The sequence below is a fragment of the Manis javanica genome, chromosome X (assembly GCF_040802235.1).
Source record: "Manis javanica isolate MJ-LG chromosome X, MJ_LKY, whole genome shotgun sequence".
Taxonomy (NCBI): domain Eukaryota; kingdom Metazoa; phylum Chordata; class Mammalia; order Pholidota; family Manidae; genus Manis; species Manis javanica.
This window is the reverse complement of record NC_133174.1, coordinates 94,804,598-94,876,686: the sequence shown is the minus strand read 5'-3', so window position 1 is coordinate 94,876,686 and position 72,089 is coordinate 94,804,598.

The window sequence follows — 72,089 nt, the reverse complement described above, 5'->3', positions numbered from 1 at the left end:
CAGAAAAGCATTCCCTTCTTGTTCATTTAAGGAAAGCTACTCAGGAACTCTCTTTAAACATTTTCCAATAGGTTACTGGATCCACGCTTTATGTCATTGATTTAAACTTCTCTTAGAGGTTTTAAAATAGAAGTCAAACTAATAGATGGGCCCTGGTGTATCCCATGCTCACTTCCCACTGAGTTGGCAACAAATCAATCCAGTTAGCCAAGTCACCATAAAAAGAGAGAGAAAGATTGCAACACATACTGTAAACCAAGTGCATAATTCCATAGGTACATACAATCAATTTCTGGTCTTGGTAACCTGAGGAAGAGTCTAGAACAGACAACTCTCTCAACTGGATATTAGTCGTAGTTCACACTCAGCCTCAAGTCTATATGCTCTATCCTGATTTTAAACTCAGGAATGTTTGATTCACTGTTATTGACAGTTTAGGGCAACTGCTTAGCACCTTTTCTGCTTCATCTGTTCCAAAATCTCAGGAAGTTCGGGTGTGCTTCTGAATAAATTCTGTTCCATGCTGACTTCAAAAATCCACCTCTAGCCTCTTCTATTTATGTCTCTTTCTAGTCCTGGTTGCTGAGAGCTGTGCCACTCTCCCATCTGCTCTTCCCTGGTGGCAGCTCTCACAGCAGTCTATGCCCAATGTGATGCTGCAAATAAGAATCTCTGTTCAGCAAGACAGACGTTGCTACAACACTGTTCCCAACTTTTCCCTTCCTTATCTAGCCATATTTCACTCTGTTTACCAGCTGAGTTACCAGACATGATGTGCTATTTTGTCCAGTTGAGGACGACTTTGGTTCGCTCTTGAAGGATTCCTGTACCAGAGATTCTGAAACAATGTGTGGATGAATTTGACTGTGATTGCCAGGTAAAAGTCATCCTGCTGCCTCCTCTCCCTGGCAACCTGTGAGCTGCTCTCTGTGCTTCTAGGAAGAGATGGAGATTTGAAGCTCAGAACCAGGCTCAATCAGCTGATTTGAAATGGACTCAGTGAGTACAAAGCTGTAACACCCTATCAATTAGCAAAATAGGGGTACAGGGGTCAAAGGTAAAGTTCTAGGTGTTTGTGCAGAGAACTGGGCATTCAGAGACTGACTGTCTATAGTATTTTTATATCTTTGACTGGATGCTGTGTAAAGAACAATGAGCAAGAAAATAGCATTATTAGAGTAAATGCCTTAGATATTTCCTGGGTGGTATCAACACCAAAGGCTTAAAAGTCCTGTCAATTCTTCATCTGTTACTACAAACTTCCTGGTTCAAAAAAAAAATCACATGCAAGACTGGCCTTATGTTGTCTCCCCACCTCTACCATTCTCTCTGGAACCAGGGCAGAGGAGGGATTGGGATTCCCAATTTGCTCCATTCCTCAAAAGTGATGGAAACAGACACCAGCTGCTGCACTACTACAGCAATAAATTGAAATTGTATGAGAAGGCTTGGTCTGCTTGAAACCCACAATAAGATAAGACTTCAGAAACCTATCAGATGAGAATTGTGATTATTTGGCCTGCTTGAGAAGACAGTAACTGGGAAATGGGCCTCTCAGGCATCTGTATGCATCCTGTAGCTTTGTCCAGGGTGCCCTGGCCCAGTTCAAAAGGGATTCTTCCTCTGAAACTCCCTTGGTAAGCCATAGTCAACTACCTTACCTAGAACACTTTGAAAAGGAAGTCTAACCATGACCTTCAGACTCCTGCACCTCCATTCTCCTTTTTGTGGCCACTTCATTAATCCAACCACCTGGGCACAACCCATCTGCCTCAGTTCCTTGCTCCACTCTATCCTGGTTACTAGCATGCATTATTGTGACACTTTGTTCTAGATTTTAATAGGAACATCTGCACGTGAGCACACATGCGCGTGTGTGCGCGCGCGCGCACACACACACACACACACACACACACACACACACACACACACACACAAATTCTCTTGTACCACTCCTATTTGTGAAAAATATTCAGATCAGAAGTCAACTTTTAGCAGAGACAGTGGTATAGAATCAGAGCAGCCAAGCACAAAGAACTTCACCTGGCTAGAAGAACCAAGGCCTAGAGTCTAGACCCTCTTCACTTTCCTTCTCTGCTCCCCAGTTTCTTCATTGTAAAAGCCAGAGGTTTGGCTTACATTTGGAAAAGCTAGTTCATCACTTAAGTTCACCAGGTGGCCTTTGGCTGAGAATTTCTAAATTTTTTGTTTGTTATTTGATGGCCTACAGAGCTACAATGAGCCTAATGTGGTTTGCAGGCACTGGGAAGGCCACTTCTCCCTCCTTCTGGGGAAAAAAATAGATTTTCCCCTATTTGCTTGCTTTATCAATAGGATTTCCAGCTATTTTGCTGCTTCTGATCAGCTTCCCTTAAAATGTGCATCACTCCAGAAGGAGTGACATATGAAGCTGCCATCAGCCAAGAATCAGCAAGCTTATTGGAGGGAAGGGGAAATGGAAAGGGGAAGGTGGCCTTCTCACGTTGGGATGCCACCAAATATGGCAGACCCTAGCCAGAGGACTCATGGGCAGCAAGGAACTGGCAAGGGTTTGGGGCATGGCACAGAAAGAAGATAGGGTTTCCATCATCCGTTTGCTACCTTCTCCAACACTCTGCTACCAGGGAGTAGAGTGTGCGCATTTCTTATGTCTTCTAAAAAGGATCTTATTCTCTCCTTCCTCATGTCAGCACACTTGTATGCTGATGGAACAATCTGAACAATGCTTGACAAGACAATATTGGATCAAACAGCAATCAGTCCTGCTTAGATAATTAAACCAGGACTAGAATTAGATGAGGACAGTGAAGATGCCCTGATAGAGGTACAGCAAGCCAGACTCTTCACCATCACTGGAACCTAAACTTTCTTCAACTTCCTAAGTTTATAGGTGTGTAAATTAAACCCAGCACATTTTATGAGTAACTACTAAGTGTCAAGCTCTTTTCTCAGTGCTAGAAGGGAAACCAAGTAGCAAAAGCCTGAGCTCTGCCTTCAGTAACTTGTGGTGGAGGTGAGGTGATTAGCTATACTTGTATCAAACACTGGCGACTTGTTTTAAATGCACGAGTTGAGCAAGAATAAAGATGCATAGATCTAGAGAATGTCCTGGGATGCTGCAGTAAGCCGAAATCATGCAGTTGTCACATCCCACATTTGAGCTGCTGAGAGGAAGCAGGGCAGATGAGGAGGTCCTCCTGATAGGGCACAGTCAGAAACCTGAAAATGGAATCAGAATCCAGGGTAAAGCAATTCTGGAAGATGGGAAAATCATAGCTAAAAACTTACAGCCAGTGAAGGAGCCTGGTTCAAAGAGAGAATGGCAGAAATGGTGACAGGAACCTGAAAATCAAGGCAGATCAAACCAAGCAAGGATGGGATGGCAAAGACACAGCAGCAGACAGGATACAAGAGAAAGTCGAAGATCAGTGTCAAGACTACTGACAAAGTCATGCAAGGGACTAAGGAACCAAAAGGACAATTCTGACTGCTTAGCTGCTTTTCCAATTTGCTTGATGTTTCTATTCCCCAGAGATCTATTAAGACAGGGCTTCTCAACATTGGCTGACCCCTGGAATCAGCTTGCACCAAAGCCCAAGCCCCAACCCAGACTAACCAAATCAGAATCCCTAGGTGGAGCCCAGGCAGCAGTACTTTCAATAGCTACCTGGGTGATTGCAATGGTTAGTAATACAGCAGAGGGTTGAGCACCACTGCCTTAAAGTGCCACAGCTTTACAATAACCTCAGTCAGAGTCCTCTGAAAGAATGTGAAGGAATGCTGATCAGAGACTTCAAGGGTAAGTGTATTTAGTCAGGGTTCTCCAGGAAAACAGAATCAATATGAGATTGGATAGATAGATAGGTAGACAGACAGATGTTTAAAGGCAGATTTATTATGAGAAATTAACTAATAGTTTACAGAGGCATAGAAGTTCCACAATGTGCTCTCAGAAATACCAGGAAAGCCAGTGGTATAATCCAGCCTGAATACATAGGCCTAAGAATCAGGAAAGGTGATGGTGTAAATTCCAGTCCAAGCGCAGAAGATGAAATGAAATGTCCCAGCTCAAGAATGAGGCAGAAGAAGAGGGGCTAATTCCTCTTTTCTCTACTTTTGGTTCTATTCAGGCCTTAAACAAATTGGACGGTGCTCATCCACTTTGAGGAGGGCAATCTGCTTTACTGAGTTCACCAATTCAAGTGTGAATCTCATCTATAAACACCCTCATAAACGCACAGAGAAATAATGCTTAATTTGGGCACCCTGTGGCCAGTCAAGCTGACACATAAAATTAATCATAACAACAATCAATATTTAGGCTACAGATGGAAGGAAGTAGATCTTCTACAGTGGAGGAACAAGGAATGTGAAAGCAGCAAAGGATATGGTGAGATTCTATATCTCAGCATACAGGAGAAGGACTGTCTAATACGATCTACTTGCAGTGGAGGGAAAGCTACTGCAAGTCTATAAAAATGTGCAAAGGAGAGGAAAGGGAACCTGTTGAGGTCCTTCAAATTCAAGTTAATCAAGTGGACCTTTTATACCATGTTAGAACTAGTTCAAACAAGGAATTTATATTCTCAAAGGCTGTTCATTTCTGTGTTCTTTGCCCCATCCCACCATTTTCTGTTAAAGGTTCCTTTTGAAGAAGTACAAACTTGTTTCTGATTAAGGTAAAAGGCATTTTCTCCCAATTGGAGAAGATAGATAGGTAATGCTGATACTCTGTTCTCAAAGCTCATAGGCCCTGGCCTTCTCCAGGGATCAGGAAATGATGGGTTTCTTGATCAATACTGATCAGATGGGCCACATACTACATATTTACTGATGCCTCCCTGCTCACCTGCTAGGTAAACATTGATCCTAAACTATGACTAAAGATTTGCAGCAAAAAATGCCTCCACCTCTCTCCCATTATGTTTCTCTCAGCAAATGATCTATTTCCTGGCCCAGAGAAAGCAAAAACCAATGGGTATAAACTGCCCCAATTTCCTGAGCCCCTCTCCCCACACTTTTCTGTGTCTCTATCAATGTCTACTTTCTTATCTCCTATAGGGGAGCAGGGGCCCTCCTCCTAGCTCAGGACAAACCTCCACCTGGGCTTTTAATCCCATCCGCCATCTCCCTAGGAATCACGCTCCAATGTTTACTCTTTATGTCTCCCATATCTTTAACATTTGATTGGCTTGTTCCCCTTTGCAAATAAAAATTTGAAAAATCTGACACACTGTAAACAAATTCCTACCTCCCTTGGTATTTAATTCCTTATTGACACTATCCACGATTCTCCTTATATAACCAAGCTTTAGAAGCAAGTAATCTCTACCTGATATCTCCACTTCTTCACCACCAACTCTCTTCAACCTATAACCTGGCTTTTGCTCTCACTGATTTCCTCAGTGAAGTCACCAATGTCCTCCTTATTTCCCAAATACATAGACCATTCTCAGTTCTTACCGTAACTCTGAGCAGTATATCATGCTGGACAGCTCCCTCCATCTTCACGTTTCCTCTTCCTTTGGCTTCTGTGATGCCACTCTCCCTTTTCTTTCTCCTCCCTCTCTTGCTGCTCATTTTCAGTATTCTTTCCTCGTTTCCTCACTTTACCCACATTTAAATACAGGTAATGCTCAGGATTCCACTCAAGACTCTCTTGTCTTATTCTGGGAGAGATCATAGACTCCTGAAGCGTCTACTAACACCTATATGCTTATGATTCCCAGATGTAAAACCCAAGCCCAGGTACTTCCTGAAAGTAAGTAAATATTTATGCATGAAAATACTTGCTAGATAGTACCACTTGTAATATTCCACATTGAAAGGCAATGTAGCCTACTGGTTTACAGTCTGGACTCTGATTCAAATTCTAGCTCTGACATTTATAACCATGAGCAAGCAGTTTGCCCTCTTAATGCCTCAGTTTTCTCACCTGTAAAATGGGAATGATAATAGTACCTACCTGTAAGAATTCAATGAGATATTGAACATATCATGCTCATCACAAAGCCTGACACATAGTATTCAATAAATGCCAATTATTGTTGCTACTTATCATTATTACTGCCAATTCAACATGACTAAAACTGAAAATTTAATTTCCATTCCCTCAGCTTGTTCCCCCTTCTTAATTTCCTAAAATAGCTGCACCACCATCTTCCCAGTCCAAATACAGAAACCCAAGACTCATGCTTGTCTCTCTCCTCCCCTTCCCTTCTTTCTGTTCTCCTCTCCTCTCACTTCTCCCTCTTCCTCTTCCTACCTCTTCCCCTTCCCTGTGTTCCACTCCCACCATCTCCCCTCATTAAAAGTGACCAAATCCTGGTGCTCCTCCATCCTGAATGCCAATCATCTCTGCTCTCTCTTCTCTATTCCCTTACCCATTCCTGCTCCTTGGTTATTATAGTCTTCATTTCTTGCTCACATTTTCCTAATGACTCCTGACTGGTCTACCTCTTCCTGCCTCACCTACTGCCATCCTCCACTATGCTTCAAGTAATCTTTGCCAACACAGATCTGATCACTTTACTTCTCTGCTCAAGATCCTCCAATGGGGCTTCATCAGCGACCGCACAAAATTTAACTCCTATGTGTAGAATACCAGACCTTTTGTAAACTGGTCCCAACCTAACTGGCCTTTGCCATATCTCCCACCACTTTCCATCTCACCCATCTCACCCACCTACCTACTGTATACTCCAGCAGTTCTAAGTCATTAGTTTTCAGTTCTTGGAACATTCCCCTTTCTCATATATCCATTTAGAGAACTCCTTTTAATTCTAGAGGTTTAGTTCATATACTTCTTTCTGTCCCTATGGACTGTATAATAATGTGATGGAGATAGACATCAAATAAATTAAATAGATAAATGAAAGAGTTTCAAAAGTAAATTTTCTTTATTTAAAAGAAAATAAAACATGATGTGAGAAAGAGAGTAATTGACTGCACAGTAGTTAGAGTAGACCTCTCTTAAGAGGCGGCATGTGAGCTGACACCCAAATGATTTGAATGAGACAGGCATGAAAAAATGTGGGGAGAACAGTACAAGAACTTGAAAGAGAGAATATTTTTATTTATTGAAAATAGCCAGCAAGGACAGAAAAGAATAAGCAAGGTGGATAGTGCTGAACATAGGCCAAATCTTGGGAGATCTTTTAGTAAGAAGTAGTTACTTTATTTATTAGTAAAATTAAATTTTAATTTAATATAAAAACTAAAAAAAGATGTATTTTTAGTAAAATAATAGTTTATATTTTATTGTATATGTGATGAAAAGCCACTGAAGAGAGACACAATGTGATTTACATTTTTAAAAGATCATTCCAGAGGATGAACTGTAAAGAAGGCAAGAGCACAAGCAAGGAGGCCAGGCAGGGGATCATTACAGTGTCCGGGTGAAAGACAATGGAAGGCAGGGCTAGGGTAGTGGCAGTCCCGGTGGAAAAGGGAGAGAATTTATGACATATTTTAGAAGTAGACAAGTCTGGACAGTTTTCAAGGGTGAGAGAGAGAAATCAAGGATGATGTGTTTTCTGGCCTGATGAACTGGGTAGGTAGTGGTGTCCATGACTAAGACGGATACCACTGGAGAAGGAATACATTTGAGATGAGAGAATGGGAACTAAGGTTTTTACACCTCTGAAGGTACTCTAGTCAAATCATTTTAGACTTTGGAATTCCAGTCTACACCACACTTTAAGCCAAGCCTTTCTGCTATATTCTGTGTCAAACCCATTTGTCTCTGGCACCATCTGCAGGTCATCTAAATGCTCCAGAAACAGCTTCTTTGGTGCTACTTTCATTGCCATTAAGATAAAGTGACTACTTCTTTCCACCACTGAAATGTTCCTCTTACTGACATTCTACATTCAAGATGTAGCTTGAAAACGTGACAGTTAGGTAAAACTTTATGGCAACAGTCTCCAAGAACCTCTTCAAATTAGACTGGTTATTTACCTGAATGCCTCTGTAATTCCGCATCATTCATGACGTTGTCTATCCATTTTCTAGACTCCTGCTTAATTGCCAAAGTAATTCATCAGGTGGTCTACAAAATTGTAGGTCTACAAAGTACAGATCTGTCTGTACTCCTTGCCTCTAGGGCCAAGGAACCTATCTAGTACCTTGTGAACTGGAAAAGTTATGGTGTAAAAGCATATCCTTATTAATTAAGCTTTTCCACTGCAAAAACACCATCACTGAATTTGGTCCTCCTTCCAGAGGTTTCCTGGATGAAGGAGGTGCTGTCCAGATCTCAGAAGAACATCTATCCTAAAAGAGTAGCAATACCTCCTCAACCAGTTAGATAACAGATAGCTGATGCAAAAATAATAAAAACATGGCTGAGTATGCTGATACCGTGTGATGTGCTTAAAATGCTTAGAGTCTCAGGAAATCCCCCTGGGATGAGTATTATTTCCATTTTAGAGTTGAGGAAACTGAGAGATTTTACAGAACTAAAGAGACTTAGCCAAGGTCACATAGCTATAAGGACTTAGCCACGCAAGGTCACATAGCTCTAAAGACTAGTACCCATCTTCTGATTCAAAATCCATGCCTTTAGCTACTGTATTCTGTGGAGGTAGTTATTAATAGAAATAGCTACCATTTATTGTGCGCATACTATGTGCCAAACACTATGTCCTAAGTACTCTACATGCATTGTCTCCCTTAATGCTCACAAGAGATACATAAGATATGTACATACTACTTTTATCCTGCTCTTCAAATAGTCTAGAACCCTTGAAGATCATAAAAGGCTGACCTAACTCACAGCCTTCAGACTCCCCACAAAAAGTAGCACTCGATTGCACACTTTTGTTGATTCAATCCACCACTCTACAGAAAATTTTTCCTGTTGCACCTGGCCTCAGTCCAACTCCTGGCTACGTATCATAGCCCCTGCCCTTGCCACTTCCCCAAATTCCCAAATTTCTTACTTTCCTGACTAAGGCTTCACATCCTCCTGCCCTATTTAGCCCACTTGCATATCTGACCAAAAACATCAGTTGGCATGAACTCACATGCCCTAGACCAAAAGGCAGCACTCTCTAGGCCCTTCCCCTGGAGGTTGTTTAAATTTAATTAAAAATGAATAAAATTTTAAATATATTTTCTCAGTCATATACTCTTAATTACTAATAGTCTTTAAAATATGGTAATAAGGGTCTAAAACTGAAATATATGAGTATAATAGCTACTAAGAAAGGAAGAAGATTCTAGAAGACTGGAGGACTGATTACTTAGGTCACAATAGGGAGAAGAACAGGAAAGAGGAGGAGGAGAAGAAACAACTACCACAACCATGAGGATAATGATGACTAACATAAGCTTCTTAGGAAACTGCCCTAGATAAGGGTTAAGGAGAAACACGTTTGCATAAAAAGGAAAAGGATGAATAAAGGAAACAAGAGGGAAACCAGGACATTGTGATGTCACAGAAGTCAATGAAAGGGCTATTTCAAGGATGGGCAAAGAGGAGAGCTTGAACAGTGCTAAATGCTACAGAAAAATCTAGTCAAATAAAAATTGAGAAAAAGCCATTGGAATGAACACCTGGTAATATACAGAAGAGACATTTTACTTGCATATTCATTCATTCATTCACAAGTCATTCAACAAACATTTGTGAGGGCCTACCATGGACCAGACACTGTGCCAGGTCCTGGGTAGTACATTTATAAGTAGAATTACATACTTATTGTCTTCATAGCAACTGGGGGAGACAGATAAATTTATAATCAAACAATTAAATGAATATCGAATGTAATTGTTATGAATTATTATGAAGGTAAAAAACAGTATGCAGGGGTAGAAATTGATGAAGGGATCCCATGAAATAGCATGCTCAAAGAAGACCTCTCTGGGTTGGTGAGTAACATTAAGCAAAGAAGTGAGATTAAAGAGTGCAAGAGTGACTGTGTCATAAGGGCGTAGAGGTAGATAGTATGACCAGCATTTTCAGAAGTTGGCAGTGAAAAGAAGCAAAGAGATAAAATAGTAGCTCTGAATGATTGAGGGACTTTTATTTCACCCTAGAGAAGATATGAGTAAAAGGTAATGAAGAGAGAAAGACTGATGATATTAGAGAAAGCAGAAATTGATGGAGTATAGCCCCACTTTAAGAAGGAAAAGGAAAATTCAAAACTCAAACAGAGGGACTAGCCTTATAAAGAAGAGGAACACTTCTTTGGCTGAGACAGGAGGGAAAATGACAAGAAAGTGAAGATACAGAGAAATTCTGAGCAGGTGAATAAAGCATAAAATAAAAAATATATATATGGAAAGCAGGAAATATTTCATGTTCCATAATGGATGGTCTTCATCTTCCCATGAGATACCAAGGCAGATCATCTGCTGAGAGTGTAGGGGAGTAGGATTTAGAGTTTGTACACAGAAAATATCTGGAACATCCACTGTGGTAACTGTGGTAGGATGTCCACAAAGATGAACAGAATAATCCCGGACAGGTCAGTATAGTAGGCAGTAGATAAGGCACAAGGTGTAAGAGCAGATACCATTATTCTATAGGCCACCTGGAGAACAAATGTCTTTGCCTTTCTTCCACAAGTGTCAGCATCCTGGCAGTGAGAAAGCAGACAACAGGATGACCCATGGTGGAGGACAGGCCTGGTGAGTACTTGGCAAAGTCAAAGAGTACAGAATTCAGGGATATTGGAGCAACATCAGCAACGTGGCTGGCTTGGGGTCTCTAGTAAGCAAGAAGGTAAGGATAGGCAGGAAGGACACTGTGAACTAGGAAGGGTTGAGTATCTATAGTTGTAATATGGGGGTGGAGGGAAGGTTCAGTGTGAAATATGAAAGTAGGAGAGTTCAAGGATCCAAGGTTATGGAGAGAAGGGGTGGGTGGCTCTGAATCTGAGATCACAGACATGAAATGATTCAAAGTTCAGAAAAGTCCAAAGTGTGGTTGTGGTTAGCTGAAGTGGAATAAATAGGAATTGTATAGTTGGTGAGAAAGTCAAGATGTCATACTGGCCGTCTACCTAGATGACAGGAAATAAGATTGTTGGGAGACTTGTGAGGTGGGTAGAGAAATCAAGGAATATATGAAAGAAAGTCACAGAGATGAGCGGACAGGAAAATTAGAGACAGCTTCTCATAGAGCACCTACTCCTATGGTTCCCAAATATCACCATATCACTAATCCTTCTATACCCAGGATATAAGGATTATTTCTCACATTGTAGATGAGGAAACTGAGGTCCAGAATATTTAAATAGCATTCCAAGTTCACAGAGCAACATCTGTGTCAGAAACTGGAGTCTGGCATGAAAATATGGACTTCATGTGTTTTGTAAATCATTTAGATGCCATTAGCTTCCTTATCATTTTTGCCTACAATGACCCTGGCTCCTGAGGTTCAACCTATCCATGTCTGCCTCTGCTTTGGTAGAAAGGAGGTAAACATGTGTGACTGACTTCTGCATGAGTGGATGAACTATTTTGTTCTTGTTTTCAAGGATGCTCTGAGGCAACTGTTCCTAGAAAGATAATAGAGAAGAGGTGCAACTTCATACTTATTACTGTATTATGGATACAAGTCATGAGTAAGGCTAAGTTCATTGGGATTTACCAGGCTTCTTTAAAGCATTGAAAACATGCTGATACATCCATATAGGGATATTGGAGCAACATCAGCAATGCTTTTATCTACTACCTTTTTAGCAATGAAGTAGCCATAGACATATTTTATCTAGTGCTTTGTTTAAATAGGTGTCACCAACACAGAGGAGAGAGATTATGTAACTGAAAGCAGAAGGAAGAAACTGACAGCAATTTTATAAGTGATAACAAGATCTGTGAAAGGAACATCCTTTAAGAGGTGCCATTGCCTAAGGATAACACAAGCACAGCCTCAAAACACATCATTCCATCTGTCTGGTAGCAATATTCCGTGGGAAGAAGAGTTTCTAAATGCCACCCAAATTTATCTCTGAGTTAGTTTTCTGGAGGGACACCAAAGCTGACTATGTGATGGCCCATGAACCCACCTTAAGAAAGCATTCATTTCTGTAACATGAATCCTGCAGGACTCCTAAGTTCCTCAGTTACTTTTTATCTAAAATTTGGCTCAAGAATTTTAAAAGAGTACTTAGTGCAATCAAGTTAGTTATTTGATGTGATAAGATCAAAGAACAAATACCTTTTCAATTAATGACTTGGATGATGATGGGATCCATAAACCATGGAACTTAGGTCAGATTTGTTCCCCTCCTGTTTTTGTATGGCCTGAGAACTCAGAATGGTTTTTACATTTTTGAATGATTGGAAAAAATAAAAAGAAGAAGAATATTTAAAATAGAAAATTATATGAAATTCAAATTTTCATGTCCATATATAAAGTTCTATTAGAACACATTCATGTTCATTCATTTACAGATTGTCTATGGCTACTTCTTTGCTACAAAGGCAGAGTTGAGTAGTTGTGACAGAGACCATATGGTCCACAAAGTTGAAAATACTTACCACCTGGCTCTTTACAGAAAATGTTTGTAGACTTCTGCATTATTTCATTCCATGCTCATCACAAAATATATATTACTTGGGTAATATATTCATTCCCATTTTACAGAAGATAAAGGTAAGGCTTACAACAGCCAAGAAGTAGCAGAACCTGGATTCAAACAACACAATCACAAAAATATCAATAACCATGATAGATAATAATTTCAAATATATCACTGAGTGCTCACCAAGTGCCAGAATCAGTACAAAGGATTTTCCATGATTTAATCCTTTAATCAAATATTCTCCACCACAGTCCTCTATGAAAGATACTACTATTATGATCTCCATTTCATGGATGAGGTAACAGGCTCAGAGAGTTTAAGTGATTTGGCCAGAGTCTCATTTTAAAAGAATCAGGATTCACAGCCAGCTCTGAAGAATCTAAACACTAGGGTGCATCTAACCAGAAAACAGGAAGTTTACTTAAGTCCTGATCAGGTCTGAGTTTAAATGGAAAGACACTGAAGACTCTCTCTCTTCTTTCTCCTGCAGCAGAGTTGGTGTTCAGGTTTGACCATGTTGAATGACAATCTGTATGGAGATGTTAGAAATTTGAATCTGGGGCTCAGAGGATAGGCCTGAACTGAGATTAGATTTAGGAGCCATGCCAGTGGATGAGCTCAGCCCCTGAGACTATGCAGAGTGAAAAGAGAACAGGATCAAGTATGGGAACTTGAAGAGAAACCAACATTAAGAAAGAGACAAAGGAATGAATGGCTGAAAAGAGGTGAGGGGAATCATGAGAGAATGGCTCACAAGAGCTAAGGAAGGACAAATTCTGCACAGGGAAAAACACTGCAAGGGGGACCAAGGATATATATAAGCACAGAAAACAGTCCATCTAACTTAGCAACATGTAATTCATCAGTAACCGGAGGAAAGTGCCAAGGTAGTCAAGTGATGAGGGTGAAAACAGACTACAACAGGTTGAGCAGGTGAAACAGAAGTGAGGAAGCAAAAGAGGAATGTAGAAAATTCTTTCAAGAAACATGGCTATGTAAGAGGAGAACAATAAGGCATTAACCAGTAGTGGACCACAGGTCAAAAAAAGTAATTTCTTAAAGATGGGAGAGATGTGAGCATATTTATATGCAAAAAGGTTAACACCCCAAAGCCAGGAAAAAAATAATCTTAAAATCTCACACAATTCTAAATCAGTAAATCTAAATTCAGGTTAAAACTAATTCCACATGGTTCCTTTAGTGCAAATTACATGTCAGTGTGGTATTACCTTTCCAGATGCTCTATGGTCTTCCTCCCTTACTTGCAGTCACAACCATTCCAGGTGACTCATGTTTTTGGAAGCCTGACCACCAGGTAAATGCGGTGTTGCTATTTCAAGACCCCCACTTGCTTTGAGTTTAGTCTTCTGTCACCTGAAGCATCTAGAAAGGCAAGAACTCTGAGGGTTTTTCGTTTCCTTTTTTTCCTTTTTTTAAAAACTGCATCTATTGCAGAAAACAACATCTAAAGAGTGGGTGATGACAAAAACAGCTGAGAAAACTCTAATGCTAAGATTATAGGTGATGCAAAGTAAAAGGAAAGTTCACTGCTTATTAATGACTTGAAAAAAAATGTCAGTGATATTAAAATTCAGAAGCAATGAAGGAGCAACAAGGAAAAGAAACAGAAAGAAAAGCCAAAATTACAAGAAAAGGAAAAAAGAGAAGGGGAAAGTGAGTCAAAGAGGGGCAGCACACACAAGCAGCAAGGGCTATGCAGAACAGGGGTGGGCACTGTGGGCAGCAGGCATGGGGTGGACACTCGTGTGCCCGCTTTCTGCGCACATGCACAATAGTTTCTCTAGAGTATGTCTCCAGTAGTCAAACTGCTGGATCAGAGCATATGCAGAAGTTCAACTTTGAGTTTTGAAAGTGGTGATCCACCATATCCTATGGTAACAAAAAGTAATCAGTGGTTGCCAAAGACTGAGGGGTGGGAGATGCGACCATCTGCAAAGAGGTAGTGATTACATAGCACATGCATTTGTCAAAAGTAATTAACCTAATGTTATTGTATGTATGCTCTACTTCAATAAAATTGGTCCCATTTTTTATGTACTCTTACTTAGTAGATTTTTATAATATGCTTTGAAAGGACAAGTACCCCACTCCCACTCCTGGTCTCTTGTTCTTTGGGAGTGTAATGGCTATTACTAGCACTTGGCTTTTCCATGTAAGTTTTAGGAACAGCTTACCAAGTTCCATGGAAAACCCTATTGAGAATTTGAATAGAATTATGTTGAATCTGTAGATGAATTTTGGGAGAATTCAGTAATTGCTGGCATTGAGTCTTCTTTTCCATGGTATATCACTCCATTTTTACAATGCTCCCTATCAAGGTCTTGCAACCTTTTTTAAAAAAAAATTTCAACTGCCTTAAATTTGTGGTTGCTAGTGAATGTTTTCTTTTTTATTATGCCTTCTAAGATTTCTAATAATTGTTCTTGATGAACAGAAATTCAGTTTATTTCTGTACGTGGATTTTTAATCCATCAATCTTGCTAAATTCCTATTGCTTCAAATAATTTACCCTTAGATACTTTAACCTCTTTAAAGTTGAAAATCATATAAGCTACAAATAATGATAGTTTAGTTCCTTTCCAGTTATTATATCTTCTATTTCTTTCCCTCATCTTTATACAATAGACAGAACTTCTAGCATACTGCTGAATAGAAGTGATGAGTCAGCATCCTCATTTTCTTTTTCAACTAAATGGGTTACTTTAAATATTCCTCCATTGGAAATGATATTTGTGTAGGGTTTTTACAGATTCCCTGCATCATGTTACAGAAGTTCCCTTTTATTTCTAGTTTGCAAAGCTTTTTCTTTTGATCCATGGACTGGATTGTGTCTAATGCCTTTTCACATCTACTGAGATCATCATCTATTGTTTCCTGGTAATGCCGTGAGTTACATTAATTGATTTTCTAATGTTAAATTGACCTTATATTTCTAGGATAACCCTTGCTTTGTTCTGATATATCATCTTTCTTATACTTTGTTGGATTTAATTTCATAATATTTTGTATAAGATTTCTATATCTGTGTTCATGAGTGACTTTGACCTGCTAATTTTACTTTATTTCATTATCCTTACCTAATTTTGTTATTGATATCTCACTGGCTCCATAGAAAAAGTTGAGGTATATAGTCCCTGTTTTACTTTCTCTAGAATAATTTGTATAATTTTGAAATTACCTCTTCATTAAGTGTTTGGCTGAATGCTAAACAGTCTCATCCTGGTGTTCACATTATGGGATGACTTTAAATACTGATTTTATTTCTTTAATAGTTACATGACTCAGTGATTATGATCCACCATCACAACGAGGTTGTGGTCTCTGGATTCCTAGCTTTACGCAGGAATTTCCTATAAAAGCCCTCTCTGTCTTGGCTCTAGGCTTCACCTAGTGTTCCCAACTCACAGTGCAGCTTTTAAGAAGAGAACTCAACACCTCTAAAATTCAAGAAAAGCCCTCAGGGGAAAGGCTAGTCTGAGGGCTAGCTTTCCTCTCAGGTTTCTCCTGTTTTCAACTACTTTTTGGCCTCTGTAGAATCCTTCCTTTTCTGCCAACTAAGTGAAGTCTGCCATATGCTGGAAATGGAAGTTTCTGCAGACTTCTCAGAGACTAAATACATATATCCTGTGAAATTTCAAAGTGGGGCTCTGCTATAGGGCGTTTCCTAAATGCATTTGATCACAGAAACCTTTTCTCTCAAAGAATCTTGAGGAATAAATGTTCCGTAGATCACAACTTGGCTTACCCTGTGATCAGTGATCTGTAAGTGCTCTTACAACTCTAGCATGCTACAGTTCTGTCCTTTTGTACCTTTAGAGAAAAACCACAGGCTTCCATGAGAATAAAATTATTGTTATTCACCCTGAGGCAGTTAGATAAGTGTTGTCCAGGACAGCTCTGAAATTGTAAGCACTCAGGGCAGCAAAATCCAAAACATGCCAAAGTTCATACATGAGATATGCTTGAGCCTCTGGCAGTTAGAAAGCACAGCAGACCAATGGAACCATTTATATACAAGGGTAATTCTTAAAATCAAATTTCAGATTTCCAGCTAACCATGGATAGCTAAACCCACGTTTTTCTCCACTTTCTACTGAACCCCCACTAAAATAACAATAAGTGAATAAAATGGCATAAACCCGTAAGTACAAAAGAATGAGAGGGTAGAAACCAGCAGACAAGAGAAGTAAACATCTTAGAAAAGTAGAAAGCTGGTGACTTAAGTATTAGTTTACATAGCAGGTAAGATAAATTTGCAATTGAAACCTGCAGTAGGAGTAGTCATCAAGAGGCAAGCCTATTTGGGCCTCAGAAATCCTGGAAAGACTCAAGAATTAAAGATACAAGATTACTGAAGGAAAGGGTGCAGAGTTGGGCTGGTAACAGACAACTACTTCCTACTCCTCCCAGATTGATTTCTGGTAAGGTTAAACCAGACAGGATCTGGGCTTGGGGACACCAGGAACCGTTGAAGATGCAAATAATCATATTGAAATGAAAGGCATGAATGAATGAATGTCTACATGTTGAATAGTGAAACCCTCAGCTCTTTACCCCCATTCATCTCCCAAAATACCAGCAGACATGATTATACTGTCCAGGCAGGAAATTGAAGGATATCTCTCTCCACAGATACTGAGCAGCCCAGGAGAAAAGATCTATATATATTCATAGGAGACCCCCAATTAAGATGTTGTATCTTCACATAATTACCCAGTGTTATTTTTACTACTTGACAAGTCCTGCCCACAGATGTATATCCATTTATGTTCTCTTATATTTAATAATGCCTAAACATAAAAGCACAGGTAGGAATCATCAAACATTTTAGGAAAGCCACTAAACCTAAAAGAGTTTTTTAAAAAGAGGCACTAGAAACAATGCAGGAAGTAGCAGATAAAGACTATGATAAATATCCCAAACAGAGAAAAGATATTTCATCCATGAAGCAAGAACAGTATGCAATAAAAAGGAATAACCAGAGAAGAGCTGTTAGAAATTTTAAAATGTGAAATAAAATATACATGTTAAAGATAAAATGAAGGACAGTGTATAAAAAGGGACAAAGAACTGTAGAATAGAGAGGAATAGAGAGGAAAAAAACATTAACTTTAGGAGAAACTAGATAAAAAGCATATGAGAACTCTCTGTAAAACTAAAATTATTTCAAAGTAAAGTGTTTTTTTTTCATTGTAACTCCCCCTTTTTTTTTTTGAGGGCATCTCTCATATTTATTGATCAAACGGTTGTTAACAACAATAAAATTCAGTATAGGAGGGTCAATGCTCAATGTACAATCATTAATCCATCTCAAGCCTAATTCTCGTCAGTCTCCAATCTTCTGAAGCATAACGAACAAGTTCTTACATGGTGAATGAATTCTTACATAGTGAATAAATTCTTACATGGTGAACAGTACAAGGGCATTCATCACAGAAACTTTCGGTTTTGATCACGCATTATGACCCATAAACAATCAGGTCAAATATGAATATTCATTTGATTTTTGTACTTGATTTATATGTTGATCCCACATTTCTCCCTCTATTATTATTATTATATTTATTTTTAATAAAATGCTGAAGTGGTAGGTCGATACAAGATAAAGGTAGAAAACATGGTTTAGTGCTGTAAGAGGGCAAATGTAGATGATCAGATGATCAGGTGTGTGCCTATGGACTAAGTATTAATCCAGGCTAGACAAGGGCAGCAAGACATCCACGGATGCAGAAGATTTCTCTCAAAGCAGGGGGGGTGAGGTTCTGAGCCTCACCTCTGTTGATCCCCAAATTCTCACCTGATGGCCCCCATGCGACTGTGCCTGTCTTAGGTTGTTCCTCCCTTGAGGAATCTTACCCGTCTCTGGCTAACCAGCCATCTTCCAGGGCCATACAGGGAAATGTAAAGTTGGTAAGTGAGAGAGAAGCCATATTGTTTGAAAAGGTTAGCTTTTTACTTCTTTGCAGATTTATGCCCTGTGGCTTCTATGCCCAGCACTTGTCTCGAGGTATCTTTACCACCTGGAGGAATTATGATACTCTGTAAATTCGATATGAGGCACGAATTCTATTTAAGGGTTGTAATTAGGAAGGAAGAAGAAAAGCTATAGAGGTAGCATATGGAAGGAAACATGGGAGGATTGATTATTTCTTTGACATATCTTCTTGTAGAGTACCTTAAGTATGTATAGGTTTTAAACTACTAACTAATTTGCACACACATATTAACATAATAGGAATACGGTGACATAAACAAAGCAAATCTATAATTACCATCCATCTCCAGTGAAGCCAAGAAAACCATTTAGGCACCCTAGGCATTTGTGAAAATTTATCTATGATATGATGGATATTGTCCAACTGTACATGAACAATCAGACAAATTAAAGCAGCCCATTTCTGGGATCTGTTCACATCCCATATGTTCTTTTAACCGTAGATAGTCTATAGTCATGAGATTTTGGAGTGCTACAACTTGCACCCCTCCCAACTCCTGGTTGAGTTCCAACAGTACAGATCCGGTCAAATTCGTTGTCTCACTGTATGCACATGCCAGCCTAGACATCTCCCTCCTCATTCCTATGGCAAGTCCAGGAGACGGTGGGCTGGATGCAGCCACAACCGCAGCATCGTCCAGATCCCTGTGGAGGCTTTTTGATGATCATCCCCCTGGCACAAGTCCTCCAGAGAGTGCTGATGCCGGAAGCTCCTCCTCATATCGTATCTTAGTTCATTTTCTGGGTATCCAAGCTAGGACTTGGTCTTCTGCATAGAAACAAACAGACCCTTTGCCCACACTTTGACTTGCCCTCTATACCACTGTGTAGAACCCATTGGAGGTCAGCACACAGGAACAGCTTTTTTTTTTTATTTTTTTATTAAGAGAAAGGAATATTATCAGAAAAGAGTACCTCCATAGCTGATCATCTGACACCCTTTAAGTGATCAACATTAAGGATATTTAAAGCATGTGTTGATCTTTGATTTACCAATAGTTTTATCCTATCAAGGAGTAATCCCCCTTTTCTTTCTTTCTTTCTTTCTTTCTTTCTTTTTTTTTTTAATTTTTAATCTACACTTACATGAAGAATACTATGTTTACTATGCTCTCTCCTATATCAGGTCCCCCCTAACAACCACATTACGGTTACTGTCCATCAGCTTAGCAAAATGTTGTAGAGTCACTACTTGTACTCTCTGTGTTGTGCAGCCCACCCTCCCCTTTCTCCCTCCCCCCCATGCATGCTAATCTTAATACCCACCTTCTTCTTCCCCCCCCTTATCCCTCCCTGCCAACCCATCCCCCCCAGTTCCTTTCCCTTTGGTACCTGTTAGTCCATTTTTGGGTTCTGTAATTCCGCTGCTGTTTTGTTCCTTCAGTTTTTCCTTTGTTCCTATACTCCTCAGATGAGTGAAATCATTTGGTATTTCTCTTTCTCCACTTGGCTTATTTCACTGAGCATAATACTCTCCAGCTCCATCCATGTTGCTGCAAATGGTTGGATTTTTCCATTTCTTATGGCTGAGTAGTATTCCATTGTGTATATGTACCACATCTTCTTTATCCATTCATCTACCGATGGACATTTAGGTTGCTTCCAATTCTTGGCTATTGTAAATAGTGCTGCGATAAACATAGGGATGCATCTGTCTTTCTCAAACTTGATTGCTGCGTTCTTAGGGTAAATTCCTAGGAGTGGAATTCCTGGGTCAAATGGTAGGTCTGTTTTGAGCATTTTGATGCACCTCCATACTGCTTTCCACAATGGTTGAACTAATTTACATTCCCACCAGCAGTGTGGGAGGGTTCCCCTTTCTCCACAGCCTCGCCAACATTTGTTGTTTGTCTTTTGGATAGTAGCCATCCTTACCTGTATGAGGTGATACCTCATTGTGGTTTTAATTTGCATTTCTCTGATAATTAGCGATGTGGAGCATCTTTTCATGTGTCTGTTGGCCATCTGTATTTCTTTTTTAGAGAACTGTCTGTTCAGTTCCTCTGCCCATTTTTTAATTGGATTATTTGTTTTTTGTTTGTTGAGGTGTGTGAGCTCTTTATACATTCTGGACATCAAGCCTTTATTGGATCTGTCATTTTCAAATATATTCTCCCATACTGTAGGGTTCCTTTTTGTTCTATTGATGGTGTCTTTCGCTGTACAGAAGCTTTTCAGCTTAATGTAGTCCCACTTGCTCATTTTTGCTGTTGTTTTCCTTGCCCGGGGACATATGTTCAAGAAGAGGTCCCTCATGTTTATGTCTAAGAGGTTTTTGCCTATGTTTTTTTCCAAGAGTTTAATGGTTTCATGACTTACATTCAGGTCTTTGATCCATTTTGAGTTTACCTTTGTATATGGGGTTAGACAATGGTCCAGTTTCATTCTCCTACATGTAGCTGTCCAGTTTTGCCAGCACCATCTGTTGAAGAGACTGTCATTTTGCCATTGTATGTCCATGGCTCCTTTATCAAATATTAATTGACCATATATGTTTGGGTTAATTTCTGGAGTCTCTAATCTGTTCCACTGGTCTGTGGCTCTGTTCTTGTGCCAGTACCAAATTGTCTTGATTACTATGGCTTTGTAGTAGAGCTTAAAGTTGGGGAGTGAGATCCCCCCTACTTTATTCTTCTTTTTCAGGATTGCTTTGGCTATTCGGGGTCTTTGTTGTTTCCATATGAATTTTTGAATTATTTGTTCCAATTCATTGAAGAATGTTGCTGCTAATTTGAGAGGGATTGCATCAAATCTGTATATTGCTTTGGGCAGGATGGCCATTATGATGATATTAATTCTTCCTAGCCATGAGCATGGGATGAGTTTCCATTTATTAGTGTCCCCTTTAATTTCTCTTAAGAGTGACTTGTAGTTTTCAGAGTATAAGTCTTTCACTTCTTTGGTTAGGTGTATTCCTAGGTATTTTATTATTTTTGATGCAATGGTGAATGGAATTGTTTTCCTGATTTCTCTTTCTATTGATTCATTGTTAGTGTATAGGAAAGCTACAGATTTCTGTGTGTTAATTTTGTATACTGCAACTTTGCTGTATTCTGATATCAGTTCTAGTAGTTTCGGAGTGGAGTCTTTAGGGTTTTTTATGTACAGTATGATATCATCTGCAAATAGTGACAGTTTAACTTCTTCTTTACCAATCTGGATTCCTTGTATTTCTTTGTTTTGTCTGATTGCCATGGCTAGGACCTCCAGTACTATGTTAAATAACAGTGGGTAGAGTGGGCATCCCTGTCTGGTTCCCGATCTCAGAGGAAATGCTTTCAGCTTCTCGCTGTTCAGTATAATGCTGGCTGCGGGTTTATCACATATGGCCTTTATTATGTTGAGGTACTTCCCCTCTATTCCCATTTTGCTGAGAGTTTTTATCATGAATGGATGTTGAATTTTGTCAAATGCTTTTTCAGCATCTATGGAGATGATCATGTGGTTTTTGTCTTTCTTTTTGTTGATGTGGTGGATGATGTTGATGGATTTTTGAATGTTGTACCATCCTTGCATCCCTGGGATGAACCCCACTTGGTCATGGTGTATGATCCTTTTGATAAACTGTTGAATTCTGTTTGCTAATATTTTATTGAGTATTTTTGCATCTACATTCATCAGGGATATTGGTCTGTAATTTTCTTTTTTGGTGGGTTCTTTGCCTGGTTTTGGTATTAGGGTGATGTTGGCTTCATAGAATGAGTTTGGGAGTATTCCCTCTTCTTCTATTTTGTGGAACACTTTAAGGAGAATGGGTATTATGTTTTCTCTGTGTGTCTGATAAAATTCCGAGGTAAATCCGTCCGGCCCCCGGGTTTTTGTTCTTGGGTAGTTTTTTGATTACTGTTTCAATTTCTTTGCTCGTAATTGGTTTGTTTAACTTTTGTGTTTCTTCCTTGGTCAGTCTTGGGAGGTTGTATTTTTCTAGGAAGTTGTCCATTTCTTCTAGGTTTTCCAGCTTTTTGGCATATAGGTTTTCATAGTAGTCTTTAATAATTCTTTGTATTTCTGTGGAGTCTGTCGTGATTTTTCCATTCTCATTTCTGATTATGTTGATTTGTGTTGTTTCTCTTTTTCTCTTAATAAGTTGGGATAGAGGCTTATCTATTTTGTTTATTTTCTCGAAGAATCAGCTCTTAGTTTCGTTGATTTTTGCTATTGTTTTATTCTTCTCAATTTTGTTTATTTCTTCTCTGATCTTTATTATGTCCCTCCTTCTGCTGACTTTAGGCCTCATTTGTTCTTCTTTTTCCAGTTTTGATAATTGTGATGTTAGACTATTCATTTGGGATTGTTCTTCCTTCTTCAAGTGTGCCTGGATTGCTATATACTTTCCTCTTAAGACTGCTTTCACTGCGTCCCACAGAAGTTGGGGCTTAGTGTTGTTGTTGTCATTTGTTTCTATATATTCCTTGATCTCTATTTTGATTTGTTCATTGATCCATTGATTATTTAGTAGCATGTTGTTAAGCCTCCATGTGTTTGTGACCCTTTTTGTTTTCTTTGTAGAATTTATTTCTACTTTTATACCTTTGTGGTCTGAAAAATTGGTTGGTAGAATTTCAATATTTTGGAATTTACTGAGGCTCTTTTTGTGAGCTAGTATGTGGTCTATTCTGGAGAATGTTCCATGTGCACTTGAGAAGAATGTATATCCTGTTGCTTTTGGATGTAGAGTTCTATAGATGTCTATTAGGTTCATCTGTTCTAGTGTGTTGTTCAGTGCCTGTGTGTCCTTACTTATTTTCTGCCCGGTGGATCTATCCTTTGGGGTGAGTGGTGTGTTGAAGTCTCCTAAGATGTATGCATTGCAGTCTATTTCCCTCTTTAGTTCTGTTACTATTTGCTTCACATATGCTGGTGATCCTGTATTGGGTGCATATATATTTAGAATGGTTATATCCTCTTGTTGGACTGAGCCCTTTATCATTATGTAGTATCCTTCTTTATCTCTTGTTACTTTCTGTGTTTTGAAGTCTATTTTGTCTGATATTAGTACTGCAACCCCTGCTTTCTTCTCACTGTTGTTTGCCTGAAATATGTTTTTCCAGCCCTTGACTTTTAGTCTGTGCTTATCTTTGGGTTTAAGGTGAGTTTCTTGTAAGCAGCATATAGATGGGTCTTGGTTTTTTATCCATTCTATTACTCTATGTCTTTTGATTGGTGCATTAAGTCCATTTACATTTAGGGTGACTATTGAGAGATATGTACTTATTGCCATTGCAGACTTTAGATTCGTGGTTACCAAAGGTTCAAGGTTAGCTTCTTTATTATCTTACTCCCTAACTTAGCTCGCTTATTGAGCTGTTATATACACTGTCTGGAGATTCTTTTCTTCTCTCCCTTCTTATTCCTCCTCCTCCATTCTTCATATGTTGGGTGTTTTGTTCTGTGCTCTTTTTAGGAGTGCTCCCATCTAGAGCAGTCTCTGTAGGATGCCCTGTAGAGGTGGTTTGTGGGAAGCAAATTCCCTCAGCTTTTGCTTGTCTGGGAATTGTTTAATCCCGCCATCATATTTAAATGATAGTCGTGCTGGATACAGTATCCTTGGTTCAAGGCCCTTCTGTTTCTTTGCATTAAGTATATCATGCCATTCTCTTCTGGCCTGTAGGGTTTCTGTCGAGAAGTCTGATGTTAGGTTGATGGGTTTTCCTTTATAGGTGACCTTTTTCTCTCTAGCTGCCTTTAAAACTCTTTCCTTGTCCTTGATCCTTGCCATTTTAATTACTATGTGTCTTGGTGTTGTCCTCCTTGGATCCATTCTGTTGGGCGTTCTGTGTAATTCCATGGTCTGTTCGATTATTTCCTCCCCCAGTTTGGGGAAGTTTTCAGCAATTATTTCTTCAAAGAGACTTTCTATCCCTTTTCCTCTTTCTTCTTCTTCTGGTATCCCTATAATACGAATATTATTCCTTTTGGCTTGGTCACATAATTCTCTTAGTGTTGTTTCATTTCTGGAGATCCTTTTATCTCTCTCTATGTCAGCTTCTATACGTTCCTGTTCTCTGGCTTCTATTCCTTCAATGGCCTCTTGCATCTTATCCATTCTGCTTATAAATCCTTCCAGGGATTGTTTCACTTCTGTGATCTCCTTCCTGACATCTGTGATCTCCTTCCAGACTTCATCCCACTGCTCTTGCATTTTTCTCTGCATCTCATCCCATTGCTCTTGCATTTTTCTCTGCATCTCTGTCAGCATGTTCATGATTTTTATTTTGAATTCTTTTTCAGGGGGACTGGTTAGGTCTATCTCCTTCTCAGGTGTTGTCTCTGTGATCTTTGTCTGCATGTAGTTTTGCCTTTTCATGGTGATAGAGATAGTTTGCAGAGCTGGTACAAGTGACAGCTGGGAGAGCTTTCCTTCTTGTTGGTTTGTGGCCTTCCTCTCCTGGGAGAATAGCGACCTCTAGTGGCTTGTGCTGGGCAGCTGTGTGCAGACAGGGCTTCTGCTTCCTGCCCAGTTGCTATGGGGTTTATCTCCGCTGTTGCTGTGGGCGTGGCCTGGCTGGGGCTGCTCCTCCAAATGTTGGAGCCCCGTTGGAGGGGGAGCGGCTTGGAGGCTATTTATCTCCGTAAGGGGCCTCTGTGCTTCCTGCTGCCCAGGGGGTTAGAGTACCCAGAGATCCCCAGATTCCCTGCCTCTGGTCTAAGTGACCTGTCCTGCCCCTTTAAGACTTCCAAAAAGCACTCTCCAAACCAAAACAACAACAGCAACAATGAGAGAGGGAAGAGAAAAAAAAAAAAAAAAAGGAAAAACGGGAGTTTTTTTTTTTGTACTCAGGTGCCGGTCCCAGGCACCCGCTCACTGGTCCTGCTGCCCTGTCTCCCTAGCACCAGGGTCCCTGTCCCTTCAAGGCTTCCAAAAAGCACCCACCCACCAGTCCCGCAGGGAAAAACGCACGATATTCTTTGTCCTCAGGCGCCGGTCCCAGGCACCTGCTCACCAGTCCTGCCGCCCTGCCTCCTTAGCACCGGTGTCCCTGTCCCTTTAAGGCTTCCAAAAAGCACTCGCCGAAAAGAGAGAAAAAAAGGGGAAAAACGCGCGATTTCCTCCGTCCTCAGGTGCCGGTCTCAGGCACCTGCCCACTGGTCCCTGAGGGAAAAACATGGGTATTCTTTGTCCTCAGGCGCCAGTCCCAGGCACCCGCTCACCAGTCCCGCCGCCCTGCCTCCCTAGCACCGGGGTCCCTGTCCCTTTAAGGCTTCCAAAAAGCACTCGCCAAAAAGAGAAAAAAAAAAGGGGAAAAACGCTCAATTTCCTCCGTCCTCAGGCACCGGTCCCAGGCACCCGCTCACCGGTCCCGCCACCCTGCCTCCCTAGCAACGGGGGCCCTGTCTGTTTAAGGATTCCAAAAAGCACTTGCCAAAAAAAAACCCACTGCGGTTTCTTTCCACCTGCCGGGAGCCGGGGGGAGGGGCGCTCGGGTCCCGCCGGGCCGGGGCTTGTATCTTACCCCCTTCGCAAGGTGCTGGGTTCTTGCAGGTGTGGATGTGGTCTGGATGTTGTCCTGTGTCCTGTGGTCTCTATTTTAGGAAGATTTTTCTTTGTTATATTTTCATAGCTCTATGTGTTTTTGGGAGGAGATTTCCACTGCTCTACTCATGCCGCCATCCTCAAAAGTAAAGTGTTTTAAAAGAACAATTATTAAGAAAAAATGCTTCAAATGCTCTCTATTACGTAAATTGTGCTGTCCAATATAGTAGCCACTAGGTCATGTGGCTCTTGAGCACTTGAAATGTGGCTAGTCTAAAGTGAAATATGCTACAACTGTAAACTACACATTGGATTTTACAGACAATATGATAAACAAGAATATAAAATATATCACTTATTTTTACACTGATTGCATGTTGAAATAATTATAATTTGGAAATACTGGGTTAAATAATTAAAATTGGAAAATATAAAGAAAATTAAGCTCTGCCTCTATTGACCTGAAGCTGCCCCTACTTACAGAAACCCACCTACACAGAGACAGTCAGCAGCAGCCAGTAAAGAGAGGTATATCCAGTTTCCAACTAGGGGCAGGGACAGAGACAGAGGGAAGCTATGTGGCCTGGGCTAGCAGGTGGGGCAGGGTAAATGGACACATGCTATCCTTGGTGTGGGTAAAATTGCAATGTTTCCAGAATCTCTCACCTGGCTTTAGTGCATCTCCATAGAATAAGTGTTTCCAGGGGGTGGGGAGGAGACCATCTCCATATAAATAGGTAGTTACAAGGGCAAGCAAGAGCTTATCTGGACGGCAGGGGTGCAGGGGTCTTATTCTACAAGCCTGGTTGCAACAGACACGGGGGAACAGAACTAGACGACTGTAAGAAATAAACTTCATTTCTCCCTTTGACTGATTTTGGTTTCAAAGGTATTTGCCCGGGATTTCCCCCACCAAGTTACACTTGGCTACCTACTATATGTGTCTTGTTTTCACACTCCTTTTTCTGATGTCTTTTCATCATGTCAGCATAAAACCTTTACAGTATTGTTGAAAAGGCCCCCCTTTTGGTAATCATATTCACAGGGAGCAACCTCTCCCATGCTTGTCTCACCTCAACCCAGTTCTACTTCTGATAGGGTGAAGTCCAGTATCTTACACTGAATGCGATGGGGTTCTGCATCTCATTTTGTACATCAGGGAAGCCTTTCTAATAGATTCATATTCTAAAGATTAGTACACTGCATGTTAAGAGGCCAACAACCGAACAGAAAAAAATACTCCAAGAATGCAACAGTTCAGTGGAAAGGAAATTCAAATGGGTCTTAAACATATAGAAAAATGTGCCACCTCACTAACAATAAAATAATTACAAAATAAAACAACTCAAATACGCTTTTTTATCTACAGATTCACAAAAAATATCTGATAACTCACTATGGGTGAGGTTATAGGAAAAGGTATTCTCATAAGATGCTGGTGGAGTGTAATTGGTATGCTTCTATGGAATACATTTTGAAAACATATAGGACAAATTTATTACAAATGCACTTATCCTTTGATCAGCTATTCTATTTTTTAAGAATTTATCATATAGATATACTTGCAAACACATGAATGCAAAGGATTAGGAAAAAAACACAATTCTACCAACAGGGATTTAGTTAGAAAAGAATAGCTCACACTTATTAAACAGAATACTATATAGCAGTAAAAAGGAATGACAAAGCCTTCTCTATATAGATATTGAAATATTTCCAAGACATCTTGTGAAGTGAAAAAAGCTAAGTGCAGAATGATGTGTATACTCTACTATCTGTGTAAAGAAAAGTAGAGATAATCACATATTTATATTTGCTTATGTATGCAAAATAAAACTGGAATACTTAAGAAACTAGTAACAGTGTTGTGAAGGGTCTTTATAAAAATTCTTTCCCTTCCCCTCAGGAAATCACGTACGCCTGTCAAATCTAGTCTTTTCCTAATTCTCTTCATCCACCAACCTTTTAGAGGAAGCCAGCTACCCCCATCATTCTACTATCCCGCTATACATACCTGCCTTGCCCTTCAGCATCCTAGTCACCTACCAAGCTTGTGCTGATAAACTCCCAGGCTTGTTCTGTTAATGGTTTTGTGGGGCAGCTCCTACTCATAAGATTTTAAGAAACACTTTGAAAGTCTGGAAATCAATGGTAGGTGTTGGTCTGGAGGTGGTTACCTTGTAAGGCTGATTAGAATTCAAGGGCTGAGAAAATGGAGCCGACTTTTGTGTACTTAGGGCTTTGCAAAGGCTTGGCACTTGGCAAAAATTCAAGTAATACATGAAAGATCCAATATAGGCTAATGTGAATCATTGAAATCAAGTCCCCAAATCATTAAAAACAAAGCCTCAGAAAGAGTTTCTTTAAAGTCTGAGGCTTTGGCAATTTTAAGCTGTGACAAGGATGTCTGTGAGTTTTGAAGGTCAGATGTTGAAAATGCAGCAGATATAACATTTGGTTTTATATCTTTTGCCCTGAGCTCCACCTTTCTTCCCATATCTTGCTCTTTTCAAAGGCCTGAACGTCTCCCTTGGATACACCTCTATCAGTGGAGGAAAAAGGCAGTGTCTCCATCTAATCAGTAGGTGAGCTAAATGACATAAATGTTTTTTCAGGAGGTAAAGATTGAGCACGAACAAAAGACAATGAAGCTTGCAGAAGTGAAGAAAGTCTCATTGGGGCCACTGCTTCTTTTGTTGAAGATGATGACATTGGTGGAAAACAATGATCCAGGACCATTTAAAGCCTTTGAAATCCCTGGGCAGCCAACGCTCTATGGGTCCATTATGGAGCCTTTTCTACATGAGACCTTCTGCCAGGCCAGGTTAAGTGGATATCGGACTCATTGGAATATGTTCACTTTTCTCAGCAAAGGCTATTAAATGCTGGGTTGATTTTTTGTTTTGTTTTTTTAAAAAGGGGTGAAAAAAAAGACTATTTATGAAAAGGCTGGTGCTTTGAAGGAAGGAGAAAAATACCTGCTGATAGACATGAAAACATACAAGTTCGCAGACTTTCAATCATTCCAGCACCACCTGTACATCATGAGCCACACTTCATTATCTTATCTCTAGGTACAAATAGCTGTCACCATATTTCTTCAGCATGTTAGCTATCTCTCTGACTTCTGTCGTCCAGAAACACAAATATCGTGCATGGTGCACATGTTTGATTGCTAGGCAATATTCTTACCTTCCCCTTTGCTACTGGGCTTAGTATTTTGTACATATGAGATTTTGTATTTTTATATCAAATGCAAGATATGAACCATCCTTCTCGGAAAAGTGGGGCAATAGCTTTGGCGAGTGCCCACCTAAGCAAGTACTTCACAGTCCTAGTCTTGGTAACACTGTACAGTATCTCCCCATGTCCCCATGTCTCAAGATAGTCTTATAAAGTCTCAATAGAAAATCCACCCTAAGTTTTGAAAGCCTTATGGAACCTTGAGGAAACTGAGCAAGTGGTTACAACTTCAGATACAATGTCAGTTTTCAGGGTCAAAAAACTAGGAGCACCATAGCTACCAAACTAATGGGAAGCGCTTCATTTATTCTTTCATTAGGCATGCATATGTGGAGTAAAAGCACTACCAAATGAAAGGTACACAAAGTAAAGTGCAGTACTTGCCCTCAAGGGGATTAAAGCTGGTCAGAGAACAGAAATATGTAAACAGATGAATACAGTAGAGTGCAATGATGGAAGTCTGTACAGGGTACATTAAGACTGAGGAAGCAGGACATGATCTTTAAAGGATAAATAGGTATTAATCTGTTAGGCAGAAGAATAGATATGAGCAGGGTGGAGAGAGAATAAGGCCAGTAAAGCCCACTAAAAGGGACTCGAAGAGTCAACCAGATAAAACTAGAGAGCCAGAAGAGACTCACAAAGTTAATGAGTTAATAAGTTGAAGCTCCAAAGGCTGGGAGCAACTTGGAATGTCCAGATATTCCCCAGAAAAAGAAGAGTATCCCAGCACAGCCCATGTCTTCATTGTACCAATTAGATCATGCCATTGTAAGATTTACTTTAGCCTGCTGAAAACCCAGCTTATTCTTTAACTTAACCTATATGCTGTTTTTTTTTTCCTTCTCCAGCCTCTAATCAGGTAATTTGCAACCTGGGCAGAAGACAAGCTTCATAATTAATTTTCAAAACAAGCCCAGAGATAAACAGCATAGCAAAAACAGGAAAGATTTCATCTTAAAGCTAAAATTGCAATTTAAAACCCAGAAAGTCAGGAAGTAAGATTCTTAACATATTCTTTAGCAAACAGAAAATAACTCAGCCTACCTTGGGGGCAGGGCAGGCAGTCTTGATTGATATGTTCCCAGAGGTAAGCTGCTATCCTGAGAAAGAATCAGATCAATAAACTTCTTGTGTTAATTTTGCAGAATTACCTAGAGGACTGATAATAGAAAAGAAAAGACTTAATGTCTCTCACCAAAGATAAACATCTTGAGACCACTTAACAAGTCTACACCCCCTAGCCCTTTGTCACATTGCCGAAAAATCCTTACAAGGGGGAATCCCCAACCTTTCAGGGCGCCTTCTCTTGAGGTTGCTCGCACTTCCTCTTTAAATAAAACTTAAACCTTTCAGCATGCCTCTTCTCTAAGCTTGCCCGCACTCCCCTTTCTCTGACTGCACACCTTTTTGCCTTAAATAAATTTCTCACTGCTCAATTTATAAAGTTTTGTCTCTGCACTTTTCCAGTGGTGTCTTTGTTACTTTGCTATTCCATTCTAATCCTCCAGATTTAAGCTCAAATCCTCACTCTCTCTGTCCTATTGCCGATATGTGGGGAGGAGCTGCTGAGAGCTCAGATCTGGGCTTGCAAATTACCATCACCTGGGTGACCTGGATGGAATTACAGCTTAGAGTCATGCTTTTTAGTAGCCTGCCTGAAAGTCTCCTTTCTTTTCCTCTAGGAAGTTCACAGAATATAATCTCACTCCATCCAGTGCTCTGCAGCTCCCCCAAATCCTGGGGTGATAGGGACTCAGTTCTCCACAGTGCAGGTTCAAGCAGACACTGGACGCCAAGTGACACTGGCTTAAAGAGTTAGCAGGGGATGTACCCCATGCTAAGTAGCAGTTCAGTGAACTTCCTTTATCTCTCTGTTCTGTCATTCCCTGACACTCTTGCTTTAATGAATTCCTTCCTCAACTTGTACTCTGACTTCCCTGTATCTCCAAACCAAATTCCTCCCAACAACTTTCAGTAACACTTTTCAACCTTTCAGGACGTCTCTCTGAAGTGGCCCACACTTTCTCTCTCTCTTTAAGTGCATAACTTTAAATAAAACTTCTTCTCTGCTTCACTACTGTATCTTTGCCCTTCAATTCCTTGTTTTGGCGGAGACAAGAACCAAGGAAAATAAACAACTGCCTCCCTAACAAATCCTCTATATGGTGGTGGGGGAGGAGACATGGGTAGTGGGTTTATTTCAAGTAGAGTGAACAGCACAGGCAAAGGCATTGAATGATGAACCAGCCTGACACATCCAGGGAAGAGGGTGCAATTCTCTATAGCTAAAGAACATACAGCTTTAGAAGCAAGTGAGACATGAAATAGAAGGTGTGGTACATTGTTTTAGTAATGGCTCTCAATTTGTTGGCAGATTCCCCATTCATACCCCTTTGGAACTTTGCCACCCTTCCCGATAAAGGGTAAACCATTTCTCCACGCTTTGAGTCTGGGCTCAGCCATTTGACTTGTTTTAGCCTGTGTAACAATAGCAATTGTGAGACTTGAAAAGCATTTGGGCAAGGAGGCTTGAGCTCTTTGTTGTTGGCAATTCTGCAACTACCACCTTGTGAATAAGGAGTAGAGCAAACATTCATGAATATTCTCAGTGAAACAGAAAACACAACTCAGAAAAACCATTTTCTTATTATTATGGGTAATTGAAAACAGGATCTTCCATAACTATATAAACAAACTGTATTTCATATAAGTAAACTGTTTTGATAAGCCCTTTTTGCTTCTTGAGAAAGGAGGAAAAGTCACTTTTCCCATGCAAAGAGAGAGCACAGTTTTGTGATTAAAGATGCAGGCTTCAGATCAATAGATGAATGGATAAAGAAGATATGGTACACATACACAATGGAATATTACTCAGCCATAAGTAGAAAACAAATCCTACCATTTGCACCAACATGGATGGAGCTAGAGGGTATCATGATCAGTGAAATAAGCCATGTGGAAAAAGACAAATACCATATGATTTCACTTATTTGTGGAAAATAAAAACAAAGCAAAACAAAATAGCAGTAGATTCATAGACACTGAGAAGTGACTGGTGGTTACCATGGTGCCAGGGTTGGGGTGGGTGGATGGAGAGGGCGAGGGGGATAAAAGGGCAGGAAAATCTCAATCTTGATATAAGTTGGTCATAAGGATAGTAATACAGTATGGAGAACATAACCAGTGGTTTTGTAACATCATCCTATGCTGACAGACAGTAACTGCACTAGTTGGGGTGAGGGTTTAATAATGTAGTTAACTGTTGAACCACTGTGTTGTATACTTGAAACCAATAAAAGATTGTACATCAACACTACTTCAGTTTTTTAAAAATGGAGGCTTCAGAATCTGACAGACCTGGGTACTAATCTTGACTCCATCACTTACATAGAATGTGAATATGGGCAAGTTATCTAATTTCCTTGAGCCATAGTTTCCTCATTTGTATAATTGGAATAATAACCATAACTCATAGGGTTGTGTGAAGGCTGAGTTTTGGTATGATTTGGCTTTTTCCCACTGAGACACCACAAGCAGCATTTACGATAAACAAGGCATTCAACTGGAACTCTTTCTGCTCAGATTTCACACATCTTGAAATAGCCTTAATAAAAGATACAAGTGCCCCATTCAACAAACAACAAGGGTTATGAATGAAACACTGATTACTTGAGACCCAGTGGCAATAGGAAGGCACTAGAGAAGCTAGGTCAGGTACTTTGGGACACTAGCACTGTGTCTTCTTCCATTTAATCACCTGATCTCCCTGAAGTGAGAGAAGAATGACTATTTTGTTCCTCCAAGGCATTCAACTGCTTAAGGGAATCCATTACCAAAGTGTGTCACCTTGACTGAAATATTCCCAGCAGCATTTACAAGTGTCATACTCATCTTCTTCCACCAAGAGAAAACTCAATCCCGAGGCTTTTATTTGACAACAGTCTCCAAAATTTCTTTCTCCTCCCTACTGCTATGTCTTAACCAAATTTGCTTTAGTACCACATAGAGCACCTCCCTGATCTTCCTTAGGATTGATTTCCCTTCACAGAACTCTGAAGAACTTCCTGCTTCAATGCAGTTCACTGGAAGAATGCCTCCAAGACATTCTAAGCAGCAAAGATTTCATCATCAAAACTGCCATATAAAACTGCAAAACTGTTGTACCACAACTCAGCAACAGTGCTCATTAATCAGTCAAGAAGACTGATGGACGTTGGCACTCCTGTGTAAAAGGATAACATGTCTACAACTTCTCCTAAAGAATCCCCAAAATCCTGACTCATTTCACCTCACCAGAGATGAAAATTGGCAGCATAGATTCCACAGAACATAACTTTTGGGCTGTGCGTAAAATTGCAGTATTTCCAGAATCTCTCACCTGGCCTCAGTGCATCTCCATATCAATGGGTGTTTCCAAGGGGTGGAGAGATATAGTCCATCTCCATGTCAATAGGTGGTTACAAGGGGGAGCAAGGGCATATCTGGGCTGGAGAGGTTGGGTGGGGTCCCTTTTTGCAGCTGAGTAATGAGAGACACAGGAGAGCAAAAGTAGATGACTGCTTGTAGGCAATAATTGGGTTTCTCCCACTTTATTTCTCCCTTTGACTGATTTCAGTTTCAAAGGTAATTTGCCCTGGGCTAGAAACAGATTTTCCCCCAGGAGTTACAAGGGCCTAGAGGTCAACCTTCCCATAAGCATCACTGTGAGTGAGGTGAAAGGTATTTACAAAACTTGTCTGACTAGTAAGCTTCCAGCCTCCAGTTGCAAGGCTCTAAGACTCTACCTGCCTCCCCTTTCCCCACCAGCTATGTTATATTCCCTCAAAGCCAAGGTTCTGAGCTACTGTTGTCTCTGGTGGTAACACTCAATCCACCAGTAAATGCTTCTTCTTCCAAGATTGAAATGTAATTGGTTTCAATAACTGGCAAAAGAAAAAGAACTATGCTGGCTTCAGGCAAGTCCCCAAGGACAGACATTCAACAGTGCTGCAGGTTCCCCAGACCACCCAGCAGAAGCTAAGGCAGCAAGCAGCTGTGATTAAAAAGACAAGTGGCTAGATCAGATGGTTCCAAGAATGGGGCAGTGGCCCAATACTTGCCATTTCTAGAAGAGGCAAAGGGATAACTAATAGATGAGGATTAATTTCCCTGCCTGTGAATAGGGGAAAACATAGTCCCAAGCCAACTCTCAGCTCAGCAAGCCTCTTTTGCTTCATTTTATGAAAATGCAGAGCTTCTTAATTTGGTGAGTAGAGGAAGAGAAGATACATGACAGATTTAGCATTTTTCTGTCTGATGGGAAAATCAGAAAAACTAGGACTTTTAGTCTGTGTATGTCTTGGGGTTTGAGGTGAGTCTCTTGTAAGCAGCATATAGATGGGTCTTGCTTTTTTATCCATTCTATTACTCTGTGTCTTTTGATTGGTGTGTTAAGTCCATTTACATGTAGGGTGATTATTGAAAGATATGTACTTAGTGCCATTGTGGGCTTTAGATTCGTGGTTACCAAAGGTTTAAGGTTAGCTTCTTTAGTATCTTTCTGTCTAACTTAACTCACTTACTGAGCTATTATAAACACTGTCTGATGATTCTTTATTTCTCTTCCTTCTTATTCCTCCTCCTCCATTCTTCATATGTTGGGTGTTTTATTCTGTACTCTTTTGTGTTTCCTTTGACTGCTTTTGTGAATAGTTGATTTTATTTTTTGCCTTTAGTTAGTATTTGGTTGGTCTGCTTTCTTTGGTGTGATTTTTATTTTCTCTGGTGACATCTGTTTAGCCTTAGGAGTGTTTCCATCTAGAGCAGTCCCTTTAAAATACACTCTAAAGGTGGTTTTGGGGAGGCAAATTCCCTCAACTTTTGCTTGTCTGGAAATTGTTTAATCCCTCCTTCATATTTAAATGATAATCTTGCTGGGCATAGTATTCTTGATTGGAGTCCCTTCTGTTTCATTGCATTAAATAAATCATGTCACTCCCTTCTGTCCTGTAAGGTTTGTGCTGAGAATATTGATGATAGCTGATGGATTTTCCTTTGTAGGTGACCTTTTTTCTCTCTCTGGCTGCCTTTAATACTTTGTCCTTGTCTTTGATCTTTGCCATTTTAATTATTATATGTCTTGGTGTTGTCCTTCTTGGGTTCCTTGTGTTGGGAGATCTATGGGCTTCCATGGTCTGAGAGACTATTTCCTTCCCCCAGTTTGGGGAATTTTTCAGCAATTATTTCTTCAAAGACATTCTCTATCCCTTTTTCTTTCTTCTTCTTCTTCTTCTGGTACCCCTATAATGCAAATATTGTTCTGTTTGGATTGGTCACACAGTTCTCTTAATATTCTTTCATTCCTGGAGATCCTTTTATCTCTCTCTGTCTCAGCTTCTCCGTATTCCTGTTCTCTGATTTCTATTCCATTAACAGTCTCTTGCACCTCATCCAGTCTGCTCTTAAGTCCTTCCAGAGATTGTTTCATTTCTGTAATCTCCCTCCTGACTTCATCCCTTAGCTCTTGCATATTTCTTGCATATAGCTCATGCATCAGCATGGTTATGACCATTATTTGAATTCTTTTTTAGGAAGATTGGTTATATCTATCTCCCCAGGCCCTCTCTTGGGGATTGTCTGGGTGATTCTTGACTGGCCCAAATTCTTCTGCCTTTTCATGGCAATAGAGGTAGTCATAGGCAGGTGGTGGTGTATCAGCTGGAAGAACAAAGTCCCTTCCTGCTTGCTGGTCACCTTGCCCTTCTCTGCTGCCTGTGTCTGTAACCTGCACACTGGGAGCAGTCTCTGGGTTAATTTCCTGAGCTGCCATGGGTGGGGCAGTCCTCGGGGTAGCCCAGAGCCCTCTGGGGAGTGGCAGGCATGCCGTGTGTTCTCCTGCAAGAACAGCACCCCTTTGTGCCTTTCCCCAACTTCCTCTGTGTGTGCCAGGCAGCTGCGTGCCGGTGGCAGCCTCTGCGTCTGACCCAGGCAGCTGCACGCTGGGAGGAGACTCTGGGCAGCTGCTGTGGGTGGGGCAGCTCCTGCTGGGGGAATGAATGGCAGGCTGCTTATCAGCCATGAGGAGATTCAAAGCTGCATTGCCACCCAGGGGGTTAGGGCGTATGAAGTTCCTTAGGATTCCCAGCCTACTGGGCTGAGTGTGCCGGGACGATTCCATCCAGCTGTGAAGCCTCTGTACCTTTAAGACTTTCAAAAAGCATTTGCTTTTCTTTTGTCCCAGGGGAGCCAGCTGTGGGACTTGCTCGCAGATTTTACTTTTTTGTTTCTCTAATATCCAGTGCACCATGCAATGTATATCTGCGCTCCCAGTGTGGATTACTAGGGCTGGTTATTTACCAGTCCTGGGCTTCCACTCCCTCCCCACTCTGACTCCTTTCCTCCCACCAGTGAGCTGGGGTGAGGGGAGTGCTTGCATCCCACTGGGTCGCGGCTTTGTATCTTACCCCCTTTGTGAGATACTGAGTTCTTGCAGATGTAGATGCAGCCTGGCTGTTGTACTGTATCTTCTGGTCTCTCTGTTAGGCATAGTTGTATTTGTTGTATTTTTGAAAATATGTATGGTTTTGAGAGGAGATTTCTGCTGCCCTACTCATGCTGCCATCTTGGCTACTGGACCCTCTTTTTTTAAAAAAAGCTTTATTGATATTTAATTCACATGTCATAAAATTCACCCAACATGTTACAGTTCAGCAGTTTTTACGATATTTACAAGTTATCAAACTATGACCACAATCTAAGTTTAGAAAACTTTATTCACCCAAAAAGGAAACCTTACTTCTGGACAATTACTCTGCATTTGCCTCCAGGGCTTGCCCTAAACCTAGGCAATCATTTGATTATTAGAACAAATCTGAGTTCATTTTTAGTGTTTCTGCCTCTAAAGATTTTCATATCCTGGATATTTCATAAAAATGGACTCATATACTATATGGTCTTCTATAACTGGTTTCTTTCCCTTAGCATAATGTTTTAAAGGTTCATTCAGATTTATGATGATCTTTACCCCACATTCCAAAAGCCCTGTTTCTTTCCCCTCTTAAGCAGTCCTATTCTTGTTGACTCCAATACAGTAGTTTTACAGAGATCAAACAAGAAGCCTGATACTTATTTACATAGAATAAAACCTATTATCAGTTCTACCTCACAGATTAACCCTGTCTCATTGAGCCATTATTATATGGAGTCCAATAATAAACTTAATCATGTCCCCCAAAACTTATGCAAAACAATCTGACCAATGGAATTCTAGTCTTTGAAGGAACCATTAATATTTCCTCCACCACTGATGACAATTTACTTCAGAATTTGGATTTTCTCACTTTCAACTTAACCTCTAAAGGATGTCAACCAATAATCTTCGTATTTCCCTAACTAAATAAGGAAACTTTTCAACAGCTCCAATTTTCAAACAAGATGAAATGACACAGTAATGCAAGTTACATTTTTTTCTTCTGAACAATGAAAATGTTCTTACTTCAACAACTCAAACTGCAAATTGTGTTTGTGTGTGTCTAACACTGAGTGGGTGTGCCTGGGAATGCTAACAACCAAGCTAGAGAATCATACCACTTAGTTTTCTGGTTACATTTTGTGCTTTAAAATTAGGTCTCAGCTTGAAATCCCAGCTATTCCCTGTTTTTTTTTTTCATTGTAAAGTCTGTTCTAATTAGTGAAGTGTTGACATATTGTTATTCACAAGGGAGACTCCAGGTTCTTCCTAACAGTAATAAAACACAAGCAGAGTGCTTTTGTCAGGATAAAAGCCCAAAGTGACCTAGCAGGATATGTGGAACTGTGAATATCTGAAGAACACTGGAGGCTAAATGTTGAAAGGGCCTTACCAATTTTCTCTTGCTGCTTTCCTTTCTTGTGTTTGCAGTTGTCAAATAACCCCATCAGGTCAGATGGTGAACCAACTAATCCTCAACATGAAGAGGCAGGTTCTACAGGTAGGCTGTCTATCTTAGTCTACAGGCCATTTTCAAAATCAAGTTCCGAGGACATACATTTTTTAAACATTCAAATAAATGGACAGCCATGTGATGTTTCCATATGGTAAGTCAAAGCATTACAAAGATACAAATTCCTCTCTCTTTAATCTATTAACAGACTAATAATTCCAATAGAAATCCTGACTGGGTTTTACCTTGGGATGTGGGATAAACAAGAAAGAATAGCTAAAATTTTTAAGAAAAATATGCACAAATATTTAACATGTTATAAAACTATAGTAATTGTAAAAGTCATGTGGTGCCAGAACAGACAGCTCAAAACAAGAGAATAACAAATCCAGAAAGAGATATGGGTTTAAATGAGTGTTCAATATACAACACATGTCATTTTAGTGTGGAAGAGGAATGGATCAATTAGGCAATAAATAATACTGCATTAATTGGCATACTATTTGAAAAAAATTAGACCCCTTTCTCACAATATCTATCAACTAAATACCATATAGAGTCAAAATTTAAGTATTTTTTCAATAGAAAGAAAAAATTATGAGTGAATATTTGAACACAGAGTGGGGAAATTCATTATTCTAAGAATAAAAGTCAAAAGAAACCACAAAGAAATGTCATAGACTTGAGTACATCAAAATGCATATAAAATGCCATGAATAAAAAATAAAGGAAAACAACTGGGAAAAACACAAGGAACAGATAAATAGTAATATATCATAACTTACATACTTTTAAAAGTCAGTAATGAAAAAAGAGCACATCAATAAAAAATTCAGAAAGAACACACACAAGAAATTCATAAAAAATATGAATGACTTATAGACATAAGAAGAGATGACAAAATTCATTAGTGATCAAAGAAACCAGAACAAATGAGATGCAGTTTCAGCTATAGAATTTGCAAAAAAACATGGAGAAACAAGCAGCATTTTTTAAACATTTATAACAAGAGGAAGCAAAAATGGAATAACATATCTAGAGGACAAATTAGCAAAATCCATTAAAATTCTTAAAAATATGCTGTCCCTTTTTTCTAGCAGTACTGATGCCAGGGTTCTTGTTTGCAGAACTGAAGAATGAGCTTCACAAACACTCAAGGTAAGAGAGCAAGGTACAAGCTTTTATTTAGAAATAAAGTGAGAGGAAAAAGCTCCTGGCTCATGCCAGGAGGGGACAAGAGAGCCCAGGGTGGTGTGTTGCCTAGGGGATTTATAGGCAGTTGAGGATTTTTGGGAATTGGGGGCTTAGGGTGTGGGCTTGTACCACCTGCCCTGCCCTCAAGGTGGTCTGGGTTGTTGTCTGTTTGCTAGGGCTGTTTACAGTGAAGTCATGGGTTATGCTGAGATACCCTTGCAGAACACTCAAACATTCCAGGCCAAGTTGCTCCTGGCCTTTTGACCTTTAACTGATCTCACTGAAGATGTCTGTATTCCTAGTCTGATATCTTTACCCTAGAGAATTAGTGTGACCTTGACTTTGCATAATGCTGAACACAGAGTTTCGATAGGGACTTTACATTGTTACATTGCTTTGATTGTAAATATCTTGCCTTGCTTTTTCCGGAGGCCCTCACCCTACTCTGTCTAAGCCCATGGTCCCTGTCTCAATACCACCTCTAAGAATTGATTCAAGAGATAACAATCAGTAAGATACAAAAACATTTATGTAGGGACATGATTATCACAGCATTATGTATAATAGTGAGAAAATGAATGTCTAACAATAGATGAGAGGTAAACAGCGTGTAAATTTAATGAAATACTATACAGCTATTAAAAACATTTTTAAAAAGAACATTTAATAACCTGGAAAAGTGTTCTCAATATAAGGTTAAGTAAAAAACAGATTATAAAACAATGTATTTAATATGACCCCAACATTGTAAAATGCATATATATGTGGGGGTGAGTGTATGTATGTGCATGTGTGTGTAGAAAAGATTGGAAGGAAAGGTTCCAAAATACTAACAATGTGTTCTCTGAATATCAGGATTATTGGTAAACTTTCTTCTTTGTGCTTTCTGTATTTTCCACATTTCAAAGATGAAAATGTGTTACTTTGAAACAGAGAAAAACACACATTCATGTTACTTTAAAAATTGAGTTCTATGTTACTTTAAAAATTGAGTTGATTGTATTTTGGTTCTTGCTTTTTTCTTTTAATTTTTGTAATTAAAGAAAATCTTCACATGCCCATACAAACAGACAGAAGCCTGAGGGCACACATGTCAGCTTTGGAAAATCTAAAGAAAAAACTGCCGTTTCAAGATAAAGTGTTCATCTCATCTCTTCCTTTCTAACTTCAAAGAAAACACATACCCTTTCTTAAGCACTCCCATCCCTCCTCACCCCATCTCACCCCATCCTTGTCCCAAGAACAAATTCAAGGTAAAAGGCCACATGCATGGTAAGCAGGCCTTACCATGGCCTTACAACCTGGCCCCACCTCTTTCTACAGCTTTATCTCCCATCTCACCTCACTTCACTCAATACCTGTAATAACAATGACCTGATGAACAGGCCATATTTCCTCACACCACCTTGCCTTTCTTCATGGTGTTCCCCCTTCCAGGAATGTCCTTTCCTCACCTCATCACCCAAATAACTCCTCCTTCTTGAGACTTAACTCCAGATATCATACCCTCCAGGGTCCCTATCCAAAGCTGCTTTGGGTGTGTCTACTGATATTCAGGATTACCCAATGTATACCTCAAAAAACATACTACACTTTTAAAAATGTTATGTAGTAGTCTTCCCTGTGAGACCACAAATTCTCCAAGGACTATGATGATGTCTTACATACTCCTGTATTCCCTGAAGGCAAATTCTGGCACCCTAAGACCCCCACCCCTTAAGATCCAATCACCAATGCAGAACACACACTACCCCTACTCCTTAAAAACATGCTTCCTCACCCACGAGCTGCTGCTCCCTCTCTCTGGGGGCAGCCATTTTCTCTTTCAGATGATAAAATCTCTTGTGTGGGCCCATGTCCCCTGAGTCATTCTGGGGTAAGGAAGGTCATGGCGAGATACCCTTTCATTGGTGTTGTGACTCGGAGGAGTTTCCTCCATTGACTTTGCTCTCCCTCCAGGAATTTGAGCTGCTCTGGGAACCCTCACTGCCTGATGCTCCTCCACGGGCTCACCATCCATTTCCCTGGTTGCTCGTCTTCTTGCCCAACACCGGCTTTCAATTTGGTAAGTCTCCCCTTCATGGTTGACTTAAATGCCCCTTTGGAACCTGGGAAGTGACTGTTGAGGATCTGGCACCCCCAAGGGCTCCTCCAGGACAGGGGCACCCCCAACTATGACTTTCAGAGTCACGGTTGATCCCCATAGTCAACCCTTCTCTGCCTCCCCATGGTGAGAATCCTCATTCATTGAGGCCCAGTCTCCCTTTATCTACTCGTAAACTCCTGGCACCAGGTACCAAGCATCCTCGGCATTTTCACCTTGACCTATCTCAAATTGAGAAAATATTAGGCTCTTTCACCTCCAACTGAGCTACTTACATAAAAGAGTTCCAGTATCTAACTCAGTCATATGATCTTACCTTTCATGATATTCATATGATCCTATTCAATACGCTTTTGCCCTAGGAGTGTAGGCGAGTCTGGGAACAGGCTAGAACTCATGCCGATGAGGTTCACCAAACTACTCCAGCTCATCCAATTGGTGCTGAGGTGGTTCCTGACAGAGACCCTAACTGGGACTATAATACAGCAGGGGGAGTCACCAGTTGAGATCAATTCATCACCTGCCTCGTGGTGGGTCTCAGGAAGTCAGCCAATAAAGCCATTAACTATGAAAAACTCCAAGAAGATATTCAGGATAAAAATGAGAATCCCTCTGTGTTCCTAGACCGCCTCACCAAAGCTCTTTTACAATATACAAACCTAGACCCTGAGACCCCAGATGGGAGACAATTATTAATGACCTACTTCTTCACCCAGAGTTTCCCCGACATTAAGGCTAAACTTAAATGTCTAGAGAAGGGACCCTTAACTCCTCAGGCAGAAGTCCTGGCAGTGGCCTTCAAAGTATATAATGGAAGAGATGAAAAGGCCCATAAACAAAAATATCAGATACTGGCTAAGGCCTTTCAACCTACCCCAACCACTGGTGCTCGGGTATCCTCACTTCCTAAGAAGCAGCCAGGAGGACCTCCTGGTCCATGCTTCAAATGTGGTCAAATGGGTCACTGGGCTAGAGCCTGCCCAAATCCCTGGAAGTCCCCTGGTCCATGCCCTAAGTGCCATCAGGAGGGACACTGGGCTGTTGACTGTCCTTGCACACCAAGAGGTGCCAGGCCATCCAGCTCTAACACTCCACACATAGACATTCTGGGTCTGGCAACTGATGATTGAGGGGGCCCAGGACACCTCCACCCGACCACTACTATCACTGTACAGGAGCCCAGGGTAACCATTGTGGTAGCGGGTAGGCCCATCTCTTTCCTTTTGGACACTGGGGCCACCTACTCAGTCCTGAAGGAGTTTTGGGGACCTACTTCCCTCTCACAGTCCTCTATAGTTGGGGTAGAGGGCACAGCTTATCAACCTTTACAAACTCCCATGCTTCACTGCATCTTTAGAGGCATTACTCTCTCTCATTCCTTTTTAGTGATCCCCCATTGGTCGGTTCCCCTTCTGGGAAGAGGCCTTTTATCTAAGCTAGGGGCTCTTATCTCCTTTACCTTTGGCCCATGCCTCAACCCCAACTTGCCTTCGATCCCTTTTCTACTTGCTTTCCAAACCATTCCAGACCCACCTCCTTCCCCTTTTCCCTTACCCCCTTGCCAAGTAAACCCCACAGTCTGGGACACCTCTACCTCATCTATCGCCACCTGCCCATCTGTAACCATCAAACTCAAAGACCCTACCTCCTTCCCCTCACAATCTCAATACCCCTTCTATGAAAGGGCCTTTTGAGACCAGCCAATTCCCCTTACAACACCCTGATACTGGCTATCAAAAAACCTAATGGCTCTTATAGGCTAGTTCAAGATTTAAGAATTATCAATGCAGCAGTTATTCCAATCCATCCAGTAGTCCCTAACCCCTGTATTTTATTATCCACCATTCCCATCTCTGCTACTTACTTCTCCTTCCTTGACCTCAAAAATGCATTCTTAATGATTCTCCTCCATCCCAATGGGACCACTTACACTTTTAACTCCACAGACTACAAATCCTCCAGTAATCTACTCTACAACCCAAACAGGACCTCCTTACAACTGCATAAGGTGGCATATGTACCCTACTCCAAGAGCAATGCTGCTTCTACACCAACAAATCTGGTCTCATCTGGGATGGTGCAAAACACCTCTGTGAACAAGCCTCCAAACTCCTAGAAAACTCCCCTAACAATCCATTCCCTTACCCCTTAAATTGGCTCCTGCCCCTCCTTGCCCCTATTACCTTTATTATTATTATTCTCCTTTTCCTTCCCTGCTTCATTAACCTATTCCAAAAATTCATTCAAAATCAAATTTTGAAAATTTCTAACCATACTGTCAATCAGTTCTCCTCCAGGGCTATCAAGGCCTTCTCACGAAGAATAACGAAACCAGCTATATGACATCATGAATCATCTCAGAATGCCTGCCCTTCCCCAACTCTACAGCAATGGCCTCGCTAACCCCAGAATCTATGTCCCCTTCCAGCAGGAAGTAGCTAGAGAATGAGATTCTATGCCCAGTTCCCCAGAGGCCCAATTAAGAAAATAAAAAGATGGGAATGAAGGCAAATTCTGGCACGCTAAGACCCCCACCCCTTAAGATCCAATCACCACCAACCAGATGGTCAGCCACCCCTTAAGATCCAATCACTAATGACCAGATGGTCGCCCACCCCTTAAGATCCAATCACCAATGCAGAACACATGCTACCCCTACTTCTTAAAAACATGCTTCCTCACCCACGAGCTGCTGCTCCCTCTCTCTGGGGGCAGCCATTTTCTCTTTCAGATAATAAAATCTCTTGCATAGGCCTGTCTCCTGAGTCGTTCTGGGGTAAGGAGGGTTGCAGTGAGATACCCTTTCATTCCCAGAAAATAGCACAATGCCCAGCATATAGTAGGTGCTCAAAAACTGTTTCTAGAAAAATCAAGGAGTGCCCACCACTCATTCAGAGGGTGGTCACTTTGAACACAACCCCACAACATGAATCTCAGAAAATTAGGTAGATAATTGCTGCTTTGAGAACTTTCTCCAAGATGAAAAAGATCCATGAAGTTATTGTCCTGTTCTGTGTAACACTGGTCACTTCCTCCTAGAGAGGTCCAACCAGCCCAGATTTCTGCACTTTAAGAAAAGCTGGAGAGCTATAGAGCTATCACAGAAACGGTCAAAGGAGTAAAAAGAAAGTACCCCAAGGAAATATTAGAAAATTATAAAGGATTTGGGGTCTTTTAACTTGCAATCTTTTGGCTAATCTCCCCTCCTGGTTGGGAAGGAGAAAACCACTAGGGGTAAGTATAAAATAACCTTGGGCAGAACACAGATAAATATGAAGCACTGCTAGAGAAAGGTTTTGTCCTCTGGAACTCCTCAGGCCTTTCAGACTGCTGTTAATGTCTGGCTGGAAGCCCTCAGCACACAAAAGCAAAAGTGCTGTGGGGAAGGAAAGGGATACAGAAATGAGCTGGAATAGGGAAATGAACCTGGTAAACATTGTGATGCGTAAAATGTTGTCTTATAATTATTACAACAAATACTTGTAAAAACACTTTAACTTAATGTAAAGATTTTCTTCTTTGGAAAAAAAACAGCATGAAGTTAACACCTGGGTCTCATTAATATGCATGCCAACCTGTTTCCTAGATAAACAACAGCATTCATTTAAACCATTTTATATAAAAGCCATCACACAGAGACATAAGCCATCCGATTCATGCTGAGTTTTTAATTTAAATTTAGTTCATAATTGGGCTGTTTAAACTAAGCATCAAAAAATTAAACGTTTCAGTTTACATTAGTTTTCATTGGAGCTTATGGAACTGTAAGTAACATTTAGTGGTGAAATTGGGAAGTGGCCTAAGTTTAGGGGTAGGAAAAGCTATATCCACAGCTAACACATGATATTCCAACTCAGAAACAGTATGTTGAACCTTTAAAACTTCCTACCAATCCCTTGTGAGTCTATCACATCATGGCTGATGTAAATGGTGGTGAACATGACAAAATCTGGCTCTGATTTATCACTTAGCACATTTTCCCTTATGTAACAGACTGCCTCTGGCCAGTTAGCTTTGCATTGTGTTAGTGAGCCAATAATAGCAATAATGGTCCTTGTTAACTAAACAGCATGCCATTCCTCATACTTCCCAGACTTTGCATCAAAAGGTGGGGTTTGGGGTTGACCTCGGCACACTGCCATTGCCAGGTTCCCATGTGAGCTGGTTTCCAGCTAGGTTCAACCAATAGGAGGCTGTTGAACAGCAGGAAAGGAGAAACAAGGGTAATTCTCTCCCTCTCTTTCTATCTAGGGTGGCATCTCCTACAGCAGCTTAATCTTCCCTATAGATTCAGTTCCAGACAGATGGGCCCACTCTCAAGCTTACCCCAGATGACCAAGCCTGTGGGCTCTGGTAACCCTACTACTTCTCATTGTGTATAACTTCCTGTTGTTGATAACCAATGGATTATCTTACTGTCCTGTTTGGCTTCTCAGCTCCTTTATCCTATTACCAATTCCCTGCAATTAAAGTCCTTCTATTGTCAACCCTCAAGTAATATTTTTTTCTAAACTTTGACTGATGTAAAACCATCATGTGTTAGGCACTATACTAAGGGTTTTGCATAAAGTGTGTCATTGAATCCTTACAGTTTGCCCTATAAGATAGGGCACTGTTACTAGCCCCATATGAAGAAACTGAGGCACAGAACGGTTAAGTAATTTGCCTAAAATTTCACATAACAAGTGATGGACTTGAACCCAGATCTATTTGACTAAGTGTCCCATACTGAACTTCTATGCTCTGCTGTAGCTGTATAAAATAAAAGGATTGAAATAGATTATCTCAAAGGTTCCTTGCAGCTTTGAAATTCTATAAAACCATTCTATTATACATTTATTAATTCAACAAATATTTATTGAGCACCTACTCTATGCCAGCCACTGTTCCTACGCTCTAGGGACACATCAGTAAATAAAAGGGCTCAAAATTCCTGCCCTTATTGACCTTTGTTTGATTCTAGTGTATGATGACAGACAATAAACAAATAAATGATACATTTAGTACATCAGTTGGTGGCAAGTACTGTGGAGAAAAAAATAAGTGCAGAAGACGGATAAGGAATGCCAAGAGGAGCAATGGTTGAAGTTTTAATTTTAATTTTAATAAAACTGGGCCATCCTGTCTGCATTTCCCCTTTCACAGACACAGTAGATAAATTGCCAATAAAAATATAGGGTGCAATAGCTTTTTCCTAAAGAGTCAGTTAAATTAAATCAAGCACAACAAAAATGTATAGAACCTTCTGTAGTAAATACTCTGTTAACTAATTTTCTACATAACCAATTCACCAGATTAACAAAATTTTTCCACACCCAATGTAAAACATACCAACTTGCATGAGGTTCACTAAGCCATTGCTTTTGGTAGCTAATCTCTAGTTTTCCCATGTGCTTCTGCTCCCACCTATATAGTGCTTTAGGCTTACCAAGAGTCAGTTTGGTTCATTTATAAAACCTGTTTCCACCAATTCTACTTGTTATATGATTGTGTAGTTTAACCAAATGTTATGCAAATAAGTGAAGTATGTATGAGAAATAAGATTTGTTTCTCTGGAAAATTACATTAAAGGATTTAGAAAGCTAATTAAAGGGGAGTCACTTAAAAATCACTGTCAAATTATGAGTAAAACAACTGTAAAAAATTAAGGAACATTAATGAAAGAAATAAAATAAAGCATAATAAAGAGAAATATAACCCATGTTTATGAAGTGGAATACCTTATATTGTTAAGATGTTAATACTACCCAAAGTGATCAACAGATTCAATGCAGTCCCTATCAAAATCCCAATGACATTTTTTGCAGAAATAGGAAAACCCAATCTAAAATTCACATGGAATCTCAAGGGACCCCAAATAGCCAAAATAATCATGAAAAAGAAGAACAAAGCTGGAGGGCTCACACCTCCTGATTTCAAACCTTACTACAAAGCTATCATAATCAAACAGTGTGGTACTGACATACAGACAGACATATAAACCAATGGAATAGGGAACCCTGAAACAAACTCTCACATATATGCCAAATGATTTTTGAGGAGGGTGCCATGACCATTCAGTGGAAAAGGACAGTCTTTTCAACAAATGGTGCGGGGAAAAAAGGAAGTCCACATGCAAAGGAATAAAGTTGGACCCTTACCTAACACCATATATAAAAATTAACTCAAAATGGATCAAAAACCTAAATGTAAGGTCTATAACTATAAAACTGTTAAAAAAAAACACAGGGCAAAAGCTTTACAACAAAAAACTATCAAAAGAGAAATGTCTCCTAGACTCAGGAAACAACTTTAAAAAACTTTTACTGTAATTCATAAAAAAATTCAGTCAGGTAAAAATAAAATTTCAAAAGAGGAAACAAAACAAAATAGAGCATAGATCTAAAAGTAAAACACAAAACTACAAAACTCCTAGAAGATAATGTAGATAACATAGATCACCTTAGGTATGGTGATGACTTTTTTGATTCAACAACAAAGACATGATCCAAGAAAGAAATAACTGATAAACTAGACTTCATTAAAATTAAAAACTTTTGCTCTGCAAAAGACAGTATCAAGAGAATTAGAAGACAAGCCATAGACTGGGAAAAAATATTTTCAAAAGACATCTGATAAAGGACCATTATTCAAAATATACAAATAATTCTTAAATCTCAATAATAAGCAAACAATCTAATTTAAAAATGGGCCAAAGATATTAACAAGCACCTCAGTGAAGAAACACAGATGGCAAACAGGCATATGTAAAGATGCTCCACGTCATATGTCAACAGTGAAATGCAAATTAAAACAGCAAAGAGATACCACTACACACTTATTAGAATGGCCAAAATCTGAAACACTGAAAACACCAAATGCTAAGAGCGAGGAGCAAGAGGAATTCTCATTCATTGCTGATGGGAATGCAAAATGGTACAGACACCTTGGAAGATAGGTTGGTGGTTTCTTACAAAACTAACCATACTCTTACCATATGATCCAGCAGTTGCATTCCTTGGTATTTACCCAAAGGACTTGAAAACTTAATGTCTACACAAGATTTCATATGGATATTTTTGGTAGTTATATTCATAATCACCATAACTTGGAAGCAATCTAGATGTCCTCAAGTAGGTGAAAGGATAAACTGTAGTACAACCACACAATGGAATGTTATTCAGTGTTAAAAAGAAATGAGCTATCAAGCCATGAGAAGACATGGGGGAACCTTAAATACATATTACTAAGTGAAAGAAGCCAATCTGAAAAGGCTACATACTGTACAATTCCAACTCTATGACGTTCTGGAAAAGGCAAAACCATGGAGACAATAAAAAGATCAGTGGCTGCCAGGGTTGGGGAAGATGAATAAACAGAGCACAGAGGATTTTTAGGGCAATGAAAATATTCTGTATGATATTACATAAGAGTGAGGAGCAACAGGAATGCAAAATGGTACAGCCACCTTAGATGATAGGTTGGATATATGCAACTATGCTTTCATCCAAACCCATACAATGTGCAAAACTAAGAATGAACCCTAAGGTAAACTATGGATTTTGGGTGATTATGATGTGCTAAGGTAGGTTCACCCTTGGTAAAAAATGTATCCCTCTGGTGAGTGATGTGGATAATGGGGAAGGCTGTGCATGTGCAGGAGCAGGGGGATACAACAAATATCAGCACCTTCCTCTCAATTTTGTTATAAACCTAAAACTGCTCTAAAAAGATAAAATCCTTAGGGATATAATATACAGCATGGTGACTATAGTTACCAACACTGTACTGAATATTTGAAAGTTGGTAAGAGAGTAAATCTTAAAAGTTCTCATCACAAAAAAATTCTGTTAACTATGTATGGTGACAGATGTTAACTAGACTTACATACAAATACAAATCATGTTGTACACCTGAAGCTAATATAATGTTGTATGTCAGTTAGGCTTCAATAAAATAAAAATAAAGTCTTATTTTTAATAGTGTGGTATTTGAGAAGAGCACTGAAGAATGAATACAACTTTGACAGTTGGAAATTGTTGGAAGGAGCAGCACATAGAAGGAAGCAGAAAAGAAATCATCTCCAAAGGTCAACAGGGAATGGAGAAATTTTAAGCAAAAGCACAAAGTATTCAAAGTATAGCCAGAGCATGTAGTGTAATTAGACTTAAGTATACGTAAATAGACTAAGATCAAATTGCTAAATTAGGCTGTGGCCACCATGTGGCAGACCCTGAACATAGAGGTAAGGAATCAGAACTTGATTCTCCAGGCATTAGGGAGGCACTAAACACCTTTGAGCTGGAGAATGATGTACTTTTAGCCCAGATATAATGTAAAAAGGTGACTGCCTTGCCCTTGTACCTCCACCCTGTCACAATCAATGACAGTGGTTACATTACCTGAGTTATGTCAATCTACACAAATCAACCTTGGGTTGGTTATTACTGTTAGTTAGGTACTTCTAAGGCATTTTAAGGTATTGGTTAAATGTTTAGGTCCTCAAGTAAGACTTGAGGTCTAATTCTTTTTCTGGTCCCCTTTTAATTATTTATCTTTACTACTACCTGTGTTCTTTACCTTGGATTAGTTATTTAAGGGCATTCTATATACATAATCCTTGAACAGTCAAGCATGTTAGTTAAGGGAGTGATTTATGGAGTCATTTAAAACTACCAGTTTGTGGCCATGTGACCTCCATCAATAGCTGTAAGCTCTCTGAGCTTATTTCCTCACTGTAAAACATAGCGACAGTACCCAATGTCACATAGTTTTTGTGCACATTACATTACAAAGTGCTTAGAACATAGTAAGTTCTCGATTAACAGTTATTGTTACAATTGCTATACAGATAGATTTTAATGGATTTTTCAGACGGGCAGAAATAACATCATTTCTAACATTGTGTCTTTTAGAAAATGTTCTCTGAATTTCAGAGGAGAGCAGAGGACATCTTACAAAAGAGCTTCTCATTCACTCACCCCTCATTTACTCATTCACTCAGTTATACAAAATTGAAGCCTGAATAAAAATCTACTTTGACCCTGACATTCTTCAGGCACAATGAAGAATATATGTTGCTTCTGAGTCTCTGGCAAGCTCACCATATCTATGATTCATTAGTGTCATGGGAGTGACTGAAATATTTTAGTTTCCTTCTCAGTTGAAAGAAATATTGTCATCTTTCCAGTGCAAAACATTAAATTCATTCTGATATTTCTCTTCTTTTAAAAATCTTATTTTGATTATAATTAGATACCCATTAGTAACCATCAGAAGTGCCACACTTGGCTAAAACAAATGTATTTATAAACCACATAATTCTGTGCTGGAGCCTTAATATGACTCCATCGTCAAAGCCCGTTCCAGGAAAGCATCTTGCAGGTGTCTGAACACTGCTGCAGACTCAGCAGGACTACAGAGCTCTCATTTCCACCAAGTACCCTTTAATACAGCCTCCCTGAGCCCACATGGCATGCTGGTGAGTGAGCCCTCTGAGCTCTTCAGGTTATGCTGTCCTCAGATCACATCAGAGCCAGTCTGGCTATGAATTAATTGTGCAAGCACTCAGCATTTCTGGGGTTGAAGAACTGTGACCAGCTGTTTCCATGTTCACACCTTGGAGTTTGCAAAGCCAATATGCCACGTTTATTTGCCCACCCAGAAACATGGGTGGAGAGAAAGTGAAGGGAATGGAAAATGGTCCTTGCCAGTGAACAGGGCAACATATTTTGGTGGAAAGTACATGGCCTCTGGAGTCCCAGATATCTATGTTTGCAGACCAATTCCATCACTTACTTGCTATGCTATCTTGGGCAATAATCATCTCCTGGAGCCCTTAATTTTCTCATCTGGAAAATGGCTTAATAATAGTACCTACTTTATAGACTTATTGTGAGGATTACAAGAGTAAAAACTGTGAAGCATAGCACATTGTAGGCACTAAATATTAGTTTCTCTTCATAATTTGTTGCATGTGAAGTATCTGTGTTTTTATTTTAGTTTTTTAACAAAGTACTGACCTTTAAAAGATAGGGATGAATTGTGGCCTTTCCTTGGATGAGTTTTTCTCTTCATTCCTTCCCACTCCTCTACAAGTCACTCTTCCAGGCAAAGTTGAAACTGGAATGACAGAGATCTCATATTGATTGCTGTCGGGGCCTGGGGGTTGCCGTTGAGGTTTTGGGATGATATGAAGAGCAAAGAAGGAGGCAGTAGTCATCATGGAGGATACTCAAAAGAAGCTACCTTATTCTGCATAAAGCTGTCCTTTTTATACTGTTATAGTGCTAATTCATGGTTACATGAGTATTGAAGATGCTCATGCATGTGGCCTTCATCGCCAGGTGTCCGGCCTTTCAAGGCCTTATCTAGCTCCTTACTCATGGGCACAACACGCTGTGTTTTCAAGGTTTCTCAAGGCCAGACATATCTGGGGTGAAGCAGTGGACAGCTGTCCTTATAGAACAGTAGGGAAAGTGGAGGTGGGGGGGGGCTTCCCTACATCCCACCCCTTTTTAATAGGACAGCAGCCATCTCCTTCTTCCTTGCACACAAAGCAGAGCTCTGTGCCCAGAGCCCACAGAAACAATATAAAGAACAACAACAGACAAGGAGGCCACATGCCCCAGCGGCCACTGTGGTTAGGAACCACCACCAAGTGGGACCAAGCTGTGATCACCAAGTAGACAGGGGATCTTGGGATAAAGCTTGTATCTGAGACACTTTATCATCCACTTCCTGGAGTGTGGCTTGTATTTGCTGCTGGTGGTTGGGGATATACACACAACAGTCAATGTACAGTAAAGCACAGGTGCCCCCTTGTGCAGCTGTGAGTATATCCAGAGCCATTCTGTTTTGTTAAATCACCTTCTGCATTTGGGTGACTTCATCTAGCAATAGGGTTAGCGAGGATTTTGTTATATTCAGGGCATGAACAACATGCTATGCCAGGGCTTCTATTTGTAATTCTACATCTATTGTGCTGGTGCTTGGAAGGAAGATAGCCAGGGGGTAAAATCACCATGCCATTCATTTGGGACAATGCCAACAGGAATACACAGCATCCCAATTATGTGTGGGCTGTGGCAGGGTTTGTAGTATCTTTCCTGATATGTATGGGCAGCCCCAAGTACACCGGCCTGTCTAATTTGCAGAGAGAAAGGACCAACCATATTCCCTATATATCCAAATGCTTTCTCCTGGCAGGGGGTTGACCAGCACAGTGGCCACATGGGTGCAACCATTCCCACCAGTGCTCAGGGGTGAGATTAACATTGACATGGGCACACAGTTTTCTGGGTAACCAGCCAACCATGTGATTGGGTATGGAAACCTGCTGTTCAATGCACAGCAGAGCTATAGTTTGCAAGGTTACATGTATACTAGACATCTATCCTCGCCCATTATACACAGTACCCTCCCCAGGCAGAGTGAGTGCTGACTGTCGGATTAACTGATCAGTTGCACACCATTTTGCTTCACCTTTGGCATCACCGCGATTCCATGCTTGAAGGCATTCCCATGCAGACAGGTTGGTGGGAGCAATTTTCCTCAACAGTGTGGCACTGATTTCCGTGGGCAGTTCCATACACACCCAGCAGTGGGAGACATTATGTACCTGGGCAAAAGTATGAGCCCATGCCACCATACTATTGCTCTCTGTCAACCAGGGCAGAAAGACAGAGCAGATGAAGACACCATCAGTGGCAAGTCCCAGTTATTCAGGAGGATGCAAGCGACCTTGTCATCTTGCGACAAAACAGTGGCTTCCAGGGGCAGTTTCCCTGGTCTGTGATACCAGACCAGAGCGCCCAAAAACACTGGCAGAGCATCAGATTCAGCCTTCAACAGAAATTGTGGTATTGGCCACACTCACATGACCAAAGCCCCTGCCAGTATGGCTGTTGCCCTCTCCAGCAAGGAAGCAGTCAGTTTAAAAGGCCACTTTCCTGTTCATGGTGTAATATGTAGCCCATGGGTCAGACCCTCCCTTCATACTATGGATGTCCTTTGAACACCAAGGTCCATGGCCATGTCCACTTTTCTGTGCGGCCAGGAGACAGCGTACATGAGGCAAGAAGGAGCAATGTTTCCTCCAGCAACTGTGGCTGCAACTTTCTGGGGCCTTGTTTTAAAGATTTTAAGATGTATGGGCAAGGCACCAACAACCTCTTTATGGGACTTTTACCAGTTTTCCTTGGTTGCTCATTCAGCAAGTGGACTGCTATTGGTAAGTGCTTTACCCACTGCGTCCATCCTAAATGTTTCAATTTGTCCTTTAAAAGCCCTTTATACCTTTCTATCATTCCAGCTGCTTGGAGTCGATATGACACATGTAATTGCCATACAATGTCCTGTTGTTGAGCCCATTCTTGCATCTCCTATCCTGTAAAGTGACTCCCTCGGTCACTGTTGACCATTAGTGGATGCCCATAACTGGCACATAAGTGCTCCAAGACCCATTTAGTGGCTTGTTGGGTAGCCTGGGCCATGGGATGGGCAAAACCCAATCCCGTAGCCATGCCCACTACTGTGAACACATATTTACATCCCTGATTACTGGGCAAAGGCTCTATGTAATCTACTTGCCACACTTGTAAGGGCTCTGGTGGGCAGGGGAGCTGTCCCTCTTGCATGGGTACCTGATGACAGTGTGGGTAAAAGTGAGTACATTGAGCGCATGTTTGCACCACTTGTTCTGCATCAGCAAATGTCAGTGGAATGTGCCATCTCTGTGCAAATTTACACATGGTTCTAGGGTCTATGTACCCTAGTTTCTTATGCAACCATGGTCCTATGTCCATAGTGGGCAGTTCCCAAAGCATACGAGCCCTGGCCAAGGCGTCGGCCACATCATTCCCAGGGCTGAATGCTGGGCAATGTCCTGAGATGTGATATATTAGGGCACCTTCCTTTAACCTACAGGTCCACAGGTCCTTCCACATCATTTGTTCCCAGTGGGCAATGGCCGATTTCCCAGTCCTATGCTGCCCACTGTGGCAACCAGACAGTGAGGCCACGAAACACAGCCCGACTGTCAGTACAGATGGTTATCTGACCTGATTTCATAGTCAAAACCAGCCACACTGCCCATAATTCAGCCCACTGGCTGGATTGCCCTCCCCAGACTCATACTAGAACTCTTTCTCTAAGGGCTGAATGGCGATGGCCACCCACCCATGTTGGTGGGTGGACCTTTGCGGATTCATCTGTATACCAGGCCTCCACTGGTGGTGTTCCTGTCCCCTCCTCACAGTGGCTTATTATTGGCATTTCCATGCTTGGTAAGGTGGGTGTGGGTTCGAACGCAAAGGTTAATGGTCCCAGGACTTGCTGCCATTCCTGTAAGAGAGGGCTTTTAGAGAATCTAGCCCGTTGCTCTAAACTGGCTCCCCACTTGGTCAGGGTGGGTGTCTGGGCAACTCAGGTCTGGGGAGCTGTAGCCCAGGCTTGCACCCACCCCTGAATTGGGAGGGCAGTAATGACCTGTACTGCTTGTATTCCCATGATTCTTTCAGTGGCCAGTAAGGTAGTATACACTGCTGCCAGCTGTTTATCCAACAGCAAATAGTGAATTTCTGCTCTCTTCCACAACTGAGACCAAACCCTATTGGGACTTTGCGGGTCCCGTGCTTCTGCCATAATCCCCATCCATACCCATCCGTGCTGGCAGACGTCATCAGCAGGAACGGCACGGAAGGGTCAGTGACTCAACAGTGTCTGGGCCTGAGCCACTGCTCTTTTTGTGTCAGTAAAAGCCTTTTCTAACTCTGGTGTCCAGTTCCACGTTTCCCCTCACTTTATCTTTTTCATTTATTTTCTGTTTTTCTTTTTTTTGATGTTTCCCCTCACTTTATAAGGCAATGCAGTGGCTTTAACAGCTGACTAAGTGAGGGAAAAACATTCTCCAATACCCCCAACAAGCCCACATATGTTTGTAGCTGCTTAACAGTTTTTGGGAGGGGGTACTGTTGTATTTTATCAGTCTCTGCTTCAGGTAACAGTTTTGTCTTACCCAACCAGACAACACCCAAGAACTTGACAGAATAACCAGGTCCCTGCACCTTGTCTTCATTGATGGCCCATCCCCAACCATGGAGGGCCTGGTACAAACTGTGAGCCACAGCTTCTAGATCTGGAAGAGAATCAGAAGTCAACATTATATCATCTATATAACAGAACACATGAACCGAGGGTGGAGGGCACCAAGTGACCAGGTCACTAACCACCAAGCCACGACACAAAGTAGAACTGTGCAAGAATCCTTGTTGGAGGACCACAAACGTCCATTGGAGGCCCTCCCATGTGAAGGCAAACTGTTCCTGGCTTTCTGGTGCAATGTCAATGGAAAAGAAGGCACTAGCCAAGCCCAACACAAAGTGGTAAGTCCCCAAAGTCACAGACAGTTTGTCCATCAGGTCAATAATGTTCGGTATTGCAGCATGCAGCAGGGGAGTCACTTTGTTCAGTTTCCGATAGTCCACTGTCATTCTCCAAGTGCCGTCTGGCTTCTTCACAAGCCACATGGGCTAATTAAAAGGGCTGTGTGCCGGGTGGATGATGTGTGCTTCCTCCAACCACAAAAAGGTTTGGCCAATTTCCTCCTGTCCACCAGGCAGCCAGTATTGTTTGGTGTTCACTATACAGGTGGCTTGTGACAACACCAAAGGTGTGTGGTGGGGATGACCTCCCCACACTGTTTTCACAACATGCAAGCATAACCGAAACTCCCCCAGAGTATTTTTGCATCATTAGACCATGCAGTACATCCACCCCTAGAATGTATTCCACTATCAGAGATACATAAACCACATATTGATGTGGGGGCACGCATCCAGTTCCCATAGTCAGAGTCACTCGCCACACCCACAGTTTGCCCACCATATCCCTCTATGACTGCAGAGGGGCCCCGGAACCTATCCAGGTTGCCATAAAGGAGAGTTGAGTCAGCACCTGTATCCACCAGTGCCAACACCCACTGTACATTCTGTGGGGACCAGTGAATGGAGAGTTCAACAAATGGCCTCTGGTCCTTCGGTGTCCCAATATGCCAGATACCTCGGCCCCACCCCTAGTTGGGGAGGAAATCAGTCACTGTGTAAGGTGCGAGTTCCTGATGCACCACAGCATTCACCTGCACCTGTTTTGGGGTCAGTGGGCGATAGCATTGCTCTGGACGCTACTGTTTCCATAGCCCCAGTAAGACCTCTAAAGGCTGTCCATCAGGCTTTTCACGAGCGAAACCAGCAGCCAAAGGTCAGTTATACCTGCCTGTAACTCACTTTCAGTGGTCCTACCATGGCCGTATCTGGTGCCATTTTCGCCTTTTTTTTTCCTTTTCTCTTGTGCTGCTTCACCAGAGTATTTTCACCTTGGTCGCTTGAGGTCACTTTACTTCTACGTTTCCCAAGCAAGCTAACACTGACACTGCTTCATATATTGGGCAGTCAGTATATGGCGCTAGCAATGCAGTGACAGTTCCAAAGGTACCTGCAGGACCATTGGCCAGAACAAGATCTTTTATACGTTAACAGTTCTTCATCTGGACTGCAGTAATGGGGAGCAAAAATCATCTGCCTCATACCTATTTCACAGAGCACGTACACCAACTCCAGATATGTGTTTTACTTTGTTACGTGTTCCAGCATGTTCCCTGGGGTATTCCACACTGCTTTTGCTGCAGCCATTAACCAATTTATCAGGGTCCTATTGCCAGCATGTGGATTTGTACACCTAGCACCCTATAATATGCACCTCATAGAGGGCATGGCCATTATTCTGGTGAGTTGTGACATCTCAGAGGGTGAAAGCTCAGTATTCTCAGCACCCTCATCCCACAGCCATAACAGTCAGGCAGGCATAGATTCCCCCAAATGTTGCTTACACTGCTTGGCCAAATCGCGCAATTCCATGGCCATGTAGGTCATGTACGTCGTTTGCTGAGTAGCTATCAGGGGGCCGCCAGCTGCCCCCTGCAGCTATGGGTTCTTATATCTCCACACATTGCTGCACAGTGGGCATGCAAAACCAATAGTGCTGTGTTGCACTCAGGGCTTTTGGCCTGTGATGACAGGGCAATACTCATCAATCGCCGTAACATACGTTCAGTGGCCACCAGCAGTTGCTCCAAGTTTTCTTCTGTCAGTTGGAGACTCTGCATTCACTGCTACAACTCTGCAGTTTCATGAGTGGCATGGCTGACAACTGTCAGGAACATCCATGCCACTTCCCCAGCTGATTCCCAGTGGGCCAGAGAAACTAAGGACTCTTAGCATCTCCAAAGCTGTCTGTATAGCCTTTGGGGTCTGTTGTACAGACTCCCAATCCTCCGGTGCTGCCCAAGTGGTCAAGTATGTTGCCACCGGGTACCAAATAGAGGCTGAGAGCCACAACTCCTCTGCCCACCCCTCCACAGCCAGGGAATCCAAAGGACCATTGCTCTCGTGGCCACCTACCTCATCCTGCTCACAGCGCCAAATGTTGGGGTCGGGGGGTTGCTGTTGAGGTCTTGGAATGACGTGAAGAGCAAAGAAGGAGGCAGGAGTCATAGTGGAGGATGTTCAAAAGAAGCTACCTTATTCTGCATAAAGCTGTACTTTTTATACTGTTATAGTGCTAATTCGTGGTTATGTAAGAATTGAAGAAGCACATGCATGTGGCGTTCATGGTCAGGTGTCCAGCTTTCAAGGCCCTTATCTAGCTCCTTACTCATGGGTACAACACGCTGTGTTTTCAAGGTTTCTCAAGGCCAGACATATCCGGGGTGAAGTAGCAGACAGCTGTCCTTATAGAACAGTAGGGAAAGTGGGGGGTGGGCTTCCCTACAATTGCCCATCTTGAAATCATACAATTCTCTTTTGCTCTACTGAGAGCTATATCTACTAAGGAAAAGTAACCTGTCTTTAAGTCTGACTATACTGCATGTACAGAAAAGACTTCTGAATGGACTTTGCTCTCTTTTTATTGGTTTACAATACTCCCTCTTCCTGCCCACCACTATCGACTCAGTTTACCCATCCCAGCTCCAAACCCCCATCCCCACAAAAGATCATCCTATGAAAATGTAAGCAGTGAGTGGACTGTATCCCAGCAATTCATCCTGGTTCTGCTATCTCTAAGTGATGGCCATCAACGACTCCTAAACAAATATTTATAAAGTTTCTGACCACTTAATAATAATTCATAGTTGCCCAAATCTTTATTACCTATATTTTGTGTATTTTAGCAATTTGTTCAACTAGTCAACTGGAGAGAAGAGTTTTAGGCCAAATGTGAGGGGCAGGAAAAAGAGGCCAAAGAGTGCAGTGGTGTGGACCAATTAAGCGGAGGGTCTAGGCAAAGTCATCAATTCTATGCTATTTGACATCAAAGCATTTATATATTTGCACAGATTATGAAAATTTTAAAGACATTTCTATTTAGAGAAACATTATCTTTAACCATCCAGTATTTGAGAGATTTTTAGGATGCTTGTAGAAAGTGAGCTCAATAGCACCTTTGTATAAAAATAAAATGACAGTTTGGGCTTCAGTTCGGACATTCTTCAGTTATACCAAAGCCTGAAAATCAATTTGGAGGGAAACATATAGGTTCTAGAACTGGTTATATTAAAACTATTAGTCTATAATTGTTTTTCCCCAACCTGGTTTGATTAGATCAGTCATAAGTCATAAGTCTTATTACACAGCACATAATCCCACACTTTATTAAATGGAGGCTATTAAATATAATTTAGCTTTTTCTAGATGCCCCAATACCTTTAAAACTATTAGGGATGGTTGCATTATGCTATATAACCTATAATCCAAATCTATAATTCAGTGTAATACTAATAGTCTCAATGCTAAGCGACCCCCAACTATGGCACTTTTTGAGATTTTAATGACTTCTTTCATTTTTTCCTTCCTCACTTACACAAGTATTAGCTACATTTCCTACTATTATCAATTTCCCTTTAAGAAGGTTTTCCTTCTAACTTGCTTCAGGCATTCATTTGTTCAGAAACATGTATTGAGTTCCAATCATATGTCAGACACCATGTTGAGAACTGGAGATGTAACAATAAGAGATACAGTCCCTGACATCTAGGAGCTCACTATGCAGTTTAAGAGACAGACAAGTGAAGAGGCAATTATAATGCCATGTGATATATGTTAATAATAATAGGGACATATAATAGGAGTTAACTAATCTAGATGGATGGGGTGGGGAGAAGTTGGAGATGTCTGTGAAGTCTTCCTGGAAGGAGTTATCACTGAGCTGACTTTTGAAGGATAAGCAGGAGCTACCCAAAATGTAGTGGGTAAAGGGTGATCTTAGACGATGGTACAGCAGCAGATGCTTATATGGTAATCCAGGCAAGAAGTAATGTTGTCTTGAATGGTAGTAGTAGCTCAGATGAAGAGTTGGAGAGAGATTAGGGAGACATCTGGGAGGTATTATTCAACACAACTTAGTAATTCATTGAATGTTGGCATGAGGAATGAGCAGAGTCAAGGAATAAGCTTGGGTCATAGGGTTAACAAAGGTATTATCAAACAGGATAAAAAAATACAGAAGGAACAAGTGTAAAGAGGAAGACAATAGATATAGCTTTGAACATGTTAGGTGGACGTTTTTCATGTAGGCAATGTGATACATGGGATCTGGTGCTCAAGAGAGAGAGATGTCGTTTTTCTCTGTTGTGGTTAAAAAACTGGAGTACTAACTTCACTTAATCTGTGCACAAAATAAGAAAAATAGGTCTGACAAAGGACCGAAGGCTTCTGTATGAATGTGAGCTTTATGATGATGACTTCTTGGCAACCACTTTTGTGTGTCTAATCAGCATCTTAACATGTATAAACAGTACTCTTGATTTCTACTCATACCCCAACATATTTCAGTCTTCTCCACCTCAGTTAATGGCATACCACCATCCACCACCATACCAGATCCAAAAACCTAGGAGTTTTAAGTCTCTCTTTCCCTTAAGTCTTTCCCTTACTTCTCATAACCAATACACCCACAAGTCTTATCAACTCCACCCCAAAAATATACCTTGAATCCATTCACTTCTCTCCATTTCCACTGCACTCTTAATAGCTCAAGGCACCATCATCTCAGGCCTCTACCACTGCAAGAACATCCTAACAGGCCTCCCTACCTCTACTCTTGCCCAAACAAGCCAAGATTGTAACCACTTTAGGGCCTTTACACTGTGAATCCTTCTCAAAGTTACATTCTCCTGATCTAGACATGGTCTACTCCTTGTTGTTTAGGTCTCAACTTTCAAGGATCACATTCTTAGAAAGGCCTTCTTGGAGTACCATGTTAATTCTGGCTTAGCCTCATCATACAGGCCCACAGGTCACTCTACCCCAAAACCCCATCTTATTTTCTTTATAGCATTTGTCTCTATGAAAAGCACCTTGTATGTTGTCTCATTTATTGTTCATTGTCTCTTTCACAACCCACTCAACACACATGCTAGAACATAAGAGGGCAGGGATTTTGCTCATATTTGTATTTATATCTCCTACAACAGTTCTTAGCACCCAATAATTGCTCGATAAATATTTTTTTAAATTTGAGTGAATGAAAATATTTTTATTATTAAGAGGCCTTTTTGTTTCTCACTGCTTGAATTCAGGATTGTGTTGTATTATTCCCAGTATGTCATGAGACTGAAAAGTTATGTGACTGATTTTCTTATGTGGTTCATAAACTGGCTCTGAATAGATACATAGTTGCCCAGTGAAATTCCATTTTTACAGAATGGACAGATATAAGATGCACTGTAAAAATAGATTTTCCAGGAATTATGAATATGCCCTACGAACATACTGAGAACTCTAATCAAAAGTAATGATGGAAGAGAAAACTTGCCTTGTTATGCTTTTCATACTACACTGAACCACAAAAAAGACAAAAGATCCAGAAATATCACTCATCTTCAGTTCTTGTGTTTTGAATTCTTACTTCTGTCCAAAGAAGAGTCCATCCAAATGGCATTTGCCATGGGTTTTCAAACTGGGATATAACTATTTCAACTGCAGGCCTTCTCTTACCTGCAAGCTTCAGCCTCCAGCCACTACCCTGTGAATAGGCACACTGACAGAAATCACAGGACTCCTCCAGCCCTCACTGAAAGAAAAAGCCAGCAGATCAGATGTCATCCTTGCAAAAGAGGGATCTTAATCCCACTGCCCAAAGCTTGCTCTCCCTGGTGATCGCCTCAGATACAGAGGACTCCCAGAAATTGCTCTCAGATGTTGCCACTGACCCTGGAGAGAAAGTGGATTACATTTTTCAATCACAGTTAGGCTCCATCATAAGACTACAGGTCTTCTGGGGCATTCAGACCTCCTTGCCAACCCTCTCTCGCTGCATGTATGCCTGGTTATGTCAGAGTGGGCCAGGGGAAAGAGCACTATTCTGAAGGGTGCTAATGAATTAAGAAGTCTAATTCTCATATGAGTGACATAAGGACACTTTGTTCAGAGGCTTCCCTACTCACAAACATCCTCTCAGAGAAGTTGTTACACATTCCTATAAAATCATCTGGATAATCGATAGAAGAAGGTCAACAATGAACATTTTACCCAGGGATTAAAATATCAACTGTTATTCTAACCAAGACTTTCTCATCTCATATCAAGGCCACAGAGACTTGCACTTAAAATACAGGAAGCTGAGTGTGTGTATATGGGTGGATGGGGTGGGGGTTATGAATGCTTATCTGATGAAATTGTTTTCATAGCATATTTACCTCATTGGGTAAAAGCTTTCCCTGCAAGAAGTATCCCTGAAATAATTCTATTCCCTATATAAGGAGTGACAGATCCACAGTCAGAAATGGTCTCAAGTGAGATAAAATTATACACACTGCTCTGTTTGCTACAGATCCAATCATCAGGAAAAGAGGTAATGTAAATACTGCTCTGCTGAAGCTCCTTAGAGAAGGCAGATGGAAAACACGGACTTGAAAGTTTTGTGTCAGCTGATGGAAACACACTGAATCCAAGGTAACTCCACCTCAAGGAAGTCTTGTTTTACTATGAAACTGGCTCTGCTGCAAGCCACTAAGTCAATTTCTATTTAATAGTTCTTAAAATTACAAAATAGTTTGTTCCATTTTGTTCCATTTTGTTAGGAATAAAGGAAAGAAATCTAGTATTACACATCATGAAATGCTGACAGCTCTACCTTCAGCATATATGCTGATTCTGACCACTTATCACAACCTCCCCTGTACCCATCCTGGTCCAACCCTGGTCCAGCTTAGATTACTGTAGTAGGCTCTTCACTGTTACCTCTGCTGTTGTCCTGGCCCTCCCACCTCATTCTACTCCCAACAATGTAACAACCAGGGTTATTCTACTAAAATAAAAGTCAGATTAATCAAACAGCCCATCCCAAATTGATTCCCATCTCACTTGAAATAAAAGGCAAATTCCAGTAGGAAGTAGCAAGCTGGGATTTTAGCCCATTCTGTCACCAGAGCCTGTCCCCTTAGCTACAGCTGCCCAAAAGCTTTGAAGTTTGAAGTCAGCCTTCAATTGATTCCCATCTTTATTTTTCCTCCATCCTTGTGCACTTTGGTATTCCAGACACCTGCTATGCCCTCTTCCACCTCAGTCTGCCTTTTCCTGCTCCTGCCACATATGAGGAGGCTTCCCCTATAAGTCCCCCATCCTCTGTCCTCAAGCACGATATACTCATCATGCATTTATTCATCCATTTGAGAATGGACCACCTAGTTCCTAACTCTGCCCTCAGTCTAAGAGCTTATCATTTAGTGAAACAGAATTGAATGTTTGCAGACTAATGGAAAGGTGTCAGTAGAGAGGAATCTCAGAGATCAGAGCCACAATCTCTCTGAGGCAACAGCTAGCTAATGTGCTAAACATCTGCCCTCACTGATTAAAAATGTGCATTCCATCTAGAGAAAATGAACCTTGGCCCAGAAGAGTGAGGCTAATGGCAGCAACTCCAGGCTCTGTAGCAAGCTGATAGGTCTAATATTTTAGGACAGGGGTTCTTTAAGAAAACTCTCAACATCAGGTAGGTCATCGCTCATTCTGACTACACAGAGGGCATCTCCTGAAAGAACAGTTACTATGGAGTCAGTGTTTTTGAAGGGCTAGTAAACACGGCCAGTACCTGCCTTCAAGATTGCCTATTTTGTACCCATGTTTGCTTGTTTCCAGGAAGGTGTGATCAAGGGTCTATACTAAACCATGTCACAGTAAACCAGAATATAACATGGTGGATCCCTATGGAGACCACAAAATAGGAATTATGGGAGAACACAGATGCACCCAATTTAACCAAACAGAAGATGCTGAGAGCAAATGGTAATGGAGATGTGAAGTTAGGAGCTGTGAAACTACACTGAAATGATCCAGGATTAATGTGGTAGTTCACAAAATCTAGTACTTATTACATACGTTTTCTTTTTTATTTTCTGGATGTTTGCATAAATACTTTTTAAAATTACTTCTCCCACTACCAGAGAAAGGAAAACTATGCTCACACAAAACCTATACATGAATGCTTAGAACTACTATGCTTTATTCATAATACTCAAAAAGTGGAAACAATCTAAATGCCTTTAACAGATTAATGATTAAATAAACCATGGTGCACCCTACTCAAATATAAAAAGGAACAATACACACAATTTGGATGACTCGTAAATGAATTTTGATAATCAAAGAAGCCAAATTCAAAAGGCTACATGTTGTATGATTCCATTTATATGATGTTTTGGAAAAGAGAAAAACATATGGATGAAAAAATAAGTCACTGTTGCCAAAGATTAGGGGGAGCAGCATGAGGGGGATTTAAGAATAGTGGAACTGTGTTGTATGGTACTGATGGATACACTATTATATGCACTTGTCCTATAGAGTAGAGCTATGCATCAAGGAGTGAATTTTACTATATGTAAATTTTAGAAAATTCAACCAGAATGTCAGGGGGAGGGGTGATGACTGCAAACTGTGACAAATGAATCTAACTGTATTATAAATGAATCACATGATGAAAGGGATGGGAAGAAAGGAGCTGAGATAAATAACTTTGGAAAACAGGGTGTAAAACTGGAAAATTGGAATGTACTGTAAGGCTAAAGCCAGAGAAAGGGTACACATACATTGCACTCTAGTTCACAAATTTATTTCTCATAGAGGAATGGCTTAGGGATTCACAAACTACTTTATTAATATATAAGGGTTGAAAAATTAAGTAAATATATAACAGATAATGAGAACCAGGATTCTCAGTGCCAGAGAAAAAGGTACAAATAAGGAAAGGGAGAAGGCCCAAATGAACCCTGGTGTGCTGAGTGGGAGTCATAGGTATCAAGATGGACTCACGTTTTTTTCTTAATGTAATCCAGATAGATACAGAAATAAATATGGATGTGTGCATGTATAAGTTAGTACATACACATGTGCACTAACTATATCCACTGACAGGGGCCAGAAGCAGTGATATCTCACTAACGAGAACATTTCAGGCAGAGATCATGGTTTTGAAATACCATTCTCCATTAAATGAAGAACTGACTGGTTCCAGGGCTGGAGTAGGGAAAACAGAAAATAAGCCTGGTGTCTCTCATGGTGATAAAAATAAGGAAGTGCTACCGAAAAAATAAGACAAACGGGCGTGTTGAGCACAGGAGCTAACCTGACAGAGATTCCAATGGCCACAACTGGAACAATTTGAGCAACAAATTAAGTAAAGATTATATAGGATTATAACCCAAAGGATAAATAAAAATCTGTGTTGTGCTGGTATAAGAAAAGTGAATAAATAAATAAATAGGGGAGTAGAGACATGGCTTTCTTACAGAAGCATTCCAATTTCCCCATTAATAAATGTACAAGGAATGAAGGAAATAGAAAATTACCATTAGAATATCACAGTAATAGTTGCTGCAGGCAAGATAACTGATGGATGCTAATATTAGTGGGCAAGTCTTAAGCAGAAATAGGATATCTGAATACTTTCTAAGTATCTTCCCCCAAATATTTAGTAATTTCCAAGGAAAAAAGTAAGTTAACAATGGAGCTTCAGACATCACCTTAATCAAGTGATCAAGATTATCATCACCTATAATATATAGCAACATCACGTACCCATGAAAAACAGCACAAAGAAGGGCACACCACTGTTAGCCTTTCCAATGTGTAATACAAATCTAATCATTAGAAAACATTGGGAAAGCCCCAAAAAAGGGATATTCTACAAAATAACTAGCCAGTACTCTTCAAAAGTGTCAAGGTCATGAAAGAAAGGAAAAGACTGAAGAATTGTCACAGCTTAGAGGAAATTAAGAAGACATGACAACTAATTGCAATGTGAGATTCTAAATTGGATTCTGGGACAGAAAAGGGATGTTAGTAAAAAAAAAAAAAACAATAAAATCTTAACAAAGTCTACAGGTTAGTTAATAGCATTGTGCCGAGGTTTTCTTCTTCATTCTGACAATTGTACATGGTTATATAAGATATAAACATAAACGGAAGGTCGGTGAAGGGTATGCAGAAATGATCTGTACAATTTTTACAGTAAATCTAAACTTATCTAAAAATAGAAAGCTTCAAAAAAATGAATTACCTCTTCCTAGAAAACAAAAGTAGTAAGTCTAGTCATGGAAAGTAAGAGACATATACTCCTACTGGCTAAGAGAATAGTTAACCCTCATACATTATCAGTGCAAAGGAACATCAGAACTTAGAGTGAAGAATCAGAAAAGGGTATATATGTCAACAGTTTCTCTGACCAATACCTATTAAAGTTATTTGTGACAATTTTTGTCAGTGTTTTTTTAAGTAGCTCTTTTTTTTTACCAAAAATATGGACACATGGGGGAAATCACTATTGCTCCCTAGATGAATGCTAGGATGCTGAAAGCAATGTATCTATAGAGTTACATATGAAGACAAATAGGATTTCCTATATTTCTCCTCCGGGAAAGTTGGCATGGTTGTCAGCCTCCAAGAGAGCTCATCTGAAGACTTAGAACAAGCAACTAAGAGGTGAGAGTTACCTTGCCTTGCTCAAAGTAGGTGTTTAAGTACCCTTCATATGTCTTTCAACTGTTCTTACTGGGCTTCTGGAGTCACAGGAGTGAAAATTAGGATGATAACATAAAGATGGAAGATTACATAGCAACGTACAACATCACCAGTCTAGATGTATTTAAATCTATGAAGAATTTAGGAATATGATACCAGATGGTATCCAATACCTTGGATAGCAACAACTATCAGAACCATGATAAATAATAGTAGCTAAGATTTACTACATGCTTGGCACATTGTTTGAATTAACACTGCTAATCCTCACAATTGCTGTATGACATAGGTGCTTATACTATCTTCATCACTAAGTGATAAGCAAATTACTCTTCACTGAGGTTAAATAAACAGCCCCAGCTCCACAATCAATAGGTGGTAGAGATGAGCTTTAGATGGGGACAGTCAAGGATTGGTACCCATGGTCTTAATTACTATGATGTGAAGACTAGTTTCAGAAAGCTCTCATTCTGAAATACCTAAGAATTGGGAACCACATTGAGGAATGTGGAGTTCTATCATACTGATTTGCTATTTTGAGCCTTGAGTATTATCAATATTATGCCTTCTGCTTAGGCATATTATATATCTTGTTTAAATTTTTATAAACATATCACTTGTCTAGCAGTTGAAGACATGCTCCTTGTGCAGTCCTGTTTTCTAGGTATGAAGCAGAGCCAGGGGCTGTCCATTCAACTCACTCTCATACTTGGACCTTAAAACAATGATACCTATGTAAATTGTGAGAACAGTCAACTAAGAAGCCACCTTAGCAAATGCATGGAGTTCTCAGAAAGCCAACTCAATCCTGGATTTAGCTATCATGAGTAATGTAGGCGTTCCCAAGGCTCTACCAAGAAACTGCTTGGTGATTTGCTTATCCTAAAAAGTTATTCTGGAATAATTTAGGATGTCTTAGAAAATTGTACTCAGATACAAGTGTGTTAAGCCAGAAGGTTTGTATCGTCAAGGTCAGGGTTCAATCATTAATCATGAAAACAACTTAAATCTTTCTTACAAAAACTCTACTCTTAATGCTTGAGATGATCTTATTGCAGTCTCCACAGTTTTGAGGTAGCATAAGCTTCAATTTTAGAAAGTAATTACTATAGACTTGCATGAATATATAAAAGGTTTACCTACCAACTTTGCTGATAAATCAAAGTGAAAAAGGATTAATTAATTCACTGGAAGGTGAAATTTCAATTCAAAATACTTTCCATAGGCTAAAACCAACAAAAATTCAATTACACAAATACAAGATGGAGGAAAGCCTAACTTGACTGCAGCAGTTCATGTGCAAAGAACCTGGGGATGTTAGCTGACCACAAATGCCCTTGAGTCAATAGTGCACTGTGGCCTCTAAAATGACTACTTTTAGAGAGTGTGATTTGCATTAAGAAAAACTGGCTCTCGTCATTCTGTCTGTACACTCAACTGATCAGCTCAAATCTGGAATACTCTTGTCCAGTTCTTGACACCACAGTTTGAAAGGCAGTGGCAGTTTTAGAATTTCTATAGAAAGGGCTTATGATAACAAAGTATTTAGGAATGAGATGTCATAATGTCTGTGACTTACTTGAAGATATTTCAGTAAAAGAAAAAAATGAGTGAAGCAAGCATGCCAAAATGTTAACAACTGTTAAATCTAGGTGATAGGGTGTATGGGAGCCCATTGTGTGAATCTGTTTTTCTGAACAATTTAAATTTTCAAGCTAAATGGTAAGAGCGAGGGGTCTCAGTGCAGCCATCTGGCTGGAAGTGCTTGGGATGGCTAGAGTATTTGTTTTCAAACTGCATTTATATACCAAGCATACATTTTTACTTGGGTGACGTGTTTATTTCAAATGGCTTTGGTAAGGACTAACAGAGATTTGGAGGGCATAAGTTAAAGTCCCCCAAGGTCCTATCATTGTGGAAAAGCCCTAATATGTCCCTTCTCCCAGGCTTGAAAAGGACCACAGAGTATTTCAAGGGAAGCCAGGAGCAAGGGCTCCTGTTATAAGCTACTCTGCCCTATAGCCTCCCTTCCTCCAGCTTCACCAATACAAAGCAGGACAAGAGACCAGCCCCAGAAGGAGGCTCTAATTAGCTGTGATCACCCACTTCCTCCTAGAAGTCCAAGAAGACTAACCCTGATATGTCTTACATCCCTGTTTACCCCAGCCACCTCCACAACTCCCAGCCTCCCAGCATGTATTATTACCTGGATTTCTAACCCCTGAACGCCCCATATAGTACCTAATCTTATTCAATATTCTGCTTATCAATGAACCCCAGCCCCCATGCCATGCCCTCTAAAACTCAAAGCCCATCATCATCAAATCCTCTATATCCTCAACATTTCTTTCAGTTTCTTGTTCTAAAGGAAGTTTGGCTCTTGGGTCCTCTGCTTCCAGGCAGCCCTCTCAGATGGTGGATGTTTTCTTTCCCACACCCTATGTATCACTCACTGGACCTGCAGGTAGAGGAGGGTCCTCCACTTCCCTCTTTGCCACTTCCAAGCCATATCTCCTCCCTCTTTCCTCAAAATTCCAGGACACTTGAAGTCTATTTCTACTGCAAAACACAGGGAGGGGAGGCACATAAAGAGAATGCATACACTGCTAGTAACATTTTTTTTACTTTTTTAAAATTTTGTTATCATTAATCTACAATTACATGAAGAATATTATGTTTACTAGGCTCTCCCCTACCCCAAGTCCCCCCTAAAAAACTCCATTACAGTCACTGTCCATCAGCATAGTAAGATGTTGTAGAATCACTACTTGTCTTCTCTGTGTTACACAGCCCTCCCCTTTCCCCCACACCCCACAGTATACATGCTAATCATAATACCCCCTTTCTTCTTCCCTGCCCTTATCCCTCCCTACCCTCCCATTCTCCCCAGTCTCTTTCCCTTTGGTAACTGTTAGTCCATTATTGGGTTCTGTGATTCTGCTGTTGTTTTGTTCATTCAGTTTTTCCTTTGTTCTTCTTATACTCCACATATGAGTGAAATCATTTGGTATTTGTCTTTCTCCACCTGGCTTATTTCACTGAGCATAATACCCTCTAGCTCCAGCCATGTTGTTGCAAATTGTAGGATATGTTTTCTTCTTAAGGCTGAATAATATTCCATTGTGTATATGTACCACATCTTCTTTATCCATTTATCTACTGATGGACGCTTAGGTTGCTTCCACTTCTTGGTTACTGCAAACAGTGCTGCGATAAACATAGGGATGCATCTGTCTTTTTCAACCTGGAGTGCTGCATTCTTAGGGTAAATTCCTAGAAGTGGAATTCCTGGGTCAAATGGTAAGTCTATTTTGAGCATTTTAAGGAACCTCCATACTGCTTTCCACAATGGTTGAATTAATTTACATTCCCACCAGCAGTGTAGGAGGGTTCCCCTTTCTCCACAACCTCACCAACATTTGTTGTTGTTTGTCTTTTGGATGGAAGCCATACTTACTGGTGTGAGGTCATATCTCATTGTGGTTTTAATTTGCATTTCTCTGATAACTAGGGATGTGGAGCATCTTTTCATGTGTCTGTTGGCCATCTGAATTTCTTCTTTAGAGAACTGTCTGTTCAGCTCTTCTGCCCATTTCTTAATTGGATTATTTGCTTTTTATTTGCTGAGGTGCGTGAGCTCTTTATATATTTTGGATGTCAAGCCTTTATCGGATCTGTCATTTACGAATATATTCTCCCATACTGTAGGGTACCTTTTTGTTCTATTGATGGTGTCCTTTGCTGTACAGAAGCTTTTCAGCTTGATATAATCCCACTTGTTCATTTTTGCTTTTGTTTTCCTTGCCTGGGGAGATATGTTCATGAAGAAGTCGCTAATGTTTATGTCCAAGAGATTTTTGTCTATGTTTTTTTCTAAGAGTTTTATGGTTTCATGACTTACATTCAGGTCTTTGATCTATTTCAAATTTACTTTTGTGTATGGGGTTAGAAAATAATCCAGTTTCATTCTTTTACACGTAGCTGTCCAGTTTTGCCAGCACCATCTGTGAAGAGACTGTCATTTCCCCATTGTATGTCCATGGCTCCTTTATCGAATATTAATTGACCATATATGTTTGGGTTAATGTCTGGAGTCTCTGATCTGTTCCACTGGTCTGTAGCTCTGTTCTTGTGCCAGTACCAAATTGTCTTGATTACTATGGCTTTGTAGTAGAGGCTGAAGTAGGGGAGTGAGATCCCCCCTCACTTTATTCTTTTTTCTCAGGATTGCTTTGGCTATTCGGGGTCTTTGGTGTTTCCATATGAATTTTTGAACTATTTGTTCCAGTTCATTGAAGAATGTTTCTGGTAATTTGATAGGGATTGCATCAAATCTGTATATTGCTTTGGGCAGGATGGCCATTATGATGATATTAATTCTTCCTAGCCAAGAGCATGGGATGAGTTTCCATTTGTTAGTGTCCTCTTTATTTTCTCTTAAGAGTGTCTTATAGTTTTCAGGGTATAGGTCTTTCACTTCTTTGGTTAGGTTTATTCCTAGGTATTTTATTCTTTTTGATGCAATTGTGAATGGAATTGTTTTCCTGATTTCTCTTTCTATTGGAAAGACACAGATTTCTGTGTGTTAATTTTGTACCCTGCAACTTTGCTGTATTCTGATATCAGTTCTAGTAATTTCTGAGTGGAGTCTTTAGGGTTTTTTATGTACAATATCATGTCATCTTCAAATAGTGACATTTTAACTTCTTCTTTACCTATCTGGATTCCTTGTATTTCTTTGTTTTTTTCTAATTGCTGTGGCTAGGACCTCCAGTACTATGTTAAATAATAGTGGGGAGACTGGGCATCCCTGTCTTGTTCCCAATCTCAGAGGAAAAGCTTTCAGCTTCTCGCTGTTCAGTATGATGTTGGTTGTGGGTTTATCATATATGGCCTTTATTATGTTGAGGTACTTGCCCTCTATACCCATTTTGCTGAGAGTTTTTATCATGAATGGATGTTGAATTTTGTCGAATGTTTTTTCAGCATCTATGGAGATGATCATGTGGTTTTTGTCTTTCTTTCTGTTGATGTGGTGGATGATGTTGATGAATTTTCTAATGTTGTACCATCCTTGCATCCCTGGGATGAATCCTACATGGTCGTGGTATGATCCTCTTGATGTATTTTTTTATTTGGTTTCCTAATATTTTGTTGAGTATTTTTGCATCTATGTTCATCAGGGATATTGGTCTGTAATTTTCTTTTTTGGTGGGATCTTTGCCTGGTTTTGGTATTAGGGTGATGTTGGCTTCATAGAATGAGTTTGGGAGTATCCCCCCCTCTTCTATTTTTTGGAAAACTTTAAGGAGAATGGGTATTATGTCTTCTCTGTATGTCTGATAAAATTCAGCGGTAAACCCATCTGGCCTGGGGGTTTTGTTCTTGGATAGTTTTTTGATTACTGTTTCAATTTCTTTGCTCGTAATTGGTTTGTTTAACTTTTGTGTTTCTTCCTTGGTCAGACTTGGAAGGTTGTATTTTTCTAGGAAGTTGTCCATTTCTCCTAGGTTTTCCAGCTTCTTAGCATATAGGTTTTCATAGTACTCTCTAATAATTCTTTGTATTTC